Source organism: Equus quagga, chromosome 13, assembly GCF_021613505.1.
Source record: "Equus quagga isolate Etosha38 chromosome 13, UCLA_HA_Equagga_1.0, whole genome shotgun sequence".
Lineage (NCBI taxonomy): Eukaryota > Metazoa > Chordata > Mammalia > Perissodactyla > Equidae > Equus > Equus quagga.
This window is the reverse complement of record NC_060279.1, coordinates 60,153,685-60,225,773: the sequence shown is the minus strand read 5'-3', so window position 1 is coordinate 60,225,773 and position 72,089 is coordinate 60,153,685.

The following is a 72,089-nucleotide window of genomic DNA, read 5'->3' as shown; positions in this document are numbered from 1 at the left end:
TTTTCACTGAGAAACAATTCAATTTAAGATCGCTGGGCTTGTATTAGGGTGCCCTGCATTCTCCTAGTGGCGAATTTGCAAGATTCTCATTCCCAGAAGTGTCACAAATGGAGGCGGCATAGGCAGAGGATCTATCTCGCCCTAGCCAAGCAGAGCTCAGCTAGGAGAGGCCAGAGAATTTATTGCCTCTAGAGGCAGATTGATTAGAAAGAACTGCCAGGCAATTTCCATCTGCATTTTTCGCAGGTAGGGTTGGGGAAAGGGAGATGGTTCTAAATGAGAACAGCCCAATCATTTTCTCCTAAAACTTGCTCCAATTTGTCTCTCTGCTCCCAGAAGTTACTACCTTGCATAATCCAGGGAGCAAGGTAATCAGCACTTTGAGTTACATCAGTTTTGCCTGTTCCCTTGATAAAATGGCAAAATTCGCCCATGAAATCCTGGAGTTTATTATGGTGTCATTTTCTCTCCCCTTAAATCAAAGCCATTGTAGTTCCTTCAGTCAAACCAGGCTCCAGAAATGGCATCTTTGCTTCCTCTTGCTTTCAATTATTCATATTCCTTTGCTGACAAAAACCCAGGAGGTGTGATCTTTGGGTGAGTTTTAGTTCAGATTCTGCCAACTGCTCACCAGAGCTGGGCTTAAATTACCATCGTTCACCACCAAATGGAAAACAGCCATCCAAGGGACAGCCACGGCACTGTGGAAATGCAATTGTGTTGGGGACACATATGGATGCAAACTCTCACACATGCAGGTCTTAATTGAAAAATAAAACAATTAGCTTTTAATACCTTTGAAATAACAGAGGGAAGCATGTTTATAGGATGACTGGGAAGAAACAGCCGTATGCTGTTTCTTTTTTAATAACATTGAGTTGTGTTCACTGTTAAGCTTATTAAAACACGAAAGCAGAACATGGCAGGACACAAGGATGCCATTCAATTGATTATTTGTGAACGGTCCTTGCTCCTTGTTTTGTTCATGAAAACCACAAACTGGAGAAAAGACTTCCTGTAGGTAGGGGCTTCTGTGTGTTTTAATCTGTTTTGGAGGCTGGTCACCCAAGATTGTACACAGAGGGGCTTTTGGGATCCGCAAGAAGAACATAAGGGCTTTGGACATTGCGTGTGGTTGGATCTCTGTGTGAGGTGGTTTATTGACAGGTACACAGCACTTCATCGCAGGAGGTGGTGCCCCCAAGGTACTCCAAACTGGAGACCTGAGCCTCCAGCCAGCATGCCTATTTCCACAGAGGCTCTTCATTTTCAGAGGTTTTTCTTCATATCTACGGTGGTAGCATGAGGGATGGAGACCCTTACAACTCTGTGAACAGGAAGGCCTGTGCTTTGTCCTGGCACTTCTCTACTCAAAATGTACGCAGGGATCCTCCAGCTCCTCGACGTGGCTTATAAAGCCCTCTAAGAAAAGGCCCCCGGTACCTCTCTCTCTTCATTTCTGGCCACACCCACTTGTAATTCACACCTAATCACACTCATCTGCTTGCATTGGTTTTGCAATTCCATGGCTTTGCACAAGCAGTTCCCCCTACACTCAATTATTTTCTTCCTCTTCTAGCACACTCTTAATCATCCTTACAGGTTCCACTCGGATAAGCTCTCCTTCCTGAAGCCCCTAACTCAGTAATGTGTCCCCTCCACCAGTCCCTGCAGTCCTCTGTTGTTTTCTGTCTACATCTGTTATGGTCTCTGTGTAGAGGTCTGTTCACTTCGCTAGAATATCTTAAGAGCAGAGTGAGGCCCAGCTCAGACAGCTGTCACGGAGTAGGTGCCCAACAGTATCTGCTGAAATATAAGCCAATGAGACAGACTGATGCCCTTGTTGCAGGGAAGAGATGCTGGGGCCTGAACAAGGAATTTTGTGGGGAGTTCCATCATTATTCTCATCTAACCCATAGATTCCTGTAGAGGATATGATCAAAGGACAACATGGAAAAGTACATTTTATTATGATTTGATTTTTAAAAAATGATATTGATAAAAATAGTAGCCAACTGAAGAATATTTAAAGAAAGAAAGAAAATAGCTCCAAGTCTCACTACCCAGGAACGAATGATTTTATCTTTCCAGCATTTTCTGTACGGACACACTTTTTTGCACGACTGTGGTTACAAGTCACATACAGTCATTTTGCTTTTCTCTCTTTTTAAATCATCTATGGATTTTTCACTTCACCTAATTCTTCAAACTATTTAAGGCAGAAGCTTGTATTCCCTATTCCCCAGTATGAGTAATTGTCCCATTGCCACATATTCTTCACACTTGCCTTCCCAAAGAATGGGGCCATGTGTACACATGCAAGTTTTTGGTGTTCAACTATCTGTGTTAAAAATCTCAGCTCCATCACTTTCCAGATATGTGACATTAGTGAAGTTCCTTAACCTCTTGAAACCTCAGTTTCCTCTACAATGAAATGGGTATAATAATAGTATTTAATAAATCTCATTAAAATTTTAAAATGGAGTTGAGAAGCAGTCTAAGCATAATGCCCAGAACATACTAATAGATCAGTAAGTCTTAGCTATCTTATTGTTGTCATTATCATTAGCAGAAGAAAATGGCAATTTAAAACAAAACCTCATATCCATCATCTATAATATAGGTTTAACCCTTGCACGATGTGTTTTTTAGTTGTCATTATTGTCTGCAAGAGGATAAAAAGAGACAGCATAGTTAAGGTTCCTACGTTTCTGAAAATAAACAAATGTCTAGTCATTCAATTAGAGGTTAATGTGAGTGTAGAATCAGAAAGAAATTTACGCTAATTTTTAATCACTACATGGTGGTGGCTAAACGTGTGTCTGATGATGATGGCAGTGGAGTAGTTATGACCTCAAGTCAGAGACTATTGTTGGTTTAGTAGAATAGAAATGGCTCTAAACAGTTGTCTCTCCCGTGGTGGGCAAGTCATGGCCTTATCTGGGCTTTGTTTCTCTCATCTGTACATCAGGATTGTAGACAAGATGATCTGCAAAGCCAATAACAGCTCGAAGAGTTCTTTCATTCCCCTTAAATCTGCTGTTGGCACATGGATGGATTTTCAATGAAGATTCTTTCTTTTTTAGTTGTCCCTCCTATTTTCTATACCACAGTGATTATGAATTATTAGAGGAGACTCCTACCATGAAAGTATTTGGTGTTCTACTGAGTTGCTATATTAGAGAAATGTGTAGCTCTATATGAGACAGTCATCGCTGTGAGGAATAAGGAGCTTGCCTCCCCCAACATATTCCACTACGCATTATGGTGCCTTTGAGTTCTTGTAAAGATGCCTAAAATATTCCACTAGGGATTGGACTTGCTAACCCCAGAGGGCCCTTTTGTAATCTCAGAGTTCAAGAAAATGCTTCTTTCTTACTCTGGAAAGATGTTCCACATGAGGATGGCAACAGTTAACTTTTAACTGTACTTAGTCATCCCCATTTGTAAGCTGTGGGGAGGTAGGTCCTCACTGCTTCTCTCATGGAGCTGAGGTAGAGGCTTGGGAATACAGACACTGCTGGTTTGTTTCTCCGCAAAAATGCAGGGTATGCAATGTTCATAGATCGAATCCATACATTGGCCCTTCAGTCTGCCACTCGCCAGGATTTATGTGCCCGCCACCTGCCATGTAGACAACAGTGGGCCATTATGGTGCTAAAGTTCAGCCCCTCTCTGAAGCAAAGTAAAGAAAGGCAACTGTGTTTATTTTAAATACATAATCAATCATAACCTTGTGAATAGCCACTTTTCTGTTAATGCCTTTATACATCATCTAAAGCCCTCTTGATTCTACATAATTCTCTTTTGTCTGCTTCCTTGTCTTACACTTTACAGTTTCATTCAGGGGTAAAATAGAACTGCTGCTCCAGACAAATCCTTCCTCTGTATCCTCTCCTTAGGTCCAGTGCTAGCAAGAGAAATATTTTCTATAAATAATGCAGCGGGAATGACTCGTAAACACTCCAGCTACACGGGATTTGTGGAGCAAGGAAAGATCAAATGACTTTTGGGGAGTGAGCCCCCTGGGTTTGAGTGTTGACTTTGTCATTTAGAGTCTGTGTGACCACAGGCCAATCATTACCTTTCTGATCACAGTGTTCTTGACTGTAAAACAGGAACCTTGTAGGGCTGCTGGTGAGAACCCAGGCAGTTGAATACATGGTGGTTCATTAGCACTGTGAGGAAATTCTGTTGATACTGTCTCTCATTCACTTTGAGTCACATCTATATAAATATTTTATTTTAAGAGACTCATTGACTGACATTCAGAGGTAAGTGAACAACAGGGAGACGAAGCTAAAATGTACATCAACAACTTAAAACAAACAGCTAAAGAAAAGTGGGTGACTAGTGTTGAGAGAAAGCTTAGGAGTAAACAGAACTGTCTTGAAATATAGAAAGTTGGGATGGCTTGCTTATTCTACTTCTGAGAGAAGCCCAAGAATGGGTGGACCATTATTGGAGGCATATTTTAAGATCCAATTGCTCCAACTGTCTACTCACAGAATGGGCTGCCTTGTAGGTTCGGGGCCTGCTTTTGCTGAGGGTGTGCACACCTGAGCAGCACAGTGTGGTATCCCAGCATGGGTTAGGAAGAGAGCTTGATGGTACCAAAGGGTGTTTCTAACTCTGAAAATCTAAGTCTTTCCCATGAGACATGACAATTCCTTGGCCAAAATGTTGACTACCATATAAAACTCTCATGACTACCCATATTACCTAGAATCTTTTAGGAAGGGGAGAAGGCTCTGCCACTGACTGAATTTATACTATGCACCAGCCTTTGGATATTTGTGTTATTTCCACCTCGTAACACCTAACATAGAACCGGGTGCCTAGTAGGAAACCAGCAAACACCAGTCAAAAGAATGAAGAAATGAATGAATGACCTTCTAAAATGCATTATTGTGCACATTTTACAAATGAGATAAGAGAGTTGATAAATAAGAAGCAGCCGTTTTGAGTGGTCTTAGAAAACATGCCTATAATTTTAGAACATCTTTGATGAGGAGTTTTCACCAGCAAGATTCAGAAGTCAAATTTCATTTCTTTCTCAGTGGAGAGTTCAGAGTTGCAAAATCAGCAGTTGAGAGAATCCTGCTGTTTATCAAAAGTTAGAATGTCAGCCGTCAGAGACAGGACAACTGCACTAATGAAAATGTATGGCTTTTCATTATTAGACCCATGTGCACAATGCAATTGGAATGGAGTAAGTTGCAACAGCTACAAGATTTGTATGAAACACTAGGATAATTTTTGTGTTACAGTTACCATAAATCTTCAACATTTTCTGTTTACAAATAGGCCTCAGAAAAAGGAAGCTTCCAGCAGGTGTAATGTTCATATCCTTGTATAAGTAATTAAAAAAAAAAAAAGGCACCTAGACCAGATGCTAAACTGAATGAAATCCATGAGTTCCTTTCCTATTCCCCATAACTAGGAGAAAGTTTATTGAACTCCTGCTGGTCTTCTCCATCCTGCAGAAGATCAGGCTCTTCTAGATTGATCCTTTAAGCCATTGCCTTCAGAAAGGCCTCTATCCTTAGGAGTTTCCTCCAGTGAAGATTTCAGGAATTACCCTTCAACGAACTTCAGGTTACAACTGCTAGACATGTAGCCAGATTAGAAATAGATGCTGAGTCTGTGGAATGCACCATGCTTCCCTTTGCCCCAAGTTTAGCAAACATGGGAGTGAACCTGGTCCCAGATGTCATGGGGCTGCTGAAGCAGGATCCTGCTGACTTACCCTGAAACCATTTTCTTTCTTCAGGGGCAGTTAAGTTTGCACATGCCATGGGGATGAAAAAAATGAAGAAAGCAGAAGGCAGCTGATGATGAAAAATGGACTTTCATTGTATTTCTAGCGAAAATGTGCATGGCAATTTGCGTACTAGATTGGAAAGTTGACAGTGAGCTGGAGGAAAGGTTTTGTTTTTGGTCATCTATGAATTTACTGAGTTGTGCAAATGTGCAGTTTCTAATTGGTATGTTGGGCACCTTTCAAAGACTGCTGGTAAAGTCAGGAGGAAAACCCTTATGAGTTTCTGTCTCATCAAATTCCACCAGGCTGAATAATCTACCAAAAAAATGTTTAAATTCTTTTGGACATCCCCAAAAGGCATTTGGGACATTCAACTGCTGTCCTTAATCATTGACCCAGGAATTCTCAGCAGGAAATTAGAAAGGATTAAGGGTTGTGTATGTGTGTGCGCGTGCGTGCATGTGTGTGTGTTTTGGGCTTGTGGGTGGAGGAGAGTCCATGGGTTGCTTATATTGTTTTTCAGATTTCTTTTTTCAACAAATATTCATGAGTGTATTTAATATGCCTCATGCTCTGAAATTAAACACTGGGAATACAGCAATAAACAAGAAAAATATGTTTCTTTTTTTGAAAGAGCTTATAGTCTGTTTGGGGATGCAGACCATACAAACAAGTCAACATGAATATACATAAAATAATTATAATTTTGACTTGTCCTATACAATTTGTCAAATGACTACTCGACTAATCGTCATTTCTTGATGTTAGAGAAGTATTTTGTATTTACCTAAGTATGTGTGAGAAGACCGTGTGTGGAGAAATTGAGAACTTGAGGTATAGTCTTACGAAGGTCTAGAGAAAAAGGCTGATGCATGTGGAAGTGCTGACAAAGGGAGGGCTGATTCTTGCTGGGGGAACTGAAGGTGCCCTGGAGGAGTTGGCATTGTGCTGGGTCTTGAAAGACTGGGCAGGCACGTGCTGGTAGAAAGTGAGCGTGAGGAGACAATTCCCGGAAGAGGGGGGGTTCCTATGGGCAGAGGCACAGTGTTAGGAAAAGAGTATGAAGTGTTAGGAAATGAAGAGAAATTTGGCATGACAATATCAAGAGGTAAGGGAGAATGACAATGGGGTGAGACACAAGCCTGAATTGGTGAGTTAGAGCCATTTAACGAAGAATTTAGGAATGTAACTTTATAGTCTGGGTAATAAGGAGCCCAAAAGTTCCATAAGTAGCCAAGCACCCCGTTGTCCAGAAAGAGAGGGGACAGGGTGGCTCCAGCTTCCAGGTTCACAGCTGGAGTGGACTGTGAAGGTGATTAGAAGCTGATACCAATGATCGTCACGATTGCGCCCTGGTCCGCTCTGCAGCTTCATTCCACATCATTGTCTCCCTGGATTCCAAGCAGAGATGTGTCAGATTTGATTCATTGCACTATTTTTGGCCTCTGGAGCTCTGTACATTCTGGAGCATGTGGTAGTAACACTCTCTCTTCCATCTATATCTGGCTCTCCGCTCATCCTTCCGGTTTCAGCTTAGACACTACTTCCTCCAAAAGTTATTATTTGATTCAGCAAATTGGAGTTAGGATCCCTGCACTGGGCTTCTCCAGACTTTGGTTCTTCTTCGACAAGGATATGTGCCCCACTGTACGTCATTGTTGGTTATTTATCCACAGTCTGCCTCCCTCCTTCTCCTCAGCACATGCAGAAATGGGCTCTGAGCCCAGAGGACAGGGACTCTGTGAATAAATAAATGGGCCATTCAAGTTGATTTATGTTCCAAGAGTCATGGAGTTTGGTTAAAAAAGACAAGTTAATTTTTTAAATTTACCTATGTACTTATTAGGGTGGAATACATGAAAAGCCCTATTAAGACAGACAGTAAAAATACATGAAAGACAGACATGTTGAGATATATGGCGGTGTGGCTGCCTTTTTAAAAGTCTCTCCAGCTCTCTGATCCCCAAATGGTAACAGCTGTAGGACCATGCGCTGCCCAATCCCTTTCCACACTTGCCGTTTCTTGCATTCCTGCCATTAGGCTGGGATTTATAAGTGTCCTTTTCAAAGGAGGGGCATCAGGAAGATCTTTGACAGAGGTGTAAAAAGAGCGTCAGAGCCGAGTGAATGGAAACCTCAGAACTGAGCCGCTGTTGAAACAGGAGATGGAGAAGGGGTTGCAGCCACAAGAACACAGGTGCTGGGGGAATGCTGCCGGCACCTCTGGACCCAGGGACACTGGGAAGCCATGCCTGCAGACCTGTCTCAGTGTGATTTGAGCTGTTGTGGGTTTAAAAGCAATTGGAGATTAATTGGAGACTTTGGACACTTGGGGGGGCAGAAGCGGATTTTTCAGTTGAAATATCTGTCCAAATTTTAAATATACAGGAGGGGAGGACACAGAAATGTCCAAATCTGAAGGGGCCAAGGTAGGAACTGGAGCTGAGGTTCAGAGCTTTGGGGCCAGGTTGCAGGTGAGTGGTTAGGCCTGAAGATGGGGCAAAGTGAGAGGGTGTCATCTGGAACCATTTCATAGAAAACCCATTATTTGCATTTGCTTTCATGGCCCCATCTTTCCTTGGTATGTGCCAGCTAAAACTAAATGGCTCCAATTATTCTGTTTTCCTGCCTTGCCTTATATTACTACCACGTCCATTAACACACACACACCTCCTATTCTATACTTGTAGTGCCTGGGTCTTGGGGAGGTCAAAGTTGATCATCATCCAGGCTCATCATGATGGAACAGGGAGCTCTCCCAAGTCACATTTGTAGCAAACATTAGCTAGGTCCCCAGACCAATAGCCACAGAGTAATCAGAGAAAGGCTGCAGGGGTTCCAGAGCAGCTAGGAGGACACAGCTAGGAGGACACATCCTGGATTTGACTCAGAGATGGACTGCTCTTGTCTCATGCACTTTCCACAGTGAATTTAAGAAGACAGCATTGCTGGATATTATAGATGCTCAAACCAGCAGAACATAGGTTCTTCATGGATGAGGCATTGGGGACATTCTGAAAAGAACCCTCCTGTTCTAAAAGAAACCCTCAGCACCTAAAGAACCTAGATATGATGTAATTGGAAGCTCTCATCTACTCTACTTACCTTTGCTTAAAATTCAATTCCATCATATTTCGTGGGGTTACATATTTATGCCAAAACGTTTGATTACATATGAAGAACTCCTAAGGCATAGCTCAGTATTAATTGAGGCATTAATATTTCTCCATTTCTCACATATGTTGCTGTGTATTCCTTGGATCATTCTCCTATCTCTTTTCTCTGAGGTCACTAAGGAAGGGACCTAGAAAAGACGATGTGAACCCTCCTGCTTGATTTTGGAGCTTTTATACCTTTATAAAAATAAGGTGTTTTTTTTTTTTTTTTTTTTTTTTAGATGAGGAAGATTGTCTCTAAATTAACATCTGTTGCCAATCTTCCTCTATTTTGTATGTGGGACACCATGACAGCAGGGCTTGATGAGCAGTGTGTAGGTCTGTGCCCGGGATCCAAACCTGTGAACTCCAGGCTGCCAAAGCGGAGCATGCAAACTTAACCACTGTGCGACTGGGCTGGCCTCCAAAATAAAGTGTTTTTTGTTTAGCAAATGCCTTATTAACACTAATGCCTGATGTAAATACACAAATTATAAGATTTTGCCACACAGAGGCTTGTACTGAATGCGTGGTATAGTCTCTCACTCTCGGAGCATCGAGTCCTTCTTCTAGTCTAAATATCTTCCTTCTTCCCCTCACAGGGTAGGAGAGATGCTCTTGGTCAAGGACTGGTCAAGGACCAGCTTAGGTGGTACGGAAGTGGGAGGTGGGGTTGTGTAATGCATGATGCTGGGAATGAGAACTAGGAATGCTCTCCTGAGAAAAGAGAGACTCTGAGGGCAGAGAAGAGACAAAGCCATACTCATATGTAATGCCAAGACAAGTTCCAGAAGAAAAATTACATGAAGAATGTCCAATCTGTTATTAGGTATCAATAGAGTCAAGGAAATGAGGGGGTTAGGGATGCCGGTCTTCTCAATACGAGTTGTCCCTACATCAGGCCCTCATCAGATATTCGCTGGGCACATCCTTTGGACCAGGTCCTGTGCTGGTTGATGAGGTTATAGAAGTGAACAGCAAAAGGCTGCTCTCCCTTGAATGGCACTTATGTTCCAACAGCAGGGCACGGGGAGGCAGAAGGAAGCTGGTGGGCACTTAGCCAGGTTCAAGCCTTGGTTTTGCCACCCACTGACCACATACCCTTAGCATATCACTAATCTGTCTGAATCTGTTTTCTCATCTGTAAAGAGGAAGAGGAATGTTGTGAGGCATGAACTCTGCATGCAGTGTGCATAGTGATGGCAGATGCCATGCTCCCAGTACTGGTAGCTCACAGCCCTGTCTTTGAGCCCCTGAGGGTATGATGTTCACAGTAGCTCAGCTTCAAGTCTGGCGCAAGCACATCTAGTTGAGGGCTGATGGTCTTAACTCCACCATTCTTTGGCAGTACATGAGCACACAGTGCCTTCAGTTAAGATCTTCCTACTCCCCACCTGCGATTATAAGAGGAAAGTCAACTCTAGGTCCCCCGAGGTATATTTGGGACCCCAGGGCATCCAGAAAACCCTTCCCTGCTTCCATTTCAAAAATAATCAAATTTACTGGACAAGAATTTGACTGAGTCATTTTTAGCAGCTGCTGTTAATTTACTAGCAGCAGCCAAATATCTCTTCTTCCTTGTGGTGAATGGGTTCCCACCCTTTGGGACTCCAAGGGGAGATGACATCTACAGGGGCTGTGGGCTAAACCATGTAAAGGAAAGCTTCTGGGTCTGTAAATAGCAGATCAGTGAGAGTGAATTCTCCTTGAGGAATTTCTTAAGAAAACATGAAGATACCCATCTTCACTTGGCTGCTTGTTTTTCTGGTATCCATTATTTCATTCCCCTTGATGAAAATACTAAGGGATTTATAAGCACTGAAATGCCTTCGGGGTTGTAGTTATTTATTGACTTAAGATTATTTCTTTTAGTCAGTTTTTTGTTGTTGTTGCTGTTTTTACATGGAGAAGAATGTATCACAAACAAGTAATGTCCAGCATAGTGGTGTTAGAGTAGGATGCTGCAAGGCCATTGTTGGCTGCTGGCACTGTTCTCTCTCCTTAGCTTCCTGTCCCTTGGCATTTTGTCACCTTAATGACATGACAATAGGAAATGGAAAAACGACTCCTGCTTCTGATCCTGGCAAACTTGTTCTGATCTGGGGGTACCAGGAGGAATGCAGGAATCAGCACTATAATGCCTCTTGTCTGACTTGGTGTTGAACTTCCAATTGTATTATTTTACGTACATCACAGGTCTTCCTCTATATGTCGTCTTTTTCATAAATGTTTGCTGTGAATTCCCAAATTGAAAGAATTAACGACCTACCTCAGATTAGACCGTATCGTGTACATTTAAAAAAAAATTTCTATCAATTATTGTTTTGACAACCTACTATGTGTTTAGTAGACACTAAAACATGTGGCATCAAAACCTCACAGCATCCCTACAGAGGCAGATAGTATGGCTAATTTCTGATGAGAAAAAGGAGACTCAGACATTGCTCAACATCAAATCTATAGTAAAGAGACCCAAGCCAGGCAAACCTGGAAAGGCTTTTACTGCAAGCCAACACAGGTGCCTCCGGCCTTTATGTTTCAAGTTTCTGAATCCAGATTACTCAGAGCCTGCAGAGGGGTTTTGCCAGTATTTTCTTGCGCCTTGGCTTTCTAAGCTGCTCCAAGTCAACACAGTGCCCACGCTCATCTGTTTTAGAAGCTGAGAGCTTGAGCAAGCGGAAGTCCCCATCTCGGTGAATGAATGATGGGACCGACCTTCCAACTTGCCCTTAATAGACTGAGCTGTTCACGTTTCTCTGTGGCATAGCTTGACATTTAGGTTGAGGGTTTGTAATTCCAATAAACGGCTCAGGATGTGATGTGTGTGTCTGTGTTTGACTGTCATGCAATTAAAAGCTAAACCGAGGAGGCTATGGTTTTCATTAAAAGCCATCCGCTTTTATTTAGTTAGTGTTTCGGGGACCTAGAGAGAGTACAAATCAGGAAGAGGCCTCCAGGGGACAGATTTTACACTCAAGCTGATGATACCCATCTAACTATTGGACTATAGACAGCCTTATTGTTAGGTTAAAAAAAAAATGAACCAAAGAATGTGGTCATTTGAAGAAATCAGACTTGTGATTATCTTTCCTTCGCTACGGAAGTACTCTAGAGATCTACCAGCCCCTTCTTTGATTAATATTGCTTGAGGTGGTTGCACACTGCTCAACTTGGCATTGCATTTATCAAAATTTACCAAAGCAGACAGGCGTCACCGTGTGAGAAGAATGACTGTAATGGGCCCCCGTGCCTTCCAGGGAATACCTGGGCCCATGAAAGCAAGAGATAGGCGTGCCAGGATGGGCTCATGGCATAAAATCTTCTCTCTTCCCCAAATCATAAAAGTTCAATAAGCAGATATTAAGATGAAGACTTCACGCTTAATCTTCCCCATGAGGTGACCTGTATGGTGGATGTCCTTCTTCTCGCTTGCCACCTGGCTCTTACCCAAGGCCAGAGCACAGAGAAAGGCTTCAAGAAGTGCCATCTGAACCATTTCTTTCCAAATGCTAACCAAACTGTCTGCTGTTGATTCATCCAGAGAGTGAATTTTAAAGAATACACATTCCTGGGCATTCTCCCCACCTTCTGAATCAGTGTGTAAAAAAAGGAAAGAAAGAATCCACAGGTGATTTTGATGTTCAGCTGGTTTTGTGAAACACTGATTTCTAAATGTCATGCTGACCTTGCTCTTGACTCTCAGCCTTTGCCCAGACAGACCCTGAGCTAAACGGTCATTCTCTGGAAACCTGAATGTGCTAGAGGTCTTTACAGTACTCTTATTGCAAACCTGAAATATATCATCCTTGTCCTCACACAATTGCCGTCGCTGAATTGGATGGCAGCCATTTCCTCTAACTTTAATTGAAGGTTGCACTAAAAGCTTGAAGAATGAATTCAACTTCTGCATTTGCAGTAAAATTTTGGCAGATGATATTGACCTTCCTCTTACCCTGTGACCCTGGCATAATGGCCCAGAAAAGAAGTTTCACTCAGAAACCAAGTTTCTCTTTGATTCAGTTACAGAATTGGGAGGATTTCTCATGTCACATGAAGTGGACCATGTTTCCTTCTTTATCTTGGATGCCAGGGAGCTCAGAGCCCTACTTATAATTAATCACAGAAACGTTTTAACCCTTATAATTGCTACTACTAGTTTTTCTTTTTACTTTTAATTATCTTCCTTTTAAAATGCTGACTTTATCAATGTCATTTTAATAAACCTTTGGGAAACTTTTTGAGGAAGAAAACATTAAAATCTGAGGACTTGGAAAGTGCAGTCTGACATCTGTGGGAAGAGGACTACAGGTTTGTGAAGCATCCTACTAGAGGCAAATCAGGATAATCAGATGGTTACATCCTTTCTTCCTTTCTGTTGCCTGCTGCAATATATTCCCCGCCTTGAACACCTCCTTGTGCCCTTTAAAAAAATGGTTGTGCTATTGGACAGTGCCCTCCCCAGCACCCAGGCCACATCATAGATCTTCTTAGATTGTGAATATTATTCATCAGCATGAGCTACGTTTCTCCTATTTCCAGGTTCACACACATAAAACTTTAAAATTATATAGGTCTATAGATTTCTCTTATTACTTTTTATATTCAAATCCATTAATATGAAAAATTTCAAAGCCATTTTAGATTGCAGGTAATTCAGCCAGATATGATTTGAATATGAAGTCTGATTTAAGTTGGTGTAGAAATATGGAGAGGGTGCTGCGTGTGGCTGTTCCTATTTCAAGACCCTGGCTAAGTTCAAAGCCATGGAGTTCACCTTTTGCAGAATTACCATTCTCTGTGAATCTAAAGTGCCAACTTCGAATTGGACATGAGGCCCAAAGCTTTTCTGACTTTTTCCCAAATAATCCACAACACGAATGAAAAATGAATAAATGAATAAAATAAAACAAAAGAACAACAAGCTAAAAATAAACTCTGAAAGTGAAATTTACAATTTTGAACAGGAAGAACTTACGAAGCATTCGTCACAGACCTTAGACACGCGCACATCTGTATACCTAGTAATTCTGTTTATAGGAATTAATTCCAATAACTTATCGGAGTTACTCCAAAAAGAGAAAAAGAAAACAAATTATTCACAAACATCTCATTGCAGTGATATTTCTATCACTAAAGTGTTAGACAAATCTCCATATTCAGTGAAGTGGGAGTGGTTACAAAACTTAACATATGCCCCTCGATTATGCTGAAAGATAACAGTTTTAGTCATTGGTATAGTGGTGTCAAAAGTGAATAATTTTTCATTCAGTTTGATAGTCATTCATGTTACATTGGTATTGTTTGAGCAGGGAAGGACTTTTTTTTTTTGGTGAGGAAGATTGGCCCTGAGCTAACATCTGTTGCCAATCTTCCCCTTTTCTGCTTGAGAAAAATTGTTGCTGAGCTAACATCTGTGGCAATCTTCCTCTATTTTATGTGGGATGCTGCCACAGCATGGCTTGATGAGCGGTGCTAGGCCTGCTCCCAGGATCGTAACCCACTAACCCCTGGCTGCCAAAGTGGAGCATACTAGCTTAACCACTATGCCACCGGGCCAGTCCCAGGGAATGACATTTTAACTTAAATAATTTTCATCCAGAAGCAAAAGTAAGATGTGTCCACATCTCAGAAATTTAGATTCTTTAATTATATTAAATTTGAGGAAATTCTTTCATTGTTTCTCAATGACTTGATAAAGTGTGGCACGATATACAAAGGGGAATGAATGTTCCTTGAGTACTTATTATCTGACAGTTTCTTACATCCATTTCGTGATGAGGTCTTCACAAAACATTTCAAAGGATGTTGCCATCAGCAACTTTCTAAAATTGGTCCTTTTTCCTATGTGCAACAACCCCACTGTATAGGAAGGTCATGAAGGTCATGGTGTTCCAAGCCCTCCCTAAATATTTCCTAGGGATCTTTTTGAGGGGCGTCTGTATCGTGGGCTCCACTGTGTGATACATTCAGCTCATGTAGCATCTCCCAGTGTCCTGCTTCTGTGACCTGGGATGCTGCTGTCCCCACTGCAAACCCCTGATGGCTGATGCTGAGTGTGCTGATCCTGGGGCACCATTGCCCCTGTCTGCTGAAGCCACATGGTCTCAATCCGCTCAATGCCTAGTGGAAACTTGGAGAAACCAGTGCTTTAGACTTAAGTAAACACTACTTTTTTTGGAAGAATAACATATATACAGAAAAGTGCATGAATCATAAATTTAGCGCCCAAAGAAGTTTCACAAAATGAAAACACCTGTGTAACCACCACTTGGATCAAGAAATAGAACATTCCAGTGCTCCTTTCCTGCCTCCTCCTAGTGTCTCCCTTCACAAGGTAACCACTATTCGCATATTTATCCCCATCAACTAGTTCGGCTTGTTTTTGAACTTTGTGTAAATGAAATCATATAGCACATTAATCATTCTACTGCTGATGGACGTGTAGATATTTCCAGGTTAGGCCTATTATGAATCAAGTTGGTATAAACATTCTTTCACTTGTCCCAGACTTTAGGTTTTACTTGCAGTGGAAACTTTCTTTAAAGCCCCTCACCTTGGTGAAGTGGTTTCCAACCTCCCTCTAGCTAGGCTCCTACCATCCAACGTAAATCCCAATAAGTCATCACTCTAACTGCGTAATCAGAACTTTCTCGACCTAGGAGACCTCCATGGGGGTAGAACATCTCACTAGGCAAGTCTTTTGAAAGGATCTCCTGGGAAAGGGCCCTCCACCTTGGGTTGAGGAGACGCATACAATGGATCAAAAACTTAATAAGGGAGTCATGCAGGAGGACACCCAGAGTGATGGGCGCAGAGGTTCTCTCCTATCCCCCCTTCCCTTCTCCTCCCACAGGGACCCATGGGTGGGCCTCACTTCTCTCTTCTCTGGGTGGTGTCCCTTCCCCGGGGCTAAGGGAGGGATTCTCCTCCCTAGAAGCAGGCTAAATACAGCTTAGATTCAAGGCAGGACTCCTGATCAGCGTTGAAAGTGATTTCTGATGAGGCAAACGTTAAGGAAAAGCAAGTTAGTCATTTATAGTTGTGAACATTCACTCCCCTCATCTGGGATGAGGTCGGTATAGCAATGGAATTCTCCAGTTTTGCATAAAACAATGATTCCAATAATAATAATAGCTGGAAATGATTGAACGTTGGCGGTCTGCAGGCAGCGTGTTATTGGGCAAGTCCTGCTCCAGCACCCAGGCCATGTCACAGACATTTTTAATATGCAGATATCACACACTCCCCGGTGGCTGTATGAAGTTGATACCATTATGTCCATTCTCCAGATAGGGAGCCTGAGGGTTTAAGACCCTAAGTAACCTTCACAAGGTCACTCAGCTAGGAAGTGGTGGAGTCGATAGTCAAACTTCGCTTGTGTGACTTCAGAGACCATAGTCTTCTATTTGCTACTTCCTTTCTACTGAGAGATGCCCATACAATGGTTTGTGTTTCTCAGTAATGACACATGATGATGCCCCACACCAGGCTCCACTGTGACCGGCTTGCAGGACAGAAATCTGTGAGAAGTAGAGTGAATGATGCTCGCCCATTTTTGTTGTGTTTATTTTTTGTGGCTCTGAGCTTTCCTCCTTGTACCTGATCTCCACGCACAGTGCTAGGCAGCACGCTTGTTTGTGTTAGGATCCAAGGAGGCAGAGCCCAGAGTGATGGGATCAGAGAAACTTCTCCACAAAGTCACACCAGCAGGCCTGGCCCTGCTGAGCCCGCAGTGTGTAAAAGCCAGGTGGCTAACAGGAAACAGGGTGCTTTCCAACTTGCTTTCAAGTCCACTGTCATCCAGTGTGGGAATGATCCTCATTACCATCTCAGAGACAGAGCTACCAGGTTGCAACTCTTTCTCCCTCCTGCTGACACAGAAAGGAGGACGCAAGTCTTCCTTCCCTGGGATTGATGACTGCAATTTGTCTTTCTGGGACTTCCACCACTGCTCGGGCAGGCAGCAGCTGGGCCAGAGAAGCCCTCCTGAAGCTTCGGAGTCAGCAGATCGCTTCTGGGCTGGCCACGCTTCAGCGTCTTCCCGTTAAATACTGTATTGATTTCAGGGCTTTTTTCCTTCCACGCAGCCCAGGAGCCTAAGTTGGCTGGAGTAGGAAAATGGGGAGGAAGGGTGCGATGAGCAGAGCTGCTTGAAGGTTTATCACACACAGCCCTAAGCTATTGGATGCTACTGATTTATTTTATTTATTTAACAAATGTAATAAGACGTGGATGCCTATGATATGATAGAGAAATCAGTGGGAGGAGAGACCTAGGGATGAATCAGTGGGTACAAGGACCAAACTGATGGGAAACAGAAAAAGAGGTTGCGTTAAGAAGGAACAACAAAGCATCAAGTGAATGGAATTCCATTCCTCTTTGCAGGACTTCACTGCCTCCCTCCTCTGAGCCTCCGTTCTCTCTCATATAGACTACTGAAGTCATCTCCGAGCATCCTTCCTCACCTCCTCCTCCTAATTAATTCTCTATGCAATTGTTAGGCATCCTTTTTTCTTAAATTGCAGTAAAATACATATAGTATAAAATTTACCCTTTTAAGTATTTTGAAGTGTGCAATTCAGTGGCATTAACTACATTCACAATATCATGCAACCATCGCAACTATCTAACTCCGAGAACTTAGAGTTAAAACTAATTCATCACCCCAAAAGGAAACTTTGCACCCGTTAGCAGTCACTCCCCATTTCTCCCTCTCCCCCAGCCCCTGGCCGCTGCTAATCTGCCATCTGACTCCATGGGTTTGCCTGTTCTGGATATTTCATATAAACTGAACTATACAATACATGCCCTTTGTGTCTGACTCTTTTCGCTCAGCATAATGTGTTCAAGGTTCATCCATTTTGCAGCATGTAGAGGATGTGGAGAAGTTAGAACCCGCACACATAGATGTGGGAATGTAAAATGGCGTAGCCACTGTGGGAAAATTTGCCAGTTCCTCAAGAAGCTAAATACTTAATCTATGACCCAGCAATCCTACCCCTAGGTGTAGACCCAAAAGAATTGAAAATAGGTATTCAAACAAAAATTTGTCCACGAGTTTTCATAGCGGCCCTATTCACAATAGCCAAAAGGTGGAAACAACCCAAATACCTATCAACTGATGAAGGGATAAAAAATGTGGTACATCAGGGATCCTTCTAAAGAAATCATGTCGCTTTCTTGCTTCAACCCTTCAGTGGCTTTCCATTTCATCTCATGCTAAATTGGAATGCACCATCCATGGTTACAGGTTCTCAGATTATCTAGTCCATCTTGCCTTTCCAACTTGGTCTCACATTATTCATCCTCTTTCTTAACCTCCTCTCACTTAGACCTGCAATTTCATGAAGATGCCAAGCCCTTTCCTGATTCAGGGCCTTTTGGGGATGCTGTGTCCTCAGTTTTCTGGTTCCTCTGACTCATAAAAACTATCACCTCTGTTCTTTTTCTGTTTCCATGCCCTGTTCGTTTCCTGTCAAATTGTTTGCTTATTTTTTTTACTAGTGCTCTTCCCAAGCTTTCCCTGGGCGGGAGATTATGTCTGCCTTCCCATTACAGGCACACAGTGCCTGGAACAGAGCTGGCTGCATAGCAGGTGCTCAATAAACACTCGTTGCACGAAGGAAAAATTACTCTAGGTAAGTTTTTGGTGGATGATGGATAAGTAGTCAGGCAATAGCTACTGTGTGATATGTGGACATCTAGGAGCTCAAAAATCAAAAGATCTGAGGCTGGTTAATTGGCTGGGGAGGAAGAGCCAGCCTCTTTATGGAGGGGCAATGATAGTTCAATGGAGGAAAAATTTTTTAAAAAGTTGTGGCACTTTTAAGACTGGTTGTAGACTAAGGATTCTGGTGAAGCACCAGAGCTGTGACTGTAGAATTGGACACTGGCCTTGTGTGGCCACTTAGAGAAACGAAGCCCCGTGGGGCAGAGGAGAACCAGGTTTCACCAACTCAGATCCTGAGTGCAGATGTTTCGCATCAAGTTCCCTGACGGTGAACATTCACTTTGTTTTTCATTAAACCTCTTACTATGATTTTGAGCTAAATGTGTTTATCCTCCATTTCCACTGTTCCAGGGGTTCCTGGAAAGTGGAATCTCTCACCCAGTGTCACTTCTTCTAGGAAATCTATTGTCCTCGCCTGGGGGGCTTTGGGGCTCCTTCTGTGTATTCTCAGTGCCCATGTGTAGCTCCGTTGCACCTCTTCCATTCTGGGTTGAGACTCCATTTGTCTACACAGCCTCTTCACCGTTCCGCGGGCTCCCTGGAGGAGTTAGCTGTGCCTCACTCCACACGCCTGCCCTGTCCCCCTCTACGTGCTCAGCACCCCAAACAGAGCCTGGCACCGCAGTACACACCCTGGAAAAGTCCGACGGCTAATGAATCAACCACTCAATCAATAGTGATCAGTAACCAAAGAAGGAAGTTTGAGTGTAGTGGAAGAAACAAACATCACTTATAACATTGAGGAAGGGCAATGACTTAGCCGAGGTCGTTAAGAAACTGGCCAAAGGCAGTACTTACGTGGGGCTGAGAAAGGAAGCGGACAGGGTCAAGGTGACAGAGATGGCTACTGGAGATAAACACGTTGCCTGATCACTTGAGAGAAGGGTTTTCCTGGGTCTGGAATAGAGGCAGTGATGAGGGCTGCTTTCAATTCTGCCCCAACCCAACAGTCTCTTCACCAACAGTGGTGAAGAGCAAGGGCTCAGGATGGGGACAAGCTGATTCTGGGACGGCGTGCATCACTAACCAGTCATATGGTCTGGACAAGATTTTAGGCTCTGAGTCCATTTGCTCACGTGTAAAATGAGGGAAGCGATGACGCCTATCTCTTGAACCTGTGTGAGAATTCAAGGAGGTGATGCTCAGCACAGCCCCCGACACAAATCACCCCTGCAATGACTGAGAACTCTGGCACGATCACGAGGATGTCTATTCGGAGCCCAGCGAGGACCTCAAAACCCCTAGATTCCGCCTCGTCTCATGTTTTTTTTTTTTTCTTTCAACTTTTACTTTAACAGCAAGAGGATCTCTTTTAGTTTTTTTTTTTTTTTTTAACTTTCTGCCACAAGAGATTTGTGGATAGTCATCTATTTGTATTTATGCCTAAGGCTTACTGCTTTAATTTGGTTTTTACCTCATTTTCAAGTTCCTATAATTATGTTCTCAGCTCCAGTTTTTTTTTTTTCCTGAAGCCCCTTGTGAACAGAACACGGGGTGAGGAAGCAAGCCGCTTGCTCCTCTTCCTGGAGTGACAGTACAAGGACAAAGGAGGACCTCCTGCTCATCCGCTAACAGCAGCCCCTGCTCCTCCGTCTTCCTGAGACTCCTGTCCAGTGGGGGTTACTGTTTCAACCAGGAGATTTCACGTCCAAAAGAGTCCAACTGGAACGATTACCAGACTGTGACTTTGTGTGTTTTCTCCCAGTGTGTCAGCAATGGGAGCAAACGCTAGAGTGGGAATCAAGATGCTGTAGCAATGGGCCAGCCCTACCACCCATGGGAAAGGAGAGAGGACTCAACCAGAGTTCACACGGCAACACAGTAGCCAAACTAGGTTCCCCATCTCTGGGTTTGTTCTTCTTGTAGCTGTGAGAAGCCTGGCAATTTCCAGTCCACCTCATATGGAATACCATAGAAGCACACACAGAGGCTGAGAGACACGTGTTCAAGTTAAAGCTCTGCCAATTATTGACTTACAGGCAAGCCATTAAATTTTCTGACCCTTGGTATGTTTATGTATAAAGAGAAAGTGATAGTTCCTACTTGAGAAGGTTGCAGTGAGAATTAAATGACTTATTGTGAGATTTAAATAAAATTATATGTGTAATGCACTTATCTTAGTTTTGATACATACTTAACATTTATTAAATGTGAATAATACTAATATCAATATTAATATTATTATTATTAGCACCCATAGATGCCCCTCAAGTCTGTAGTGCATGATGAATTGTGCTCCGCCTGGGTTTGAATCCCAGCTCTGTCACTCAGTAAAGGATCTTAGGCAAGTTGCCTGGCCTTTCTTTGAGATTCCTCTTCTCTCAAATGGAAACAAGAACTCTTGCTCAGTTTTTGGAATTATAACCAGGATCAAAGAAAATGATAGCTATTGAAAGCAAGTTATTGAAACTCTGTACGCCTGCTCCTCAAGCATTCTTTAAGACCAAATGTTAGTTGGGTAAATACTGATATTCAGCCCTCAGCCATGGCTGCCCAAACCTAGCCTTTTCTGATAAGGTTGGATGAGGTTGTTTTATTGCGGTAGCAAAGGAGCAAAAGCTGACTCTATTGTGCATGTTAAGCCAACAAAATATTATCCACAAGTGTATTTCCATTGTCAGAAACAATAGAGAGGGAGAAAAATATTAACATCACTTCCTCCCCACACACAATGGCTATCCCCTAGAGAGTTGACAAAGGTGACTTATTATTAACTTTGGTGTTATTGCTTCCACTGGCAGAGGGCTGGCCCGGCCCTCTGTGTCTCCTCCAGGGCACATTATGGGATGGAGTCCATTCCAGCTCATGGCCCTCCATTATTGCTAATGGTGAGAACTGTCTGGGCTAAGTCAACGGCCATTTGATTATTCCATTTTTTAAGAAAGTGTCTCCCACAATCATACCAGGCGCCATGTTCTCCCACAGGGGCCCCTTCCATTCAGTTTTTAATGAAATACCTGGGCAGAGAAATTACTTCTCTGAGCACTCCTTTTTCTTTCTCCAGCATGGTGAAATAGATGGTTTAGGGTCTGGAGGCATAATTTACTGACTTCATTTAAATTGGACTGGAGGTGATGCTATTTACACAGCTGGTTCTGTGCTGTGCCTACTCACCTACCCCTTGCCACATCCACAGAAGGTGAATGCCAAGTCACCAAGTCCCAGGTTCTTTATTAGGAACAGTACGTCTTTTCTAACCTTGTTGGTTTAAACATGTGTGAATAGAGTGAAAGCAGAAGTGGTCAGTGAGATTGTACTGGAAAAATCGATGAACCTGGACTCAGAACATTGGAGTTCAAATATTAAATAGAATTATAAGACTGAGGATTAATCACTTGAGCCCTCTGAGTTCATTCATTCTCCTTAATTCATTTATTCAAGCAATATTTATTGAACCAAACACTCTTCCAGATACTGAGGATACAGTAGTGGAGAAGAATAGCTTAGTCTCTGCTCTCTGAATCCTACAGTAAAGTGGGGCAAGACCAACACCACCCAAGTCAACAAACATATAATTGAGGCTGAAAACACGCTTCCAAAGAGATACACGAGATGGTAAGTGAGAATGACATTGGGCATGGCTTTAGGTGAAGTGGTCAAAGTAGTGCTCTTAGAAGAGAAGGCATTTGCGCTGAGATCTGAAAGATGCTAATGAGTCAACTGCATGAACAGCTGCTAAAACAAGCATCCTAGCAGGAGAAACAGCAGATGCAAAGGCCTGAGAAGTCATGAAAGCTTTGAAATATATCTGAGGAACAGAATGAGGCTAGGATGCTGAGCTCTGGGGAGAAGAAACAGGATGCAATTTGAACAGGTAGGCAGGAGCCAGAGCAGTTAGGCATTTGTAGACCACACTAAGGAGACTGAAGTTTCTAGATCGGTGATTCTCAAACTTGGCTGTACACTGGAACCATGTGGAGAACTTTTTAAAAAAATACCAAGTCCCTTCCCCAGGGACTCTGATTTAAAATTTCTCAGGTGTTCTACTGTGCAACCACAGTTGAGAACCACTGATGTCAGTGGGTGGAAATTAACTGAAGGGTTTGAAGCAGGAGAATAACCATGATCATGATCATATTAGAAACTTAATTTTTCTCCTCTAAAAAAACGAGGAAGAGACCAACTGCACACCTTTGGCATGAGAAATGGATGAAATGATATGTGGAAAGAAATGTTGCATAGTAGATGCTCATTAAAAGGGTGGCAATTCTTAAATATTTTTATAGTATTTTATTATTTTACAATACTTCATTATTTCATCTATCTGTAGATTTTTTTTATGGGGGAAACATATATCTCTAATGGATCAAATGTCTACTTGGACACCCAAATTATTTTCCTAGCTAAAGTCAAGTAGATTGGTCTGAATGTATCTTCCCATATCAATGAGGGTCACACAAGGCATCCACATTGGATATTTGTCCATGAGCTTATTATGAAGCACATGAATGCTCAGAGCGGAGGTGGCAAAGCTGTCATGTGAGTCTCCTAGTGGGTTGGAGGTCTCACAGGGACACCATGACAATGTGGTGGGAGATACACCATACTCAAAGAAAGTGGGCTGTTCTACAAAGACAACTAGCCTGGATTTATGTTCAGAAAATTGCATCCCTTTTTATCTTCAGTGTCCTCAAATGTACAGTGTAAAAAGAAAGATGTATTCAAGGTTTCCAGGAAGAACCAGTGAGATGATGAATCTGAGAGGGCTGTGCGTACTCTAAATCAGCACTGCTCAGACTTCGAGGTGCATTTGAATCACCTGGAGGGCTTGTTAAACAGACTGCTGGGCCCCTTCCCACCGTTTGTGGTTAGGTAGGTTGGAGTGGAGCCTGAGCGTTTGTATTTTTAACAAGTTCCAAGGTGCCGTTGATGCTGCTGGTCCTGAGACCACACTTGGAGAACCAGAGCTTTAAAGTATAGATAATTATGAAGAACACTTGCTAAATCAGAGGAGGCCACAGGGTCAGGAGAGAGCTGATGGATTTTTAATTTTCTAGCTCTCTCTCTTTGTTCTCAAGTTTTCGATTATTATGGGCTTTTTTTCAAATGAAGTTGTCAAGGCAAGCTCTGGCCCCAGTGACCATCGTTCCCAAGCAACCTCAGTTTTATGAACTAAGTGGGGAGAGGAGCGTGGAATAGAACAACATCAGCCACCCTCCGCTTGCAGCTTGCCCTGGCCTGGCCTTGGGAAGTCATAAAAAAAAACCTTCTGGAGAATTCTCTCCTTGGTCTCTCTTGTCCAGGAGCCAGGAGAATAAAGCACATGATCCTCCATGTCCTAAAGTTGAGTTGACATCTTGGTTGTGACGTGGACAGGCTGTGTGTCCTTGGAGAGCTTTCACCCTTCTGAACCACAGTTCTATTACCTGTTAAATGGGAACAATGATAGCTGTAGACCTCATGGTGGGTGAGTAGGAGCCCAAGCATAGTTCTGACACGTAGAGAATGTTCAAGAATTCTTATTCCCTCCTCTCTCTCTTTCTTTTTTCCCTTCCTTCTCTCTCCTCCTTCCTTTCCTGCCTCTTCCTCTTAGTAAAAATATCTATGAGATGAAAATTATGAACTGTCTCTGCAGAAACAAATGGAAATATACCCTTCTTATATGGAATCGAGGATGTTTTCCTATTCTCTGGCATTCATCTGTGAATTCCAGACTAGAAAGTGTTGTGTTTCCTGGTCACCTGTCCTTCTTACTTCCCACCCTTCCCCTCTCCCTTTCTAACTTCCTCCAGTAGAGTTCTTCTAACACACAATGTTCCACTCCACCCACCCCCTCCCAGTCCACCACTAGGTCTCTGCCCTTGCTGTTCCTTTGCCCAAAACACACTCACCCTCTCTCTCCTTTTAATAAGCTAATTAAAGGTGTCCTTCAGATGTCACTCTCAAATGCTAAGTCGAGTCATAGACATGTGTACAAGGTGTTGGAGGAGGTGAGGCAGGGCTGGAGAATTGGCTTCCCCAGAGGAAGGGACATTTAATGAGGGCCTTGATGAATAGCATTCTGCTGTGTGGACCTGAAGTGGGGAGAATCTTTCATTCAGAGCAAGAATCATGTGTAAAGGAACAAAATTGAGCAATGCCTGCATGGATGGGGGAATGCAAAGACATTAAGGGGTGGCAGGAAATGAGAGTGCCTAAGACAGAGAGGTGAGAGATGAAGCCAGACATGTCTAATGGGGTGAGATTGTCAAGGGCCCTAAATCATCTTACCTTCGTCAAAAGCCTATAGGTCAAGGGTTAAAAACTCGAATGCCTTCAGGGACAGGGCAAAGAAGGTCAGTAAACAAAAGAAGATTAAAATGAAACAGAAGGAATTGGTAAGAACCAAATCAGGCCAGTCAATGTTAAAAATATTCAGTTCGGAAATTAAATGCGACAATGTTTTAACTCTACATTTGGCCCATTGGAAGTGGAATGTCTTAGGTCAGGTCCCCAGAAGTAGATCCTGAGATGAGGATGCATATGCAAGTGGCTTATTCAGAAGGTGCTTCCTGGAGAAGCCAGTGCAGGAATGGAGGAAGCAGGACAGGCAGGGAAGAAAGGAAGCAGGGCTGAGGCTGCAGGGCAATGCTCACGGACGGAGCTTCAGGCTGCTCTTGAGGGCAGCTTTGGAGTGGGAGTTGATTTGACCTGACCCCAACTCGAGGCAAGGTGGCTTGCTGTCGGCTTTCGTACTCCCACACCTGTTAGCCACTGGTTTAGGGCAGCCCCACACAATGGAAACATCTAGGTACTTTGCACTCCCTGTGCTAGTAGGTGAAGAGGCTCCAGTCACCAGCTATAGGGGCAAAAAACACGTGGAAGCCAAGAGAGGGTCAAGCAGAAACTTCAAAAAAATATGCAAAAATCTCAGGGGAGTCATATCAGCATCCCTTACAGGCGCCCTGCCTGTAACCTCTGCTTCAGATAACGGGGGCTGCTGAAGATTTTTCAACCAGGCCAGTCTAGCCAAGCTCGACTCCACTGGAGAGCTTTGGTTCTGGACAATGTAGAGAATGGCCTGGGAAAGGACAAGGATGCAGGCAGAGAGAGCCAGAGGAAGGCTGCTTCGCACGTTCAAGATAGGGAAGACGGGGCTAGAACCAAGGCAGGCCAGTGAGTGCAGGCAGAATGGCCCACGCTGAGCCAGAATCAACAGGACTTTGTGGGGAAAAGCTGAGGAAAGCACGCCATCGTCCCCCCTCTCTTTATTAAAACCTTTGTTTCTGAGAAGTAGAAAGAAAAGACATAAAAAGTGAATCACTAAAGAAATGACAAACAAGTTAAACGCCAAGTTAGAGAGTCCCATCGAAGTGTTCACTAGGGTAAGGGAGAAGGTAGGAAACACTTGGTGGATGGAACATTCCTTAACTGTTGACCCCACCTGGGCCCCTTCCCTGCCGACAGCCCTGACTTCCAACTTTCACATTTGACTGTGAAAAAAAATGTGCCTCTAAGTCTGCCAGGCAGGCAACGAAGAAATTTTCCCCTAGGATTTTGCCAATAGGTAGGAAATATACCAGCCTAGGCAGAGCTCCCCTTGGTACAACAGAAGCCTCTCTTCTGAAATTAACAGTGGCTGGACATCTCGAGACCCAGGCATGGACCCCAGGGCTGTATCGAAGCTGTCTTGTCATACTTTTGGTTATGTTGTAACTCTGCAATGGCCTGATTTCTCATCAGAACTTACATAATTCTCTCAGGTCTAGGGGTCTTTTCTTACATTTAAACTAGCATTTCTTGAGCATTGCCTCAATGCTCAGCATCCTCTGAGACCATTTCACAAAACTCTTTACTCCTGCTCTTCCTGACCATTGGCTGGGGCAACTCTGCTCCTTAAGAGTTAGATAAATTGGGTCCTAACCTCATCCATGACTTTAGGACGGCCCAATAGCCTCTTCCCGACTTTCACAGAGTCCTTGAGAGCTACGTTCTTATTGCCAACTTGGACTTAGGGCACTGACATTGTCCCTATGCCTGGTTACACACTGTGTCATCACTTATCTTGATTTTCACAAAACAAAACCTAGATTAAAGAAAAAATACGTATGTGTTTCTGTAGAAGATTTTGATGAGAAGAGGAGCATATAAAACCAACTGAACCCAACAGGTTGTAACTGAATGTTAGAGACTCTTGTTACTAAAGTCCCTCGGATGCCACCACAGGGGATTTTTCACTGGCTGCAGCTTTCCAGGAGTTCTAAGCTTTCCCTGTATTATTGACTTCTCTTTTCCAGCCTCGGGCCATTTTGCTGTGGTAGTCATTTGTGCTGTTGACCATAGACTTCTGACTCTCTGACTTCTGAGCACATAGAAGGACCACGCTTTCCTCCTCCCCTCTGTGATGGGTGGGCCATGAGCAAGTTCCAACCAATAAGTATTAAAAACAAATATCTTCTGATACTTCTAGACTTAAGCATGTAATTGACAGTACAAAACCCTCCCAACTCTCCTTCTGGATAGTGGCTCTTCCTCCAGCCTGACTATAAGCAAAACCCTCCTATTAACTTACAATGGCCATGCAGAAAGAGCAAGAAATAAACTCTTGCTTTAAGCCACTGAGATTATGAGGTTATTAATTACCACAACATAAGCTAGCTTGTCCTGCTGGACTGCCTCATTCCTGCCCTCCTAGTCTGCCCCTTCCCTATTTTTGGCATAAATGGAAGCATACAGTATTTACTGGTTTGTGTCTGATTTATTTTGCTTAACATAACATTTTAGAGATTCCTCTGTCTTGTTGAGTATATCAGTAGCTTGTTCTTTGTTATGGATGAATGTTATTCCAGTATTCCCACTGTATGAATATACCACAATTTGTTTATCCATCCTCCTACTGATGGACACTTGGTTGTTCACAAGTTTTGGCTACTCTGAATAAAGATGCTATAGAGCACACTTGTACGAGTCTGTTTAAGGGTATATGTAGTCATTTCTCTTGGATAAATACCTAGCAGTGGAATGACTGGCTCATAAATTAGATATATGTTAATTTTGTCAGAAACTGTCAGTTTCCAATGTGGAAGTGCCATTTTACACACCCACTAGCAACATACATGAGTTCCAATTCCTTCACATCCTAGCCAACACTGGGTGTTATTAGACTTTTTAATTTTAGCCATGCTATGCGGTATGATGGTGGTTTTAATTTTGCAGTTTAACTTAACTTAATTATTTTAGTTAATTTATCTTTACATTACCCTGATTGCTAATGATGTTGAGTAGCTTTTCATATCCTTATTCACTTTTTCGTCTCTGTCTTTCTTTCTTTTTCTTCTTTCCTTTAGGCCTATTATCTATCTCAAAATAATTTTTGCATATGGTGTTAAGTAGGGGTTAATATTAATTCTTTCTGTATGAATATCCAGTTACTCCTGCACCATTTTCTGAAAAGATTTCTTTGCTATATTGAATCACATCGGTATTTTTTGTCAAACATCAAGTGATCACATATATGTAGGTCTATTTCCAAACTTCTTCCCCAGTTTGATGACTCCATTTTTCTATCCTCACCCTAATAGAGCACTGTCTTAATTATGGTAGCTTTATAGGATATTTTAACATCTAAAGAGTAATTCTATTTTTGTTCTTTTTAAACATTGCACTGGCTATTCCAGGTCCTTTGCATTTCTATATAAAATTTTAGAAGTATACTGTTAATTTCTACAAAAAATACTGGATTTTGAGGGAAATTGAATTGGATATAGAGCAATTTGGGGAAAAGTTGTATCTTCAACATCGAGTTATTCTATCCTTGAACATGCTATATCTCTCCATTTACTTATGACTCGTTTAAAGTCTCTCAATAAATTTGGAGTTTTCAATTTTACAAGAACACAATTTGGTTTATCTTTTGGCCTTGTATGCAGCGACCTTACTAATTTCACTTCTTTAGCTCTAGTACTTTATTTGTTGAATCCTTTGGTTTTTCGACATACCCAATCATGTCATCTGTGAATAAAAAGAATTATAAATCTTATTTTTGTAATGGTATGTCTTTTATTTCTTTATCTTATCTTATTTTCACTGACTAGGGCCTCTAGTACAATGCTAACTAGATAAGGTAAGAGTGAACATATTTATTTTGTTTCTATGTATGGAGGGGAAAAAATATACATATTTACTATTAAGCATTATGTTAGCTGTAGTTTGTTGAATGTCCTTTATCAGATTAGGGAATTTGCCTCTGTTCCTAATTTTCTGAGTGCTTTTTTTCCCCCTTATCGTGAATGGGTATTGGCTTTAACAGAAGATTTTTCTGCACATATTGAAGTGTTCATATTTTTCCCTCTCCTTTATTCTGTTCAAGTGGTGAATTTCATTGACTGAATACATGGTAACTGACGTATCCATTATAATTGTTTCTTTTTCTTCCTAAATTATAGGATATTTCAACATAGAGAAAAGTACAAAAAACAGATACTACTATGCCTATTGACCACATTATTAAACTGTTAATATTCTGCTATACTTCTTATTTTTTTGAAAAAGTTATAAAATAGTAGAGACACAGCTAAAGATCCACTTGCTCTCATTTCACCCTCCTTTGTTGGTCCTAAAATTGATGAGAAATCTTCACTTGAACGTTTATACACTTTAACTTCATATGTGTGTCTCTACAACTACGTTTAAGATTGTTTCTTGTGTTTTTAGCATGCTGATTAGTGGCATCTAACTGTCTTTGACATTTTACAGAGATGCATTTCTGCAAAATGTCTGGAAGTTACTTTTGTGTGTCCAATGTGAAGCAAGTATCTGAATGTATATTTATACATTTTGATACATGGATTTTGTATATGGATGATAATCTCCTCACTTCCCCAAACCAATACCATTTATTAAACTGTCTATCCATTACCCGCTTGTTATAAAGCCAACTGTGAAATATAGCAAGTACCCCTTTATATGTGGCCATGCTTGAGAATCTCTCATTACAGTAGTACAATATTGGTGCATAGAAAGACTGACCTATTTGTCTATCTCTGCACCAATACCATTCTGAAATCATTATTACAGTCATATTAAATTTTGTTAATTGTTAAGATGATCTTCACCTTTTTGTTTCTCTCGTGTTTACTCATCTATATTAATCTCAGGATAAGCTTATCCCTTTCTTAAAAGAAACTCTTTGGGATTTAGATAATATTTGATGAAGTAAATGATATATTTTAGTATAAGTAAAGACTCACATCAGATTAATTTAAGGAAAATTCATATATTTAAAACAGTAAATCTTCCCATTCATTAACATGGTATATTTCACCTTTTGTTTACCTCTTGTTTTATGTCCTTCTATAAGATTTTATAAATTTCTTATGTGATTTTCTTACAAGAATTTCTTATAAAATTCTTATAAATTTCTTATAGTTTTTGTATTTTTATTGCTACTGTGAATTTTTGTTTGTTTGTTTTTTGTTTTTGTTTTGTTTTTTTGAGGAAGATTAGCCCTGAGCTAACATCCGTTGCCAATCCTCCTCTTTTTTGCTGAGGAAGACTGGCCCTGAGCTAACATCTGTGCCCATCTTCCTCTACTTTATGTGTGGGATGCCTACCACAGCATGGCTTTGCCAAGTGGCGTCATGTCTGCACCTGGGATCTGAACCTGCGAACCCCCGGCGGACGAAGACAAATGTGAGAACTTAACTGCTGCGCCACTGGGCTGGCCTCGCTATTGTGAATTTTTTAAAAACTACATTTCCAAATTTGTTTTCATTAGATACAGGATACCATTGTCTTTAAAAAAACTGTTTTGTGGATTTTAACATTGATCTGTTACCGAACAATATTGATAAACATGCATTAGTTCTAATAAATTGTCTGTAGATATTCATGTCCTTATATTTTCAACAAAGACAATATCATTTGTGAACATTTTTGAGTCTTTCCTTTCGATTTTCTTCCTTTCTACCTTCCATCCTTACTTCCTTAATTTGCTGGCTAAGATCTGCAGAGCAGGGTTAAATAGAAGATGTAATAATGGAAATTCACACCTTGATCCTGATTTTAATGGAAAAGCTTTTAAATATTCATCATTTACGGGTATCTTTTGTTAGGTTAAGGGTGTTCCTTTCCATGACTAGTTTCCTAAAAGGTTTTTTTCTTTTCTGTATCTTTAGAGAGAATTATATAACTTTTCTCTTTGAATCCTTTACTATCATGAATTACATTAGATTTTCTAATATTTGAGCATTGTTTCATCCTTCAATAAGTCCTATTTGGTCATAACAATCTTGGATCTCTTTTGCTAACATGTTATGGAAGATTTTCACATCTACGTTATTGAGTGAGTTTGGTCTATAATTTCCGGTTCAATTGAATTGTTGGAAACAGAAATGTTTGTATCTTGGATGTCATTACATATATGAAATAAAAGGTGTGTCATATAACTAGGCGTCCTGTGGCTGAACTGCTATTGTGTTTCTAAAATTTTGATGGCTACAAGTGGAGTCAGATTTGAATTTAAAAACTAGTGCCATTATTTAAAATCTTTTTCATTGTTGCTTTTGAGAAGCAGACCTAGCAGGAAGATTTCTCTTTCTAAGAAAGGCTTCCGGAAAAAGTGGGCAATGATTCTGAGGGGGTCCAGGGAAAACTGAAGTACTTTCATCCACCAACAGGTCTAATCTGGCCCTTGCACCATGGTGGCAGGCCAGGTTTTGAGTGGAAAGATGGGAGGAGTTATTCCTCTCTAGAAACATGGGCCCTGAAGGGTCCAGGGTCTACAATCTAGCTTTGAGTTTTACATGCCTTAATTATATTGTCTGCTTTAACTCCCAAGGTTTCAGCTCATTTTCAAACTGCCTGGTTTCAGCTGTGCGTTAGGGGATTAACAGGGACTCTAGCATCCATGCCTCGGTCTCAGAAGAATGGGTAGAGTGGCAGCACGAGGAAGCAGGGAGAGGCGGGCAACAGGTGACCCGTGAGGACAGGAACAGCTGTCCAGAGAGTGCTGAGACAAAAATCGAGACCAGAGATGGAAATGTGTCAGCTGACTCAGGATTGAGAAGAAAACATTGCTGTGTCTATTAGGCCTCTGTTAGAAAATCTAATTTGAAGAATCTTAAAAAAAAGGATTCATTATCTCACATAGTTGAAAACTCCAAGGATGACATGAAGGATCAGCTGCATAATATTCAGGACTCAGTGAAAAATAAAAGGGTGGGGCCATGTTAGAGGAAGGGAAGTCAATTTTCCTTTCTCACGGACCCACTGCCACAATACTTGTTGAAAAGGTGACAACCCCCTCCACCACCCCGCTAATGTACTGCAGCTTCCACTTCAGGAAACACTCAGGTCTTGCTGAGTTGACGAACTACTGAACGTACCTCGGTGATCCCAGCTTGGGGCAGGATGCCTACCACCTAGCTCCACTCTAAGATGCTTTAGATGTCAACCCAATCCTCTCCTTGACTGCATCCCGGTCTCTGCTGGGGGCTGAGGGAGATGGTGGATTACAGCCCTCTTTCCATCCCAAATCCATACTACCCAGTCACAGACCTGGACAGAGGACCGCAACTATTGCAGAACAGCTAGAGGGTGCAGGGAGCAGGAGGCTGGGTAGGGTCTAAGGCACAAGGAGCAGGGAGCAGGCAGCTCAGAACTTGTCCCAGGGAGGCGGGGAGGTGGCAGGAGGCAGAGCCACTCATGAGCTCCATGATCCTGGCGCATACTGTAAAGTCCCATTAGACTTCCCTTACACTTTGAAGATAAAATTATTTAAAATTATAATAATTCAAGGCAGTGGCTTCAAACCATTAAATTCCAAGTGTGGGGTCACGTGTGATTGCACTGACCCCGTGCCCATGAAGCCATCCCTCGTAATGTGATGCAAAGGCAATATTCCCAAGAGCTCATTATCCTGGGAGTCAGTCACCCTTCATCTCTCACTTCTGCTCTCATCCATGTTGGATTAATTCTCACACAATACATGGTAGCAAATGGCAGCCAGCACCTGAAGGCTCACGTCTTTCCAGGTTTCAGTTTAGACGGAAAGAGGACACCTGGTCCCCCCAAATGTGAAGAATTCCTGGGATTGACAGGGTTACATGCCCTTTCTTGAACCAATTACTGTGGCCAAGGAGTTAACTGGGCTGATCTTGGAGACCTGAGTTCATGCCTGAGCCTGGATATGAGACAGAGAAAGCTTCAACAAAAGCACATAGACTTTGGCTTTGGACACGATGGGGGATATGGGGGTGGTATCAAAGGAAAGTTGCCTTTTTAAAGCTAGTAATGCAGTCTTTTGGATGTTAAAATACTTTTATTGCTAAAAAACATGAAAAAAAGTCAAGATATTGTAAAAGTTTTAAAAGGTCAATTACAAAGGGGTAGGTGGGATCAAGTGATTAAAAAAATAATCCATAAAGTAACTGAAGGCTGAGAAGAAACAATTATGTTTGGGAGAGACGAGTGACTTGTGATCCTTGAGATAAAGAATTTAAAGATTATGGAGGGAGCACATACCAGATTGAGAAGGTTGTTGACTGATAAACTATCACTATTTCACATTTTGGTGAATTCCTGGGGATAATTCCAGTATGAAAACAATTTCATCAGTGTCATGGGCTTCATCCAGCGACATCGGTGGTGTCTGTCGGTGTATTCATAGATGCAAACTGAAAACATTTTACCACTGGGACTGTGAAGAGAAAAATGACGTCCAGCCAAGCCAGCATGAATAATAGGCTGCAGAAATAACACTATTCTTTCAAGAATAAAGTTCTAGAAAACATGTAAGCGAATTGTACTCTCCATGTAAAAGAATAAAACTTAACTCCTATCTTACACCACTCACAAAAATTAACTCAAAATGAATTAAAGACTTAAATGAAAGACCTGAAACCATGAAATTCTTAGAAGAAAACATATGAAAAGAACTCCTTCATGTGGGTCTTGGAAATCACACCTAAAGCACAAGCAACAAAATTAAAAAAAAATAAACAAGTGGGACTACATCAAACTAAAAAGCTTCTGCACAAAAAGGGAAACCATTACCAAAGTGAAAAGGTAACCTATGGAATGGGAAAAAGTATTGCAAACCATATATCTGATAAAGGATTAATATCTGTAATATGTAAAGAACTCATACAACTCAATAGCAAAAAAACAAACAATCCAATTAAAAAATGGGCAAAGGATGTAAATAGACATTCGTCCAAAGAAGATATAGAGAAGATATAGATCACTAATCATCAAAGAATTCAAATGCAATTCAAAACCACAATGAGATAGCACCTCACACCTGTTAAAATGGCCATGATCAAAAAGACAAGAGATAACAAATGCTGGCATGGATGTGGAGAAAAGGGAACACTTGTGCACTGCTGGTGAGAACGTAAACTGGTACAGTCACTATGAAAACAGTATGGACAATCCTCAAAATATTAAAAATAGAATTACGATATAATCCAGAAATTCCACTTCTGGGAATATGGCCAAAGGAAACAAAAATACTAACTCGAAAAGATATTTGCAACTCCTGTTCATTGCAGCATTATTCACAATAGCTCAGACTTGGAAATCACCTAAGTGTTCATCAGTGGATGAATGGATAAAGTATATGTGGTATATAAACAATGGAAGACTCTTCAGCCGTAAAAATGAGGAAATCTTGCCATTTGTGACAACATGGACGGACCTTGAAGGCATCATGCTAAGTGAAATAAATCAGACAGAGAAAGACAAATACTGTATGATCTCACTTATGTGTGAAATCTAAAACAAAACAAAAAAACACTAAACTCATAGAAAAAGAGATCAGATTTGTGCTTACCAGAGGGAGTGGGTGGAGGGTAGGGGACTTGGAGAAAGGTGTTCAAAAGGTACAAAGTTCCAGTTATAAGATAAGTTAGTGCTAGGGATGGAATGCACACATGATGACAATAGTTAACACTGCTGTAATGACATATTGCAAAGATGTTAAGAGAATTGATGCTAAGAGTTCTCCTTACAAGGAGAATCATTTTTCTTTTCTTTTTATTGTATCTGTATGAGATGATGGGTGCTAACTAAACCTATTGTGGTAATCATTTCACAACATGAGTAAATCAAACCATCGTGCTGTATACCTTAAACTTATACAGTGATGTATGTCAAGTATTTCTCAACAAAACTGGAAAAAATATAAAATATCATAAAATGTATATATGCATGTATATTTATGTATATATGCAGGCGCACACACAAAAAGAATTAGTAAACTTTATAAAGGTTGCATTTATTAAAAAGATGTTTTCCCTTGTTTCTCCCTCTGTCTCTGTCTCTCTTCCTGCTTTTCTCTCTATCTGTTTATAGTATGTTTTTCCTTTCTTCTGGGTGGAATAAATTTAAGGTTCTGCATTGGGCTGGAGAAAATGTGTTAGAATTTGAATTTTAGGTCGCTACTTGGTAACTGTGTGACTTTGGACAATTGGCTTAATGTCCACTGAAATCTGGATCCTCCCCTGTAAGGCGGACATCAGAAGGTCCCTCCATCCAGTGCTTGTTTTGAGGATTAAAAAAGATTTTATATATGAAATTCTTAGCACTCTGCCTCTCCAATAAGAACTGAATCCATCTATGTTATTGTGTGTAAACGCACTCCCACTCTCTATTTTGAAAATTGTTTGACCATTATCTTTCCAGATAAACATTGCCTTTTGCTTGCAGCTTTGGCTTATTGAAGTATCTTACTTGATGGCTCAGGGAGGAATCTATGTGAGGTCAGTGAGACCTTCTCGAGTGACCCTCCATGGAGTTAACAAGACCATCCCTATTGTTGATGGAGAATGAGTCCAAAGGGTCCCAGGGATAATGTTGTTTTGTGTGGGAGAAAAGAACTTGGACAAGCCTGGCTCATCTGTTTGTAGTGCCATCTCCTTAAAACTCTTCAAAAGCTACTCAATTGGCTTTGAGACCATGAAAATAGATGTGGGAACTATCAGGTATTAGAAGCCTGTCGTGTGCTAGAAAATATGTAGGGCATTTTTCTTTTCTTTCTTCTTCTTTTTCTTTCATAACATATTCACCTCCTTTTAACCCTATGAGTTGTGTACAATCCTATAGTATATAATTATACACATAATTATGTATAATTAGCTTCCTTTTCTAGATAAGAAATTGACACTTAAAGGGCTTTTTACCCAGGGTTATTGAGTCAGAAAGAGATGTCAGGAATTAGAGTCTTGGGAACGCTGATTGCCGAGTCTCTGCTTTCTCTTTGTCAACTGTATGTGGTTCTGTTGTTATTGTTGTTATTCCTATCATTACTATTATTACAATATTTTGTCACTGTTGTTGCTGGAGGTGGTGATGATTCACACTGGTACAATGTACTAGAACTACTTTTTTCACCATGATGTTGACAGACATTTCTTCAAGCAATTAAATGTTGCTATACCAACCGGCTCAGCTGACAGGAAAAATATGCCATCATGTCAATGTAAATAGCATTAGAAAATCCACAAAGAAAACAGGGGTGGGAGAAGTCATTTTCAGTTTATCAAGTTGTTACATAAAAGACTTACAATCATGTCTCCTCCTAGAAGAGTATCAAAAGAGCAAAGCGTACCAGTGTAACATTTATCCTTCTCATAGGCAGAGAAATGGTCTGAACAACCTTTCAATGACATTTCAGTCTTTCAATCAATAGTTTTTGAGAAATATGCATACAGTATTCCCCTGCTGGCTCCTATTAATGCCGACATTGTGCTTTGAAACCAGACCAGCCCACCCATATCCCACTCATTCAGCAGCTAGTACCATGGAACTTTGGGTCCTCAAGGACACATCCAAGTGCACAACCAGGACCCATGCATTTTATTTATCTCCTGTCCCCAAGTCTCCTAGCCTTGATTCACTTCTGCAGCCCAGGGACCCCTGAGTTCTTGCTTCGTTTCCTTTCCCCCTTACTCACTGGCCCTCCTGGAAACCAAAGTGTACACCTGGGTTCTTTGGCTTGACATTTGGTGTTCCTTTTGACAAGGAGAACACCAGTTACAAGACCTTTCTCACCATTCCTGGTTTAAAAACATTAACCTGGTTCTGGATCCTTCAACGACACCTTGTAATAATACCAGATGCCCAGGTTAAGTCCAGGCTTGACTCGCCATTCTGCCCTCACCCCCCAAACTCCTCAGGGAGAATTTGACACCTGCCTTAATTGAGGAAATGTTTGTGAACAGCCTGAGGATAAGTGCAGATATTTCTAATAGTGTTTGCATATCAGTTCAACCCAAATCACAGCAGATGGTTGGGTTGTAGTGAACCACTGTGAACATTCATGTCTGTGTGTGTGTGTGTGTGTGTGTGTGTGTGTGTGTGCTCTGCCTCAGACAACTTTTATTCTTTGAAAACCCAAAGAGTGAATGGACCTCTCTAAAACATAATCTTTGTTTCTTTACTCTTTTGAACAATTGTATATCAATTATAGGGTTTTTTTGTGTGTGTGGTTGTAAATATCTACTTTTCTCTATGGTTCAACAGACAGCATCTGAAAGGATGCCTACTATTTAGAAGTTAAAAAGGACCCACATTTTCTTTCCATTTCTCACTTACCGTCTGTCATATTTCTCAGTCTCCAAAGTCTGTGTGTGTTGAAATGCAGTTTGTCATACTCAACAGGTAGAAGCCATATAAATCACAAGTACAAGAGTCTGATGATTAGGAATGAAGCTGTCCCACATCTATTTGAAAAACTTGGTTTATACTCTGTTTCTCTGTAGGGAGATTTCAATATGAGTTTCGGACATAGGTTCTGCAGCTGATAATCTTAAAATAGAAGTTCTCGAATGGATGGTCAAAATCTATATGATAATGGGAAAACTTGTTTTCCTATTGTATCACAGGAAGAAGTTTTCAAACATTTTTATTTGAGATATCAATAGAAAAGTTGACCCTGAAGTGATCTCTGCCAACGATCTAGAGAAATTGTAAATAAATGGAGAAATTAAAAGGTACCCAGTATCCAAAGACACAGAAGCTCAGGCAGTAAAGAGTTTCACAGAGAGAGTGATGAGTGAATGCTATCTAATGGTTCAGCAAGTCCAAGAAAAATGATGGCTGAGGAGAGGCCATTAGTTTTGATGAGGAAAGGGTCATTTGTGATCTTTGAAAAAGGAATTTCAAGGTTGTGGTAGGAACAGATAAACAATTGCAAGTGATTGCAGAATGATTACATACCATCTGTACTCACAGCTTTGCTGAACTCCTGGTAGGACATTCCAGGACAGGAAATAATTGCATTAGTAGGGCTACTGTGAATGCCAAGGCCAGTGGTACATATGGAACTATTCATCAACCCATACAGAAAACATCCTATAGAGAAGAAAGAGGCGCCATGGAAAGCAACACCACCCTAGCCATGCAATTAAGAACATCATTTTGAAACTAAAAGCTTGAGCAAACATTAATATAAAGTCTTATATTAGAAATTACACATAATTCGTCACTGAGCAGAAGTTCAGCCTTTTCTCAGGGGTATTTTATTCAAGTGCTTAACATTTCAAGGCACTTTGAATAGACAGCATTGAAAACAACGGGCCTTAAAGAGAAGTAGGGGTAGAGAGGCCTGAATATTCATAGTGTTGGGGAAATGATGTCCCTATCCGCCTTTCTCCCTCCCCATGGATTGCCATCTCTCTATCTATGTGCTTATTAGTAGAGACACACAATGCCAGGTGAGGTTTGAGGGCTCTGGAGAAAGCCCAAATGGCTCTGAACACTGAATTCATGACTTCCTAGCTAGGTGACCTTGGGCCAGTTTTCCAACATGTCTAAGTCTCAGTTTTTCTGCACCTGCGAAACAAAATAACAAGTGTCCTTACCTCATAGGGTGTTGCATGTTCTTCAATGAGATCATCTGTGTAAAAAGCATATAGGGTGCCTGATATGTATTCAGCACCCAGGGTCAGTCCCTTGAATGGCTCCAAAATCCACGGTGAATCCAGACCTGGAAGAGAAATGTCAGTGGTCAAATACAAATCACTGTAACATTAATGCTATTTTGTGGTTCTCACAATTGGGTCTAGCCATTTATAAAGGTGAGACAAGCTAGAATTCTTTGAGTTTTATCCCCATATTTTTCCAATAATTTTTTGAGTGTCTATTTTGTGCTTCTGTAATAGGCATTAATTAAACTTTGTGGTACATAGGGTTCCTTCATAGCTCCCAAGAAAAGCTCACTGCCAAGCCATAAATGACCTTTACATGCCCCAGTTTCTTTTGTAAAATAAAAGTAGTAATAGTATCTTCTTCCTAGGATTATTGTGGGGATTAAATGTTTAATATGTGTGAAGTTCCTGGCAAAGTAGCTAGTCATAGTGAGTATTTATCAAATAGAATCTATTTACTATTATTGTTAATATTGCTATTATTATTTTAAATGACTAAAATAGAGTGTGACAAGAGCTAGTAAATGTATATATATACACACATAAAGTATCAAATAAATAAATAGGCAGAAGCAATTAATTCAGGTTCAGCCATTTGAAAAACGTTTCTCAGGTGATGGTACTTTTGACCAGGATTTCAACAATGAGAATAAATTTTCCTAAGAGAAAAGGATATTCCAAGATTAGTGATAGCAAAAGCAGAAGTATGAAGGGGGATAGAAGAGCATGACAGATTTTGAAGATGAAGAAACATTTAATGGTATGAAATAATTCTATAATCTTATTAACCCATGGTGCCTAGTACAGTGTCTGACAGATAACTGTTGGATGGATGGATGGATGGACAGATGTAGGGAAAGAAGGATAGATGGAAGGAGAGAGAGATGGGTGGGTGGGTGGTTGCATGGATGGATGGATGGATAACTGGGTGAGTGGGTGGATGAATGGATAATGGGTGGGTAGGTTGATGATGGATGGATGGATGAACTGATGGATGGATGGATGGACGGATTTTACTGTGGCCCCAGCCTCCTTTCCAGTGATGGGTATTAGGGGCAAGTTCACGATGACTATTCCCTACCATAGCCGGGGTTAACCATCCCCTCCCAAGGTTTCCTGCACTCTGCTCCAAAAGGCCAAATCTAATCGATGAGCAAACTTGATCCTACAACCCTTAGCAGGCAACTGTGTGAAGAGTGCCTTTGAATTTGTGGTAATACTACAGACCTCAAGATTCTCGTAATGAATCTGGCTGTCAAATTTTGGAGGTTGCCAGAAGTGACGGCAGAAGAGAATCCTTACTTGCAAGGAGTCTCATTTAAGTGTGTTTCCCACCTTCTAGATGTCAGCCAAGCACTTTCCTTTCCATCAAGGAAACAGCCCTTGCTTTGGTACCTTTTGGAGCCTAGCTTGGAAGTGCCTTGCACTCTGGACAGTGCTAAATGCTGCAGTTGGGTGCATTTTTTCCCCTTCTTGTTTCTTTCCTCTTTTGATTTTTTTAAACTGCCTTTTGGATGTTGGGTGCCAAGTTAAAAAAAAAAAAGAATCAATAAGCCCAAACATTACAGCAGCAAGTTTAATATAGCTCACCTTCCTGGAACAGGCCTCAGGGAGCATGAGAAGTATCACGTTAAAACGGGCTGAGCTCAGATCTCGAAAGATGTTTGGGATGGAAGGGACTTGCTCAGCAAGATTTTGATACCTTCAGATGCAAATGAGACAGCCCTGGCAGGACCAGGCTTGGTGTGAGAGCATATTGAGATATTCTGGGGAAATGGTACTTCAATAAACTCGGATGGCCATACTGGGAGTCCAAAGGCAGCGCAGAAGCAACAAGATCACGCTGCAATCAGTGGAGGTCTGTTGGAAGGTTAAAGGCAGAACCCATGGCTTGAGTCCTGTGGAGACCTGTCTTGCCACAGAGGACAAACTGCCACAATTTTTATCATGAAAAAGTTTACTTCACGAGCAGAGCAACACAGCATCATCAGAGTTCTGGTTTCCTTTTCTTCTTTTGAAGAACACAATTTGCAAGACCAAATTCCTTGAACATTTTGAATAACTAACAATTCTAATGACTCCATTCAGCCACTCACTGGGTATGCAAATAGTCATTGAAAGCCAACAATTGTGATTGTTGTTTTCTACAATGTGTTGGGAGATAAGTGGTCAGCAAAACCAGCTCTAGTCCTGCCTTCCTAAGGCTTCTAGTCTGCCAGGGAGGAAACATAGTAATCAGATCATCACCCAAATCAACATGAAATCACCATTGTGATAAATGCCACAAAGGAGAAGAGTTATGGCCAACATTTGTTGAGCGTTGACCCATCGGGACCCTCGTATGCAATATCTTATTTAAGTCTCACAACAGCGCTTCCATTTGATGTATTTATCCAAGCCTAAGCCATCTCAGTTTATGTTCCATATTTCCTTTCTTCTAAAGTTGGCTGTGATGAGCACAATATTTTATTTGCTTAGATATTACAGATATCATGGACCCTGTCACCTCATCATCCCTGTGCTCCTCACCATAGCACTGTCTCCATCTTAGTCACAAGTAATGATTCACTAGTTGCTGACTGCATCCAAAGAGCTGGGGATGCAGTTGCCCTCTTCTTCATGGGTCCCGCCCTCTTGCCTGTTAGTCTAATGGAGGTGGTGGTTAGAGTCCAGACACAAATCAAGCAAAGAAACTCTTCCTCCTTGTTATTCTATCTGACTCTCTGGGTCTCTATTGAATAAAACTCAAGTAAGGTGAATAAAATACTATGACTACAATATTTTAAAAACTCCAATCACTTTAGCCCATAATTCATTATTAATTTTTACTAAGAGTATGTGGACATCTTATTTACTTGGCAAAAAGATATTAACATAGTTTGCAAGAAGGAACACTTTGTAAATAGGAGGCTCCATCATTACCCTGTTTGGTTGGTCCAGCCCTCTGTGCAAGTGGCATTTAATAAGTCATATTATAGATGATCTCCTGAAATGTTAATTAAGTGGTAAAACATTTGCTGAAAGTTAAAAGTTACCAAGAAGTTAATTATAACCTTGCGGACGCCATTCCCAGTTAATTATATACCCTTCTTATATTCTTGATAAACCACAAAATGCACCTCGTTAATGATCAATTGGTATTAAATTAGCTGGAATTACTTTTTATTAAACCTAAATTAGATTTTTATTTGCGATACAATAAAATAGTGCACCCAGCCCTTGCCACTATGATTTGGGATATTTCTGTAGAGAGTGATTACCAGATGTCTAATTGGGCAATTAATAGATACAGTTTCCAAATTAACATAATTGGGGGACCTAAAAAGAAAACAAAATGGTTATTCAGCCGGCAGACCATCATTTTTGCATCCTGCCATTCAGTCAAGGGAGTGAACCAACCCTTCCTTTTTTTGGAAAATCGTGCTCCCCAGGGTTGGCTTCCCACCAAAAGGGTCATTGTGACCCTAAAGTGAACAGCCTCAAGTGCTCTGATGGGGAGATAGCAACTGCCGAGGCCACCCAGAAGGGCACGTTTAACTGGTGGTTTGTCCAGTGTGTACTGTGCCCACGGGCAGGTACAGCAAGCCTGCATGGCGTTTACAGAACCACGGAGATAACCAGCTAGATAATGGGGTGTTTACACAGCTGACAGGAATCCAAATGCACAAGCCCATCTCTTTCCAAAAACAATTTGCCAGATGAGTTTAGTTTGATGTTCCAAAGCTTTTTCATTTTACCATTTAATATGCCACAGAAGGGATTGCGACTTCACCTCTCCCTTTCTGCCATCTACTTAAATCCCTTTATAATTGCTTTCCCAACATGTGCAGTGACTAGTCTCAAAGTGTGTCCTCTGCCATCTGTGTTCTCTTAAGAGATGATCCTGCCCCCACACAAAAATAGGCTGTGTTCAGATCCAGTCTGTAAAGGGGAGTCTCGACTGCTCTGTTCACTCTGGGTACTGGGCCTCACTCTCCGATCCCTGCTTATCCAATAGTCTTCTTAAAAATCAGGATAGTATGCCAACACACAAACAAAAATTGGAGAGTATTACTGAAAACAAAAAGTATAAGTGCTTCATATATAGTTTAAAAAGAGAGAGAATTCACGCTAATGAATTACATAATGGTCATAAAGAAGTGATGAGGAGTACATCACCTTCCATTAGTATCCCCGGTCCTCATAGTGATGCTCTGCCGTTCGCTTCTTCCAGGGGCGTCAGTGAAACTCTGGTCAGGATGGACTACTACAGTTTGGTGCTGCTTTTGTTATTGACATCTTTCCCTTATCTGCTTCCTAACTATATGTTGGTCCATCCCATCCCTCACTCACTCGAGGAATCTGTGTTTTCAAGCACTTCTCTCTTTTGGAACTCTTTCATTCATTCGGCAAATAGACATCCACTGCTGTTACGCACAGCTGGGCACTTAGACATTGGGATGCAATGGTAGGCAATACTGATAACGTCCCCGTTCTTGTGGGATGCCATTTGAGGGGGAGAAACAGACTGAAAGGATCAATATATATAGTTACAAATTATCATAAGTGCTATACAAGAAAGGAAAAAGTGACAGCTACATAGCAAGTAACAAGGAAGTCTTCTTGAATTAGGTGGACAAGAAAGGCATCTTTGAAGGCAGGTGACTTAAATTGAAACTCAAGTGGGAGAAAGTGAGCTCTGGGCAGATGGGACAAGAATTAAACAGAGCTTGAGGTGGAAAGGAGCTCAGTCATTGACAAAACTTAGGGGAACTGGGAGAAGAATAATGGGATCTTGGCATGGTAAATAAGGGGTAAGTGGCATGAGCTGAGAATTGGGGGAAAATAGGAAGTGCCGGTTAACACAGGTGATCGTGGAACATGATAGGAGGCAGAGCAGTTGGACAATGTTGAAGTTAAGCAACAGAACAACCCGATCCACTTGGACTTTAAGATTATCAGTCTTGCAGATTGATGGAGAATGCATAGAAAGAAGAGAGAGGGGAAATCTAACAGGTGGCTGTTGAAGTTCTCTCGACAAGAGTGATGGTGGCTGGGAGTGAGGGGTAGGTGGTGGAAGGCAAAAGAAGGGGAAGATCGGAGGTACATTTTAAGAACCAAAAGGATGCATTGGACCTGGGGCTGAGGCTAGAGAAAATTCAAGAAGGCTCCCAGGTTTCTGGCTTGATAATTGAGTGTATTTGCTCATTTGCTATGTATTTCTTAGCACATACTATATGCCAGACATTGGATATTACAAAGGTGCCCCAGACAGCAAAGGCTCGTGCCCTCATGGAGTTAACATCCCTTGAGAGGAGAGTTGGTAGGCTAATTGCAGAGAATTCCTTCCCTTTCCAATCACTCAAAATCTGGGTTTGCAGTGCAGAACTTTCCTAAGCTACAATTCTGACACAATTTGCTTTCGCAATGATTGGGACTTGCTCTCATCCAATATGAATTTAATTTCTTCCAAAATGACTTCGCTTCTTTCCTGCTGGTACAGAAAGGATTTCAGAGACCTCCTCAGTGCTGTCATATTACAAATGATTACTAAGTCTAGGGTCACCTCTATGGGCACGACTGGGGTGGCACCATCGTGTAAGACTTCATTTGGAGCTGCGTGGGTGATTTATCACAGGAAGTCTTCACAATCAATTCCACATTTTTGTTTTAAATAAGGATACCCTCTGATTATTACATTAATATAGACTGCCTATATGGAATCTGGAAAATAAAAAAAATACAATCACTCCAGACTCGATTTAAGTTTTTACAAAGTAGTTTTATAATTCTGGTGCTTTCTTTAGATGCATATTTCAGGAAAGTTTTGATTATAAAAATTTTTATTTTCAACTGAACAATAACAAAAATGTGGTTTTTTAAGTGTTTCTCATAGATTCAGCTTTAATTCTTTGAACATGAAAGTTATTTTCAGCGTATCATTATCGTGAGCATAATTTCAATAAAGAGCTTTGTGCATGAGCCTCTTGTGTTATTCAGGATTATTTTATTTTTATTTGTATCCTGGAAGTAGAATTAATGGGTCAAAAGGTAGAAACGTTTTAAAGCCCATGATACATAGTACTAAAATGTTGCTAAAAAGGTTGTGCTAATTAACACTCCCTAGGAAAATGCAGAAAAGTAAGTTAAGCCAAACTCTTTCAAGTAGCGTTTTCTCTTCTCTCCTGTCTTTTAAATTTTTAAAGTGAGTTAATTAGATGAGCGAAAATTTGCTTCTCATTTTTGCAATTGCCTCCTTTTAATTTTTATTGCAGAGATTGAAATTCTTCCTCCCACTCCACATGTGCCTGGTAGTCATTTCTAATTCCTCATTTGTGAATTGTTTTGTTCATATCCTTTCCTTTTCAATTAGGGTCTTGTTTTCAGTTTTTCTTTTCTTGTTTATTTATATGAAATCTTTATATATGTGGCACTATGACCTCTTCTCCTTTATTGACTTTTTCCTTCATGGCCTAACCCCTGGGAAGAGGAGTGTCTTTAAATGTCCTGACACATAGATTTCTATAGAAATGATCAATGTAAGCAGGAGAAGGGTTTTTTTCAATTAATTGTTCCACTCTTTAAAAGTCAGAACTCTACACCACAGAGAACAGTAGGGAAAAACATGCAGGAAGCTCTGCCACTGTTAGTGATCCACTATGCCTTCCCAGGATGGGATCCAGAGGACACTGCACTGCTCTGGAGTGCCATCTCTGCAGAACTGATCATGGAGGACACTAACAGAGTTGAGGTCAGGTCTCAGTATGGAACCCGAGAAGTAGAAATGGGAGGAAGGAGTGTGACTTCGGGAAGTGTGCCTCCCGCAAACCAAGGAAAACCAATAAGAAAACAAATAAACAAACACCATCAACAAAATGCATGCACACAGAAGCTAAGAGCTGTTTGCATTGTCTTCTAAACTCTAAGTCATTTCGTGATTGGCTATGGCAATTAGTATTTTTTCCAGGAATGCATGATACTAGAATATCCTTCCAACCGTGGTGCCCGTAGCAGTGCCTTCTTGTCCAAAGTCAAGCAAAGAGCAGAGAAGTTTGGTTGCTATTTCTTTCTTTCTCCAGGAATCTTGCTCTTAGCCGGGTCTGAATATTAGGTGATCTCAGCTGCAAGGATACGTCTGATTTGCTTTATCTACCTACCTATCAGTCCATCTACCTATTGATATATCGATGTATCTATCAGTTTATTTATCTATCTGTGACAGCAAGTTTTATGTGTCAAATTGATTCGGCCCTGGGGTGCCCAGATATTTGGTTAAACATCTGTATGTGTCTATGACTATGTTTCTGGATGAGATTACATTTGAATAAGTCAATTGAAGCAAGCAGATTGCTCTCCCTAGTGTGGATGGGAGATCCACCTCCAATCCTTAAAGACCTAAATAGAACAGAAAGGAAGAGTAAGGGAGAATTGGCTCTCTCTGCCTATCTTCAAGTTCAGACATCAGTCTGCTTCTACCTTTGGACTATAATTTACACCATCAGGTCTCTGGGATCTCCGGCCTTCAGACTCAGACTGGAACTATGCCATCAGCTCTCCTGGGTGTCCATCTTGTTGACTGCAAATCTTGGGACTTCTCACCCTCCATAATCATGTAAGCCAATTCTCTATAATAAATAAATATACATATGTGTGTGTGTGAGATATTTATACATATCTGTATATCTCCTACTGGTTTCGTTTCTCTGGAGAACCCTGACTAATTCTATCTACCTATCTATCTGTCTATCTATCTATCTATCTATCTATCTATCTATCATCTATCTATCATCTATCATCAATCTATTTACCTTTGCTACTACTCCACAGCCACAGCCACTCTTAATCATTTGTTGATACGTCAGTGAAACCTTTTCAACCTTGCTTAGTGACAGGTCATTCTCTCTTGCTGATGATTTGTTCATCAAGGTATGTGCTTTGAGTGTTCATGCTCCAGGTGTTGTCCTATTCAGGTGGAACCAGATGCCATCTATACAATAGCTCCAAGGAGTGGACCCTGACCCTTGTGAGGGTGACTGGCTGCTGCAGTGTGGCAGGGCTGGAGTTACCGCTTCATGGGACACAGCCACCTGAATTTGGGTCCCAACTCCATGGTTACCCTGAGTCAGACGATTCCCACTAAGCCCACCATACAACCTCAAACATAGAGTTCTTCCTGTAAGGTATAAGAGTTTTCTATTGCTGCTCTGACAAATTATCACAAACAGGGTGGCTTAAAACAATACCAACTTATTATGTTAAAGTTTCTTAGGTTAGAAGTCTGACACAGATCTAACTAGGCTAAAAGCAAGGTGTCAGCAGGCAGTGTTCCTTCTAGAGGCTCTAGGGAAGAACATGTTTCCTTGCCTTTTCCAGTTTCTAGAGACTTCTCCCATTCCTTGGCTCATAGCTCCCTTCCTGTGTCTTCAAAGACAGCAGTGTTGCTTCCCTCCGACCATTCTTCCCTAGTCACATCTCTCTCTGACCATAGTCAACAAAAGTCCTCCACTTTTAAGAACTCATGTGACTAGATCGAACCCATCTAGATAATCCCGGATGATCTCTCCATCTCAAAGTCCTTAATCATAGCTGCAAAGTCTTTTTGCCATGTGAGATAATATATTGACAGCTTTCTGGAATTAGGATGTGGACATCTTGAGAGGAGGAATCTTTATTCTGACTACCTGTCTTAGTTCAGGCAGCTATAACAAAATCTCATGGACTTGGAGGTTTATAAACAATGGAAATTGATTCTTCACAGTTCTGGAGGCTGGAAGTCCACGATCAGGGTGCCAATACGGTCAGGTTCTGGAGAGAATCCTCTTTTGGGTTGCAGATGGCTGACTTCTTGTTGTATCCTCACATGATGCAGAGCAGAGCGAGGAACAGTAAGTTGTCTCATGACACTTATAAGGGCACTAATCCCATTCATGCGGGCTCCACCCTAATGATGTCATTTAATCCCAATTACCTCCCAAAAGCCCCAGCTCCTAATACTATCACATTGGAGGGTAGGGCATTGACATGAGAGTTTTGGAGGGACACAAACACTCCATAACACTACCACAGGAGCTAAACCCCATTAAAAAGAAAAAAAATTGAATTCTATGTATAAGGTGAATTTTTGTTGTAAGCTCATCGACTCCTGGTCCTGAACAAGAATTCTGGTCTCCTAAGATCTTATGTACTAGAGTATTAAATTTGATATAGAAGAAAAAGTATAGTCTTAATTTAAATGCTCACACTGGAACTTCTTCTCATGTGGCCTTAGAAGAATAGCACCACACCAGTCTTCCTTGGAGTGGGAGAATAAGCCTGCTGCTGCAAGGTTTCTAGCACAGAAGGAGTCTCAAAAGTATAAAGCAACCATCCACTCACCCCTCTGGCTTCCATTCTCCTTTGAACTCCCCTGCCCTCTAGACCAGTCCACTTTTACATTAGTGCACCCCTGCTTATGTCTTCCTTAGTTTCCTGGAGAGGACACAGCAGTGAGGACTTGGATTACCGCAACTCAGTGACTAAATTTACAGATAACTTGAAATCTAGATTTATTTATGCTTCTGCCTACCAATATCTCAAGTCCACCTCAAAAATCACCAAATTCATTGTCTTACCCACACCACCCAACAAAGCCTGATCCCTTTGATCCCTTTTGGGACTCTACTGGGATCCCTCTTACTCCCATGGGCCACCGCCTCCTAAGTAATTGTGAAATTCTTCCACCTCTCCAGCAACCTCCTAGTCTGAGCACCAACCATCACTTGTTGCCCTAGTGTCTCCACACTATCTCTCACTCTTTTCAATCTATTTTCTAGAAAAAAGCCAGAATGATCTTTTCAAAAAAAAAAAAAAATGGGGTTGTGTTATCTTCTCTGCACCACTCAATACTTCTTCACTGTGGTTGGCCATGCCTGATCTGGCCGGACCCTAGAGTCATCTTCAGCAAGCATCCTTTCACTCAATGCTTTCAGCCACCCAGAACTTTGGACATAGTTCACAGAATGTCCTGTGTCCCCCACTGATTGAAGGCTTTGCACAGGCTCTTGATTCTGCTTAATGTCTTCCTCCACTCTCATCCTCCCCCAACTGTCTTTATCTAGAGAACACATTTGTTCCTCAGAGTTTGAGTCAGATATCCAGCTCTTATTGAAGCCTTCTTTCCAGCCCCAAAGCTGGCTCAGATTTTGTTTCCTCACTTCGGTTTGTGATTGGGTTCTTGTGCAAGGGGGGGAGTCTGTCTATCTGCTTAAGATTGTATCTCCAGCACATAGTACAGGTATGACACATAGTAGGCTCTAACTTATGTGTTACTATGTATTATTTACCTAATAAATGCCTGAAACCTATTGTTCTAACTAAGGTTGCCCTATTTCAGCTTCACATAGATTATTGCAACAGCTTAGTAATTGGCTTCTCTTTCCCAGGTTTCTCGCCCTATCTCCCTACCCTACCACCAGAATGAGATCTCAGATACATAAATCCGATGATGCCAGCTCCCTGTCCTTTCTTTCTTTCTTTGTCTCTCCTTTTCTCTCTTTCTTTCTATAATAGGTATGGTTTCCCATTACCTATTGAGAGTATTCTAACATCCCTTAGCTTTATTCATAGCCCTTTCAGAACTTGAGTACTTCCTTGCTTCCCCTCCTTTCTCCTCCACACACTCACAATTGAGGCCAATCTGAGCTGGTTCCTGTCTTGGGAATTTGATGTTGTGACTTTCAATCTTGCCTTTCCCTCTGCTGTCTTAATTGGCCTTCTTCCCAGCTTTGCCTGCTCTGCACTTCCCCCCAGCCCAAGCCCACAAACTGGCTCCTCTGGTGGTCTGTTTCCATCCTCTCCAGTTGCTCATCCTCTCTCCATCCCCCAAATATTCACACCTCTCTCCACCACTCACTCAGGGCAGCAGGATTAGAGCCGTAACGTGCACACTTCCTTTCAGCCATATTCATTGATCTTCAAGAGCGTCTATTGTATACCAGGCACTACAGATACAAGGATGAGTAAACATAATCCCTGCCCTCATGAAACTTGCCCTCCAGTGAGCAAGAGACAGGCAAGTAGTAACTGAGTGTAGTCTTCTATTATCAAGTGTTATAATCGTCCCAAATAATTTATAAACCAAAAGGAAAAATATCGTATCCTTGACATCCCTTTCACTCAGACATATTTTAATAAATAAATGTCCAAAAGTTAATCAAGCCGTCAGGGGCTTGCGGTAGAAAATGTGACTCTCCAGGTCTAATGCAAGAATGTAGCAAAGATGATGGCATTTTATAAAGTTCTGCGTATTAAAAGTATTTGTGTATCAGGAATGGAGCCAGACCCAGTCCCAGCAGACCCATCCCATGTCTGTCATTGAGTCAAATGATTACACTCTTTACTCAGAATAATGAGCAGAGACACTGAATGCCATTATAACATGTGATAGCCAAAACCATTCTGAGAGGCACTTTGAAAATAGAGCCTTAATGCAGTGTTGTCTTCATCAAATACTTCTTTATCGATTGCTTATGTTTCAAAAAAAAAAAATGTTTGCACAACTGCCCCCAAGGAGAGGTGTTAGCTACAGTACCTTTCTTATGCCCTTGTCCAAGTCAACCAAGACGACCCAGACAATGCTGGAATTATTTTTAGAGGAACAGAAACAACCCCCAAAAAGTGATCAACAAATTTGATTACACATATGCATTTAAAAATATTAAATAATTTTTAAAAGCAAAAATGAGAAAAGGTGCTTGCAGCAAATGCGGGAGATGAGACAATATCTCTATTTCTTGTATTTTCTAAATATATGCCTCCCTGCCTTTGAGTCTCCTGTTCCATCTACCTAGAATGGTCTCTAAATGCTGTTTCCAAGGCGGGCACATGGCGTCCTCAGCCCTTGTTCCCCCCAGTGACACAACCACTCTTCTTGAGCTCATTGAAGCCTTTATTCCACTAGCTTATGAACTCAAAGAAGGCAAAGGTCAGGTCCCATCCTCTTCTATGTCACTGCAACATGCTGTGGGTGTCTGTCCAATGAAGGAAGAGTTTATTCCAGTTGGTTAGAAAACTCATAACTAAGCAGTAAAAGGAGAGAAGATATAAACACTCCCCACAACAGATAACCTGATTTCATAGTAAACATTGGAGATAAAATATTTAAAGTCATTAATAAAAAATGATAACTAAAACAAACATCACTACTAAATAAACATGGTCTTAAACTGGTAATGCCAAACTCTGTAGAACTTATAGTAAAACTGGAGTATCAGCACATCAGTCATATCAGTGACATGATGATGTGCACAGAGGTTTATCTATGCCAGGGAAGCAATTAGAAATGAATTAGTAAACCATGGCGTATCCATCCAACAGAACATTCCACAACAGTTAAAAATGATAGTTACGAAGACTATTCTGACATGGCAGTGTTCATGGCATTGTGTATTTCGTAATACACAAGAGCTGCAAAGAAAACAGAGACAGTTTGACTCTGGATGTCATGCTACGGGTGAATCTTTAATATGTTTTATTTTTATTTTTATTAGTGTGCTCTACTGCTCCAGCAGCATAAAAGTTGATCATCCTTTTTAAGGCTATGTTCTAAAGTTCTGTATTAAAATGCAACATGATCTCTAGCAATTTCGTTTTTGCCTGGCATTATTTTTTTAATTTTAAAAATATCCCTTTCTCCTCCTTACACAAATACTGTACATATGTGTTTGTGGATCTGTGTGACTATGACTCATTTATTGCATTTATGTAAAAAGTAAGAAATTACAAGTGGATTCCAGGTAAAGATGGCAGATTGAAGGTATACGTACATATTTTTTCCCTCTCAAAATCCCATTAAAACAACAATATAGGGTTTCTTTAAAAGGCATAAATAATAAGAACAGAGAATGAAAGAGAGGCCAACATCTACAAAATTTTGGAAGCTGAAAAGCAGATGGATAAATAGTAATTGACTACCAATGCTGAGAAAAATGCATCAAGCTGGTAATAGGGAAAGTTGAGAAGCAACCCAATTTAGACCATAGAACCCCAAGGGGATCAGGATTGGATAACACCTCTGAAAACAAAGGTGAAGATGATGCTTTTAAGGAGCAGGACCACCGTTGAATGTGTTCCTCAGAAATGGATCGATTTCCAAATTGCTTCCCTCACTCTGTGGGACAACTCTCTCTCCCCCTCCCAGCTCAAGACTGGAGTTTTATTCTCCGTAGAAGATAAAGCAAGTATTCTGCTTTGCAAAATAGGGAACCTGATAAGATAAATGTGTCTATTTGCCTTTTAGAACCATTACCTTGATCCCTGGAGTGAAAGGTTTGAAAGGTGAGATGGAGCTGGAAGGTAGGAAAACCAGTTCCTGACTTGTGAAAACTAGGTAAGAGATTATTCAGAATGGGAAGCACTGGAGAGAGATTACTTTAGGAAATAGAAATCACAGGCCTTAGTAAGTAACTAGATGTAGGGGCCAGGCAGGGAGGAATACGTCCAGGATGATTCCCAGACTATTGGATGATTTCTACATGGTCCCTCTCTTTCTCTCTCATTATTTTAAGTGTTTCAATGCTTTTGTGATAAACCCTGGTAGCTCAAATCTTTTTGGAAAAGAAGTGGAGAAAACCTGCCTCAGTAATCATCTCCATGCTTCCTCTACCCCGTGCTCCATAGCAGGAATTAGCTTCAAGGAGACTAGGGAGAGTGCGTAAACTACCATTTGTATCAGGTGCTTATAAACCAAGCAGTAGTAACTTGGGATTTCACGTGTTGAATAAGTAAATGCAGAATGTTGTCTTTTTCTATGCAAGTTAGCCATTCCTATTATGTGCCATGGAGCAGGACACATGGAGAAATGACTCCATTTGTTATTGCTGTTCAAGTCATTTGGGGACTAACAGTTTACCCTAGCATCAAACCTGTCCCCAGTACACTCCTCCACCCAAATTGTTGATAATTCTTATTGATAATGTTGCTGAAAAGCAGAGCATGGGGAGAGGGAAAGGTCAAGTGAATTCCTGCTTTGCCTTATCTGGGCAACACTTCTTTTAAGTGGCATTTACTGGTATTTGGCAGTAGAATGAGGTTTTCTGTGTTTTATCATAGAAGGAATCAAAAAATAAAGACACTGATCTTGACAATGGCAGAGTAAGGCACCTAAACTCAGTTTATCCATTACAAAGTTAATGTGTCTCATTATTGTGGCCAGTTCCTGGAAGCCACGTGCAATTGAGCCTTAAAATTTTTTTTTTTTTGAAACAAGATAAAATCCCTTTTCATTATGGCCAAGAAATAACTCTAGAAGAATGTCTGTGTGGCTCATGCTGCCACATTTTTGTAGGAGAGCAGCTGGTAGCTCAATGGCTTTCTTTCTTTTAAAAAAGTGCCTGGTGCTCGGAAGTTTCAGCAGGAAGCTGCCACTGCATCATCGAGTCATGTCACATATTTTATGGTGCTAAACTTTGCCGAAGGAATTGAGAAACAAAAATGAAAGAAAATTGATGCACTCTATGAGTCAGTGCTAGTGAACAGAAGTAATGGGTGGGCATAAAACTCAGCATCTCCTAAGAGGGAAGGGTGCATAGTCCTCGTTGACATTCGGAACTTGAACATTAGAACCATTTCAGAGCCTGGAGGAACGATAATGCTCAGCGGAGGGTTTATCGGTGGTGGTAGGATCTGATCACGAGTTCGTGGTGCAATTTCAGGGGGATAGAGTGTGTAAGAGAATGAACTCAGATGAAAAGGCTTTGATTCTGAAAGAAGATCAGAAATGATGTGATGGGTCCCTTAGAAATGAGAAACAAGAGTCAGCTCTGATGCTTTCCACATGGCCATAGGCATGAATGCAACAAAACGCACCTGCCCTTAACATGTAAGGAAAGAATTAAATCCATTGCATGATTATAAAAAGGAGAGAGGATACTAGAGTAATTAATAAAAAATATCAATATAATCTACATATAAAGAGTGCTTATAAATAAAGAACATTCTAAAGATACATAAAGAAATGACACAAACACTGAATATTGCACAAAAAGAATTCCACCCAGTGAATAGACAGGCTTAACCTGAGTAATAAATAAGGAGTGTTAAGTAGAACAGAAGCAAGGGATCATTTTACATCTTTTATTTTGATAGAAAATGATAGCACAAAAGATGCATTTGAATGGCCAGACTTTTATATTGTTGGTGGCAATACATTTTTATAAATCTCCTTTTGGAAGCAATTTGTCAAGAGGCATAAATACATTCCTATCTGGTAATCAACATCTGAGGCTCTTTCCTGGGTTTAATAATCCAAAAAGCAGGGAGAAGGTGCCTGAATGGAGGCGTTAATTTATCTGTGTGTGTTTTTAAAGTTTAAAGTTGGAGACGGCCTTAATAACCAAGGTGGGACAGGTTAAATAAATGGTAACCTATCTATAGCCTATATGAATTAATAAATGTTCTAATTATGACAACTTTGTAGCAACATAATGGCATCTGATTAGATGGAAAATAAATAAGAAGAGTATGTAATGGGAAATATACTGTGATTATGGGCATGAAAAAATAACAGCTAACCTTTAATATAGTACTCTTTATTGCCAGTCACTTTATTAAGCACTTTGCATTGATTATCCTATTGAATCTTCATAACAGCCCCATGAGGTTAGCATCTCATTTACTGATGAGCAAACTTTGACTTGGAGAGATTAAATTATTTGCTTAAGATGATAGGACCAGTAAGTATTAAGCATTCCTAAGTGTTCCGGCCTCAGCTCTGGAGTTCTTAGCCAATACTCCATATCACCCTTTCTGTAGGAACAGAAGAAAAGAACTGGACAAGAATATAAAAAAATTAAAATAAGTATGTTCAGCTGGTGAGCTTATCACCCAAATTTTTTGGATGTTAGGTTTTTTTTCTAATAATATAAAATATTCTCTAAAACCGCTACTTCTGATGAAAAGGAAATGGATACAGATAACTGCACTAAATGGATGTAATGAAGGGAAATGGCAACTTGGTCTCATTCAATCTTCCCCAAGTATTGGGGAAAAAGCAGCTCTAATCATCAACCGCAACCATATGTTATGGTGGAAAGGACGAGTCAGCTTATTATTCTGCTGCAGGCATCTCAACCTCAGCCCCATGACCTTTTGAATTGAATACTTCTTTGTTGTGGGGGCTGTCCTGTGAATTGTAGGATGTCTAGCAGCAGCCCCAGCTTCTATCCATTAAAGACCAGTAGCACGCTCCTTCTAAGTTGAGACAAGCAACACTGTCTCCAGACGTTGCCAAATGTCTCCTGGGGGAAAATTGTCCCTGGTTGAGAACCAGTCTCTTTCTTTAGGCCTCCACATGGCCTTTTGATGTTAACAGAGTTATCCAGAATGATTTTCCTGCTGGAAAGAGGCCTTTCAAGCAGTGACACAAGGATAACCCTTGGACAGGGTTGACTCTATTTCTCAGTGAAAGTTGACCACTTGATGTTTACATGGCTCGGTCAGCCTGTTGAGAATTTCTCACTTTTAGTTCCATTCTCCAGGGACAGCCTGAGGCCCTGCACAGCCCTGAGATCCTGGCATCTGGTAGACCACGTTTTCCCCTTTACCGGGTGGGAGGGATCTTACCTCGTTGAACCCCTGTTTTATCATCTCTAAAGGAGAATGATAATAGTTACTCTGAAAAATTGCAGGGAAGATTAGAAAATAAAGTATGCAAAATCATCAAGAAATTTTAGAATGACCCCAAGGGGTTTACAAGATGGAGTAGGAGGATGCAGAGATATACAAACGTAAGGGCGGTGTTGGGTGGGGGTTCTATGAGTACATCCCTGCTCAGATGAGATTGGCTTTTCCCAGTAGATGTTTCCTTAGTTCCCCGTACCTCTCAGCATGGCGCTCATCATAGTTTAATAGATTTTCCATCAAGACTACAGGTATGAGGGCACGGACTAGGTCATTGCCATAACCCTAGTTATCTGGCATGACGTCTGGCTTACATTAGGGATACAAAAAATGATTTTTAAAATAGTCAAGTGAAGAAATAACTATTGACTTTACAGAATGTGATGAAAAGAGAGGAGGGAATAATTAATTCTGCCTCAATCAGGTGCAGAAATGCAGTGATGAAAGTGGCTACATTTGTGTTGGGTCTTGAAAGATGAGTGGGATTCCTCCAGGCAGAACTAAATAGGATGTTCCAGGCAATGGATAGTACATGCTATGGCCTGACTGTAAAAAACTTTATGTCCCATGTTCAATGGCTTGGAATTCAACCCGAAAACCACAGAGGGTCTCACTGAGAGGTTCAAAAGCAGAACTGTCACTCTCAAATTCATAAGTGTTGCCATGCAGTCAATAACTATTTTTTTATAAAAACTGTATATATGTAAAATATAGAAAAGATCAAGCATATACAAAAGTAGAAGGAATACTATAATCAACCCCCGTGTATCCACCACTTAGTTTCAAAATATATTAGCTCATAGCAATCTTTGCCTCATTTATACCTCTACCAACTTCCCCTACCATGGGTAATTTTGAAGCAAGTTCCAGACATCTGTAAATATCTCCTTTTGTATTTCTAAAAATAAAGGACTATGATTTAAGCACAACCATAATACCCTTATCAAACTTCTCTCTTTCTTTGTCTTTCTTCCCCATTCTCTATCTTTCTTCTTCTCCCTCTCTTTGTCTCTTTCTCCAATTTACTTGTTGAAGAAACCAAAACTTTTGTCCTACGGAATTTCTCACCTTCTACATTTTGTTGATTATATCTCCATGGTGTCATTAACATGTCACTCTGTCTCCTCCATTTTCCCTAAGCTGAGAGTTAGATCCAGACGCTTGATCCGATTCAGGTTTGATTTTGTTTCCTTGCAAGACACTTCATAGGTAGTGTGTCCATCCATTGGCAGGTTCTTAATGTCCGATTGTCTTTCTGTGATATTGACAACCATTGATGATCATTTCTTGGATATATTATTTCACTAGTGGTAAAAATTGCTAATATTGCCTCATTCTATCTTCCTTGATTAGTAGGAATATTCTACAAAGAGAAATTGCCCCTTACCTCCTACTTTGTTACCCTGAGGCACACTTTACACAGGAAAGGCTTCATTTCTTTCCTTTATTTACCAATATTCAAAAGAAATCAATTGGTTTCCTAACACCATCCAAACATACCCAAAATGTTGTCTGTCTTAAATAGAATTATGACCTCATGAATGGATTTAAGTGTATTTGATGTATTTCATTCCATTAAAATTATTGTCCTTATTGTCTCACTGCCTTTGACTAGTGGACTCAAGTTGGGTCCTGAGTTCCTTTGCCATGACCCTAGGAGTCTTTGAGAGCTCCCTTGTACAATAGGATGTCTTTGAGAGCTCTGGTACAATAAGATAATTCAGGCTTCATCTTGTACCAAGAACTTTTCTTGATTTTTTTTAGAGGAAAATAGTACTTAGAGACCATGCTCTGTATACCAAAAGCGCTTACTGTTATTTTGTTGACCATCGTTTCCAGTTCTTTGCAAATAACAGAACTAAGATATACATTGCTTTAGAGGTGAAATGCACCATGAATTTGAATTTAGGACTACAAACTTTTTACTAAATTTCTTCAAGAGTGTCTTTCTCTCCTTAGTCTTCTGTCGAAAATCCTGGTTCCATTTGGCATTGCTAACCTCATTAGATATTTAATTTTTCCCAATGTATGCAACAGTCTTATAATAACCATACAAACATTACCACAGAATATGATTACCAAAAGGAATTGACAATTTTTTGGAGTCAACTTTGTATATCGTATCAGAGATGTACAGTTAACTCACTGTGTTTGAAAGTTACTTGAAATAATTCCTGTCTTTGCTAATGTCAGCAACTTAATACATCGTTAGATTAATTTGTTTTATTTTTCATACTACTTTTAAGAAGTTCTTTTTAAAAGTTAACTTCGTTTTATAATTACAGTCATGTGCCACATAGAAATGTTTCAGTCAATGACGGACTGCATATCTGACAATGGTCTCATAAGATTAGTACCACCTAGCCTAGGTGGGTAGTAGGCTATACCATCTAGGTTTGTGTAAGTACTTGCTAAGATGTTCACATAATGATGATTTATCATGTAACGATGCATTTCTTAGAATGTATCCCTATCATTAAATGACACATGACTATATTAAGGTAGTGATATGTTCCCAGAATTGAGCCTATAAAGCAAGGCATATTCAATTCAGGGAGAGTTTAGATTTTCTCCCTGTCTCTTCTCCCCTGTTTCTTGCTTCTGTAGCTTTTTAAAAAATACATATCAAATTTTGTGCATATTTCTATCCCTTCTTTTTCTTCTATACTACAGACCTTTTTGTCACTTTGCTTTTTTTCACTTTAAAGTACATTTTCTATATCCCATATTTCTTATACTTCCGTTAGATGGATATATGTTAGTATTCAAAGCCCAATCTTTGCGGCCGTTTCCCACCAACTTTTGCTATTATAAACAGTGCTACCAAAAATTATCTTTGGCATACTTCTTTTTCTATTTTTGTCTGTGTATCTTTGAGATAGATACTCAGCAGTGGGGTTGCTGGGTCAACGTTAACTACCCAAGTAATTTTGCTAGATGTTGCCGAGTTCTCCTCCACGCTAGGTATACATTGTTGCATTTTTTCCAACAATGCACAAGAATGCTTGTTTCTCCACAGTGTTGCCAATAGAGAACTTATCATCTGGATTTTTGCCAACCTAATAGGTGAGAAACAGCATCTCGTAGTTTTAATTTGCATTTCTGTTGTGATGCTCAAGGTTAAGCATCTTTTCATATATTTACGGGATTTTGCTTTTATATTTTGTGAACTGTCTGATTCTATTTCTTTCTCATATTTCTAATAGCATTGTTGGTATTTTTATTCTCAATTTTTAGAAGATTGTTCCTATATGAGTGATATTAATCTTGCCTGTGTGGTTTCAGTTGCAAATACTTTTTCCAATTTGTCATTTGACTGTGACTACATTTTAAAACAGAAATCTATACATAGTTTGCAGTTTCTAAGCCAGGTTTATGTTATAGATTTCATATTAATGTGAAGTAGAAGTGATACAAAGTAGTCTTCTTAAATCGTTGAAAAATAAGTGCCCCCATAGAGGCTATTACATCACACTGGAGCCAGATAAATTATTTAAAACATCATTTGAGGGGCTGGCCTGGTGGCGTAGCAGTTAAGTTTGTGTGCTCCGATTCAGTGGCCCGGGGTTCATGGCCCAGATCCCAGGTGCGGACCTAACATTGCTTATTAAGCCATTCTGTGGCAGGCATCCCACGTATAAAATGGTGGGAGATGGGCACAGATGTTGGCTCAGGGCCAAATTTCCTCAGCAAACAGAGGAGGATTGGTGGCCGATGTTAGCTCAGGGCTAATCTTCTTCAAAAAGAAAAAATCATTTGAGTTTTCTAGCACTCGTAAGGTATCTTAAGACAAAGAGCAGGATTTTATCACCCCCCCCATGACAATTTTGCATGGATAGCATCAAAATAGTGATTTACAATAGTGATAGTGATTTACAATATCTATATTTTATTTTCATGTCTTTTAAATCATTAACATTTAAACACCTGGAACCTGACTTTTGATGATTAACCTTTTAAAAATGGATAGCCTATTTACCCATGTGTTTCAAAGGTCTTGGCATCTCACAATAGCTCCAAAAATGTTTAAAGATAGAGCATAAAAGGGAAAAAATGAAGAAGAAAGGGGAAAAAAAGAATATATAAATGGAGAGTGGACAGGAACCAGAGAATCAGACAAATTTTCTCATGTAAAGTGACATTTTCCACCAAGATGCTTATAGTGAAGAAGAATTTTGTTTTCTAACTCTCTGAATTCTTTCCTTAAGAAAAAAGCATCAGGGGCCAGCCCCTGGCTGAGTGGTTAATTTCGGGTGCTCTGCTGCGGTGGCCCAGGGTTTTGCCAGTTCGGATTCTGGATGCGGACCTGGCACCACTCATTAGGCCACGTTGAGGTGGCGTCCCACATGCCACAACTAGAAGGACCCACAACTAAAATATACAACTATGTACTGGGGGGATTTGTGGATAAAAAAACAGAAAAAAAAAAAGATTGGCAACAGTTGTTAGCTCAGGTGCCAATCTTTAAAAAAAAAAGAAAAAAGCATCAAAAGATGTTCATATTCAAAACATCCCTAAGAAGACACTATATAAAGTAAATATTTATCCTATGCTGGTGGTACCCAGGCGTGCAGCATGTGGGGAGGAAGCCCGGCTTTTTAAAATGGAGTCGATATGGATTGGAGATGGGCACGGCCATCTGTGCTTGAGAAGATCGTCTCTCTCTGTCTCTTGAGGACTCTAGCAGTGGATTAATTATGGGAAGGACATGGTGGAGCCTGGGAAGGTGAAAGGGAGGCCAACCAATGATTCAGCGAAACTTTGCCATTGTGAGTTATGAATGAATATTATGCAAGTTGAACTGTTGTAAGTGGAGGCAAAGAGGTGGATTTTAAAGAATTTTAAATTTGAAATCGACAAACTTACAAATTCTGTGTGAAGTAGAAATCTCCAAACGAACATACTTATATAACATACATATGAATATACAAAATGTATGTAGATAAATACACAGATAGATGTGATGAATTACTCTTTAAAATTTAGTAGAAAATTATAGCTTTAGAGCTCAGAAGCTAGAGAAAGGAACAAATAATATTTATTGGGTACTACTGTATGTGAAAATTTTTGTATACCAGATCTTATTTCAGTCTTTCCAAAGTTTCTAAGAGGATTAGGCCATTTTGTGGCTGAGGGGAAAAAAGCTCCATACAGTTAAATACTTTTCCACAGTTTGCTCACAAGAAGTTAGGAGGCTAGAACCCAAGCTTGAGTCTACAGCCTGTCATTATTTTGTTTTTCCATTATACCTGCTGACTTTAAAATATATTGATAGTTTCCCACACTACTGCAATGGATTTGTGTCTCAAATCTATTTGTTCTCAACAAAGAGCCACAAGACACTGAGAATCGAGACCAAGTTTTATTTTTCATTAAGTGGAGTTATGAGAATAAATAGGAAATATTGCTAACATAGAATACAATGCACCCTTCTGCTCAGGAATGAGTTAGAAATCCAAAGAAAGAACAAAGCGAGCCACGGCTAATAACTAGATAGTTTTTGGACCGAAGCAACGATATAAGGCTTACTCACTATTGATGCTCTGTTCACGGGGTTGAGGAAGAGCATACAGCTCTCTTGGATCTCTTATTGGAACAGCAATTATGCCACATCAGAGACAGGAAGATCTCTTTTGTTTGTAAGACAAACTACTTGGGTTACTTTATCATGACTCTGTAAGGATCTAGGAAGCATAATTGTAATAGAATTGTGAAAGGAAGATGTAATTTGAGGATCCTCCATTATGTTGGAGAGTTTCCATTTACTTTGCTTAAAGTATTTTGTGAACAGTAACTAAGTTATTTAATAATTGACAGAAATCCTGTCTCCATCTATTCTCTGACAAGTTACCCTATCCAATATAAGATTTTTAAAATCTTTGAATGTAGATTAAACAGATAAAAAATATTTTGAACAGAAAAACTGAACACTCCCCGTATGCTTCTAGATCTTTTCAAAGAAAAGAAGTGAGGTATAATTTTTGGACAGGATAAAATACATCTTACGTCTAATTCTGGACCACAAAGTTTTTTACTTGACTGCTTCAGTCTGCATCTTCATTTTTCTTTGGACATGTTTTTTTCATAAATAAACTTCATTTATTTTTCCATAATACTTACCAGTCTGCATGAGCATTTCAACTCCATCTCTCATGTTATTTGATTTTGTAAAAGCCAGTGGCACAAGTTCTGATTCTCCAAAGTAAGAGAATCATTCCCAGATGTTGGGGATAGTCTTTGGTGTTTGGACTAAGGACCCACATGCAACTCCCAGCTCTATCCTCACTTAAGTCACTTAACTTCTCTGAATGTCAACGACTTCACATGCAAAATCATAGCACCCATACACATTTGTGTGAATTAAATAAAATCTTTGAAGTAGAAGCAGTTCTGCTAGTGTGGAAGCTAAGTAACTACTGGTGAGAAGAGGCATTTGCCTAGAAGTCTTTCCACAAACTATATTTTAAAAAAAGAATGACTTAACTCCAAGCTTTACATAAGCAACTTGGTTCAAAGCTTCATGAGCTTGGGTCCTGTTTATTTTTTGCTCACCCCAGAAATTGCAGGACCTAGCCCACCTAGCCTTGCATAGCACAGGATCTCAAAGTCAAAGCTGTCAAGGAAGGAGAAACATTAACCAATCAATCAATTATCAAGTACTTATTGAATGCTTGCAATGCACGTGTGTGTGGAGAAGATGGGAAATATATGGTTGCTTTATTACTCCATTGTAAGCTCTATGAGAACAGTTACCTGGTGAAATTGGCTCAGCTCTATCTCTATAGATCTACAGTATCTAAAACAGTTTCTGGTATAATATAGATGCTCAATAAATATGCGTAGAGTGAATGATTCCTTCTATCAAGTGTATATGACAGTGGGAAGGAGAAAGTAGATGTACAATAAAACTTTGAGAATGAGGCAGTCCCAATCTGTGGGCATTGGAGATGCAGACGTGAGCAAGGCTTCCATAGAGGAGGTGAGTACCAGCTACCGTGATCACATGAGTGGGCTTTGGGGAAGTGGAAAAGAAGCAGGATGGCCTTCTCTGAGCAGAACAGCAGTTGCAAACACAGAGAAGTGAGTGCAAGGAGGGTGTGGACGGAGACAGATGTAAATAACAATAGAGCTGGCCATCTACAGTGTTCCTGGGAGGGGATTTGTCACTCAGGAAGATCTTACTCTGTTCTGTCATGGATTGATAGATGGGATCAGCCATTTAGATTCTGTCCATCTCAGCAGTTATGTGATGTCCTAGTTGCAGCACTTATCACAGAAGGCCCTGGATATGACAGTGTCTTAAGATTTTTGAAACGTGGAAATTGCCATTTCAAACCCTTAAATTGTTTTCTGTCTCTCAGACTTAAATTTGCATTTATCACTGTAGCTGGGTGTCTCTTTTTCCGCGGAAATCACTTCAAGGGCTCTTAGATACCAGAACGTTAGACAAAATCTCACCCAAAGACCCCGGAGAAAATGGAAACTTTGACCCACTTGAATGCAGGTGAGTGAGGCAGAGAGCAAGTTTCACAAAGCCATGAACTGACCATTCTGTAGCTTTCAGGGGAGAAATTATGTTTTCATTATGTATATACCAATTTACTTTTGATTCATAGGTGTTCTTCTCTGAGCAGTCTATTGCTAGAGACATAGAATACTGTGGTGAGGACGTGTAGGCCTATGTTTAACCTCTTACCATTGAAAGACAGGCAGTAAAACTCAAATGTACCAGGTATGAGATGGCTCAACATAAATTTAATTTTTTTTTGAGGAAGGTTAGCCCTGAGCTAACATATGTTGACAATCCTCCTCTTTTGCTGAGGGAGACTGGCTGTGAGCTAACATCTGTGCCCATCTTCCTCTACTTTATATGTGCAATGCCTGCCACAGCATGGCTTCATAAGCGGTGTGTAGTGTAGGTCTGCATCTGGGATCTGAACCGCCGAACCCAGGTCACAGAAGCAGAACATGGGAACTTAACCACTGTGCCACTGGGCTGGCCCCATAAACTTAATTTTTTGAGATGCAAAATGTGATGCTAATTTGTTCAATACCAAACAAAATACTGAGGTTGCACAATTCTTTCCTAATCTCTTTTAATTGTGGCAGTGGGGGGATGGCGGGGTTCTCTGAAAGAAGTGGACATTGGCCATTGTTGGTCTCCCTGGTGGGAGGCTGAATGTATGATCAGAGCCAATGAGAATTCTGAAGGTGACTCCAAGCTCCATGAGGGAAGGCATTATGCTGGAGAGATGGGCAAACATTTTCATCTCTCTGGTCCTCACTGCCTTTGGGACCTGAATCCCTGAAAAGCAGACATGCTCAGGATACTGCCCATGGAAGTAGGGGAGCTGTTCTGTTGCTTCATTGCCACACTGGAGTCACAAGCGAGACAAAGCAGCTCTCCTGCCAGGGCCAGGGCCGTCAGTTGTCAGCATGGACTGTGGTTAAGAGAGTGGACTCTAATGTCAGATGACCTGAATTCAAGTTCTGGCTTGATTCTTTGCTAGTTGGACAAGTTACTTTACCTCTCTGTGCTTCGTTCTTTGATGTAGAAGGAAAATACAGTGTCTGCCTCAACAACGTTGGGTTGTTGAGGAAATACGTGTAAGTTTTCCTTACCGTGCTCTATTTCTTTTTTTCTCTATAGCACATATCATCCTATGATCTATGATTTGTTATGCTTATTATTGTTTTTATTCTCTCTTTCTCCCCATGGGAATGTAAGGGCATGGATTTTTGACTGATGGCTAGTATAGAAATTTTTTGTATTATTCATGGTACAGCGCCTGGCCCACAAGAGGTACTTAACAAATGTTTCTTGACCTAATAAAGACTTAGAAAGATGCTCAATAAATGCAAATGGTTATTATCATGTTTTTTCTTCCCTTCTCTTACCTACGGCCTCCAGGAAAGTCTTGTACAATTGAGCCTGGTCTCTGATGTGTGTTGGACAATACAGAGCAACCTATTTCACGATTGGGACACCATGGCCCTGCTACCTCCACGGTGGCACTGTCCTGCCTGCACGGTGGGAGAATCACCAGAAATCACGGGAACCCCTTATGGAGTTTAGTTCTGGTGTATAATCCAACAAAATCTGGACATTTGTCTTTTACAAAGTAAGAGGAAACAAAGAAAGTTAATGCTACTTTATTTTTTTCTGCCAGGGATGTAGATTATCCTAACAGCGTTACAAGGAGATAAGGTCTACGACTACTTATGGTCTCTTTGTGGCAGATATTTTGTTTCACCCTTGAGATAACAAGATAGTAAAATAATGATAGTATTAATAACAACAAAAGGGTAGCAGATATTTATTGAGTACTCTTCTAAGCCCTTCACATGCATTATCAGATTTAATCCTGCAAGTCCAAGTTAGGTAGTGACGTGGTCATTCTAGATGAGGAAACTGAGGCCCACGAGTACCCACTGTCACGCAGTGAGGAAGGCACAGGAAGAGGAAGCATCCCAGGTAAGTCTGTGGCTCATAAACACAGTGTTATACTGACTCTAAATCTGCTCATGGTTCCAGCTTTTGAAGTCAGGTAATGATGGAGGAAAGGTATGTAAATCAATATTCACAGAACAGGGCTTTCGGAGGTGGGGTAAGGTGCTTGAGTTGGGGGAACCAAAGATGCCCAGGAAACTAAGAGGTGTTCCAGATGCAGTGACATTTCCTAGATAGCAGGAGGGAAGCCACAGTATTTCATAGGCCAAGAGTCCCACAGGGGACGTGAGGAGAGTCCACAGGCAACAGAATGTGCAAAGACAGAGATGTGGAAGCTGATGCGGCTTCCAGGGGATGCTGAAAGGGATAACTGGCTTTTATTTAAGTCTGAGGGATCTAAATTTTTGTGTGCATAGAAATCACCTTTGAAGCTATTGAAAAATGTAGCTTACTGGGGCTCATTAGGTCCAGCCCAGAGCTCAGGAGGCTACTTTTTAGCAAGCACTCCAAGTGCTTCTGATGATATCCTGTGGCTCACATTTTGGGAAACGTGGCTATTTATGGCTTTTAAGAAAGGATAAAATAAAGAACGTGGTCACATTCCTGTTTTATATAATCTCTCTCATGGGGCTTGAAGGATGGCTTAGAAGAGGAGAGCTGAGGCAAGGGAGATCTTGGAAAGCTGACCCAAATAATCCAGATAAGAGAGGAAAATGCCTGAACTAGGGCACGGCTGAGGAGGAAGGAGGTGTCTTGGAAACAGACTCAGAGCTATGGGCAACTTCCCTTGTCTGAGATTCTTCACTCAGTCAAGTCATGACCCACTGGCTGGGGCAATGGTAGCCTGAAGGCCGGGGCCTGATGGAGGAAAACTCCATGTCAACAATAGGAAGGAAACATACTTTGGAACAAAATGAGGCTGACATGCAAGCAAAGTATGATTCAATCAGAAATATTTTGGGAAGTAGGGTTATTCAATCTTCATGACATTTTAACTTTCAAATAACATCTCGGGGTATCTCATAGTTTATAGATACCCTTGATTAACGCCACAGTAGGCAATGCCAAAGACGTGGCAGCACATCATCATTTTAAGGGATGAAGTGAGTTGTATTCATTTATTCAACATCCACAGAGAACCTCCCATTGTGTGTAGAAATAGTGGCGGGGGCAAAAATGGCTCAGCATGCCCTGTGGGGTGGGAGTGATGAAATAGAATAACACAATTGAAGATGCACCCAGTTTGAGGAGAGGCCCAGGTAGAAGCCTACAATTGTTCAGACGTAGGAGGGATGGCTCCTGGCTGGGATGATAATCCAAGAGGCCATAGGCTTTGGAAGAGGGACCTTGAACATGCAGAAATTCAATGGGAAAGAGATTTTAGGCTGAGGAAATAGCTTGGGAGCATGACTAGAGAGAGACAAATGAGAACTGAAAACATAGGACACAGAAGCTCATATAAACTGAAGCTTAGGGTTCACAAATGGGTGAAAGATGGAAAGAAACAAGTAAAACAAACTACATTTATTGAGCACTTACCACGTGCTGGCAGTGCCCTAAGTGCCTTGAATATACTACTCTGAATCTTGCAGCAACCCTATGGGGTGGCTCCCAAGTTTGCCAGACAGAAGGGGTGAATAGCCTTAAATGCTGGCCTAATGAGCTGGGATTCCTTCCTCGGCCTGTGATCTCACTGCTCCTCACTGCCCTAGTGTCCCATGGAGGTGCTTTGAAGACGCTCTGGGGTGTGAGGAAGGAAATTCAAGGGGCAAAGGCCCCAGCTTCTGAAGTCTAAACTTAAGATGATCTACTCACATCTGTTTTATTTTCTAGGCTGCTAAGTAAGGTTTTGTTTGGAGAAAATATTACTTTCTTAATTTTTTTTAAGTCTTTAAATTATTTGGAATAGTGGAGTATCATGATAAAAGTTGAAGGTATAAACACAAGATTAATTCAGGAGTATGTGTAGGATAACGTAAAGAGGAAAATCAGCTTAAAAGTTGTATAGACAGTCAGTCAATAGATAATGGAACCCAGTGCTGGGGCAATGACAGTGGTTATGGTGGGGTGCAGTGTGGGGTATGAATGGATCTAGAGCTAAGGCATGAGTGGGCTCCAGATGACTTGGAAACTGAGTGGGGAAAGCACAGGGGCAGGGAAGAGGATAGGATGGCTCTGATGTGAGCAGAGCGAGTGAGGCTCAAGGGATGAGGGGAGGAGATCAGGTCTGGCTATAATCAGGTTCTGTTTCATCACACTTTCCATCTTCTCTCTGTGCAGAGGAGTCAACTTTCCCACTGGGAAGGACTCTGCAGTTACTCTACACCCAGCCCAGCATTTTCAATGAAGTAAGACCTTAATAAATCTGTACTGATTTAATTTGACTATTCCATGACATCATCTCAAGTTCAAGTTTTAGACAAGGTGGAGACAGAAGGTGCCTTTCTTTTGACTTGAAATGGATGGAGAGAATGAGATGAGCTTCCAGACAGATCTCAGGGCATGGATTCACACGGCAGAGTGATACAGCAGAGAAAGCAATGGCTTTTGCAGCCAGACGGACTCGGTTTCAAATCCCACCTTGTCTATTTTTAGATGTGCCACTTTGGGAAAGTTTTCTTAACAGTTTAGAATCTGTTTTTGCATTTTTAAAACGGGGGAAATAATATATGTCTTCCTAAAATGTCGCGATAATACATTGTGATAATTTGTGTAATGCTCAGAATACTGCTTGGATATTCAGTAAGTGCTATGCAAATATTAGCATTCCCATCCCCTTACCAGACCATGTTAAAGAAATTATTCCCTCTCATACCCCTATCTGTGTCCAAGGTCATACAGCTTAACACCCTTACAGAGTGTTTGCGTACAAGGAAGGCTATTGGGTAAATTATTGATAACATGCATGATATTCTCTAAAGTGGGTGCAAAGGTGATAAATACACTAAACCAATCTGTGAATGAGGGTTGCATTCAACTCAGTACTGGGAGAAGGTAAAACCTTCCATCAGAGATGAGAGGACCCCACCAAGGACATGACATTTGATGATGGGTGCCACGTGGGAGGTCAGAAATCTCAGAGTACTGAAGTCATTTCATAAAGTGCTTTGTCTTTTTTTTTGATAAGCTTTTAGGATTATTAGTATTCCTCTTCACTTTTGTTTTCTGAAGGATGGCGCATATATGTATAACTTGATTTTGTGAAAAACAAAACAAAACAAAACAAAACAGCAGTCCAGCTTCTTTATTTAAAAATAATAATTGTGAAACACTTGGAGGCAAAGTCAAATACTTAGGGTTTAATAGCAAAGTCATTTGTCATTTGCGTAGAGTACAAAGGTAATCAATCTTGCATTGTTTTAAATTCAATGAGTACACAGCAGTTGATGACTTTGCCTTGGATAATCCTTTTCAAATGCTATTTTCAATTCAAAAGTGCCTGCTGAATAATACTGGATTTCTCTGGTATGACAATGGTACACTGTCCACCGGAGGGTGGGTCTGCTGTGGAGACCAAAGGGATGCTGCTGCGGAAGCAGGAAGCGCCTGGGACTCCACCAGGTGTTCCCCACGAATGGTGAGGAGGCGGCCTTCTACTGAGAGCCTTGTATTTTTGGTTTCCCCAGGAACTGTCAAGTCCTGGCACCAGCCCACGAGGGCAGGTGGAATATGAACGTGTTCCTATTGTGGTTTGTTGCAACTGGCTTGCATTGGCTTGCAAGATTCAATTGTTATATATTCAGATATTTTGGGAGCTAGTTGTTGAACTGTCCAGAGCTTGAAACGGAACTCAGTGGGAATATTTACACCGGGGAGATAGGCAAACTCTACAGGAAGTGGCCAGGGGAGAACTGAAACTCAGTTTTGCCTAAACACGTACTGTCAGGAACAGAGATCAATCTTGAAGAGTCTTTTGTTTTCGGTGAGATGTCCCTGAGCAAAGGAGTCCAGGACCATTCTCTGCACATGCGTCAACTTTCAATTTCTCTTGACTCTTGAAAACAGAGAAAACAAACAGCCCTTCCGTCCTCTCCATCTTACTTGAGGGGAATGAAACCTGCATCCTCAGACTCTGCTTCCCTAGGAAGTGCGTCTAGGTTCTGCAATGGCCGTTTTGATGAGTTATTTCTACATTTTGACAGATTTTCTCGGAATATGATCTACCTCTGAAGAGTAATAACATCCCAGATGGCATCTTCAATGAGGTGTCTGAATGGCCGTTAATTCCGAATCAATATGATTACTCAGAGTGAGTTGTGTGTGTTTGCGGAGTGCGTCTATGGGTGTTCCCAACAGCAAGCTTGCACGATTTAAAGAGGAGAGATTCAAAGATTCTTTGAAAAAAACAGCTGCAGGGTGGGAAAACAGTTAGCAGGATGGGAAGGGTAGAATGATGAACGTGAGTTATTTTGTATTGCATGGTACCTATTTAATCCCCAAAGGAGAAACTGAGGAATCATTATTTATTCACTCGTTCACATATTCCTTTTTCTTTTCTTCAAACAAATAATTTTGGGCATTAATGGCACTATGTTATATGGTGAGGAGAGAGCCCCAGGGAGCTGCCAAAAGGAGGAGTCAGCTATGAAACTAATTGCTACACATAAAATTATTTAATTTCAACTGTAATAGGTTCTCCAGTGGAGAACTATGGGATGCGACAGGAACAAATAATAGGATCCCACCTAGGCCTATGTGATCAGAGAGAACTTCCTGGAGGAAGCAATATTTAGCAGTGATTTGAAGTAAGAGGAGTTAGCCTGATGAAAAGAGAAGGGTAAAGCGCTCCAGGAAGAGAAGTGTGATCAGAAAGGGCCTAGGTGTGTTCAGGGAGGGCAGAGAGCCAATGTGGCTGGTGTGCAGTAAGGGAAGAGGAGAGGTGGTAGGAAGAAGCCGGAGAAATAGGCAGGCAGCTATCCCGCAAAGTCTGGTCAGTACTTTCTGGTGGGGTGTTTATCCCAAGTTCAAATAACTAGCAGTGACATGTTGAGGGTTTTGTTTTTAAAAGCTATCTTGTGATACTGGGGAAAATCAGAAAGAACCAGGAGAGGGACGTGAGAAGATCCCAGATTCTTGAATTCATGCTCATCCATTCATTCCCCAATTCCCAGACATTCCCTAATGTCTCTAGACTCTGCCCCCACTCTGCCATCCTAAAACATTCTACGAGAAAGTGATGCACAGATGTATGGGCACCAACCCAGCAATAGAGGAGTATGACATTTTAGAAAAAGGACTTCTAATGGTTTACCAACTTCTGGTTTCTTTTTTTCTCTAAGCTACATGATACACAGATGCAGATTTTCAGTGCCTTCCACAGACCATCCCCTCCCTTGTTTCTGTTATATATTCGGGAGAATTAGTTGTGCAATTTCTAGCAAAGGGATCTGGTACTGCTGTCTTCCTCATATGCCCCTTCACTTAAAATATTTCAATTGTGGCTATTCGTGTAGAGAAGCAGAGACTCTGCTCACAGGGAGGACAAGTGAGTCCTCACAGTCTGCATGATACAAGTATTCATTCAACAGTCCCAAATCAGTGCTAGCCTTGGGGATCTAAAGAAGAAAAGGCTATATCCTCTGTCCTCAGGGAGCTCACAGTCTAATGGCCCATCGGATATTCCGAGATGCATATGCCACAAATGCAATGATAAAGGAAAACATGGGGTTTAAGGGAGCAGAAACCAGGAACTTGGCCTTAAATTCTTTCTGGAAGAACCAATACCTGTGTTGAAGCTTAGTGAAGGAGCGGGAGTTAAATGTGAAAAATGTAGCAGAGACTGGGGAGGGACCATTCCAGCCACAAGCAAAGGGGAGGAGGCAACAGACCCCGTTGTCCAGCTCTCTACTGCAGCACTCGATCAAATGCATATACCTACGTGTCTTTACATTTGTTCTGTCACCAGAGAGTGTCAGTTTCAGAAGAGCACGACACCTTTCTCCCATGGTTGTACTTTGAGGCAGCATCCCATGACAGAAGGAGAGCAATTTGTGGATCTCACAGAACTTGATTTGGTCCCCACCTCCCCCACTAGCTGTGTGATCTTGGACAAAGTACTTGAACCTTTCAGCTTCAGTCTTCTTGTCTGTGAAGTTGGACAATGGAGTTGGAGAGTGTTCACCTACATGAGATACTCTAGGCAAGGTACCAATAGCAAGAAGACATTCAATGGATATTGAAATGGACTAAGGTCATCTGATGATCCATGATCCAGCTGATATTTACGTTCATATATTTGTCTTCCATGTTTCTGGTTGTGTAAGCACAGTTATATTTAAAATAGCCTTGTAACTGATTTAAGCATCAGAACTAACCTTGAGGCAGTGGCTTCATCTAGAAAATGGAAGCCTCTGTTAAGGTGCCCTTCCATCTTTGAAACCCAAAGATTCTCATTCAAAGACGAGGTTAGTTAATGGAACCACATGCTCCTCCCTCCAGCAGAGGGGAGAATCCATGTGGTCAGGGGACAAGAGACATGCAATTACCAGGTTATTATCAACTTTTTATTGGGATCTTCAGTGTAACATGGGGAATTTCCACTTTTGCCAGATATCATTTGAAATTCTACTTTCAATGGAAATGAAACTTTAAAAAGTTTCTCTTTCTAAATATTGGAGATTGACAGTAATTGCTTGCAGAAAGGTGTTTTAGGTCACTTCTCTAATTGATTTTGAGTAATTGATTTGGAATATGTTTTTTTTGTTTTTTTGTTTTTTTTTTTTAAAGATTTTATTTTTTCTTTTTCTCCCCAAAGCCCCCCGGTACATAGTTGTGTATTCTTCGTTGTGGGTTCATCTAGTTGTGGCATGTGGGACGCCGCCTCAGCGTGGTCTGACGAGCAGTGCCATGTCCGCACCCAGGATTCGAACCAACGAAACACTGGGCCGCCTGCTGCGGAGTGCGCGAACTTAACCACTCGGCCACAGGGCCAGCCCCCTGGAATATGTTTTATAAACTTGAATTCTGACACTCGTACCCAGAACACAATTTATTTCGTGTATCTAAGAACTACCAGTTTTAAGGTGTGCCATTTTTATATATACAACTAGAAAAGAAAAACTGCTGTCAATTAAACTATGACCCAGTGATTTCTTATCATGCTGAGTTTTTAAAATCTCATTGAAAGAGTTCTTTTAGATATTTTAGACATAGGTTTTGTCACATGTAACTCTTGTGCATTTATTTTAAAAAGTGAAATAAATTGGTTAAGGCATTAATAAAACTTCTCCATATTCTGAGTAAAACTCTTCAGGGTCACTTTTCAATTCAGAGCTATCGATATCTGGTCTTTCCCAAGACCACTGGTGATATAGCATTTCTTAGAAGAGTGTACCATTATTGTAACCAGGATGCCCACCCCCCAAGATACCAATCCTCACTCTGTGACTTTTAATACCTCTAGACAGCCAATGACAACTGCATCAAGATTTCTGCCTGCCAGACCAACAGCACTCTGACTTCAGAGAAGTGAAAATGTAGAAGAAAAGAACAAAGTATATCAAGTGTG